At 39.6% G+C, this 72,089-nt stretch overlaps 1 protein-coding gene and 1 pseudogene across 2 annotated transcripts; both read left to right on the top strand.

Annotated features, from left to right (window-relative positions):
- Positions 1 to 42,158: 42,158 nt before the first annotated feature.
- LOC114265265 (putative UDP-N-acetylglucosamine--peptide N-acetylglucosaminyltransferase SPINDLY) lies at positions 42,159 to 48,809 on the top strand (annotated as a pseudogene). Its single transcript, XR_014341214.1, has 8 exons — positions 42,159 to 44,157; positions 44,268 to 44,441; positions 44,575 to 44,650; positions 46,156 to 46,284; positions 46,543 to 46,662; positions 46,747 to 46,810; positions 46,903 to 46,989; positions 47,725 to 48,809. The product of XR_014341214.1 is annotated as a putative UDP-N-acetylglucosamine--peptide N-acetylglucosaminyltransferase SPINDLY (transcript).
- Positions 48,810 to 69,215: 20,406 nt separating this feature from the next.
- LOC145799782 (uncharacterized) lies at positions 69,216 to 70,247 on the top strand. The gene has a single exon (XM_082889418.1). It carries the CDS (start codon positions 69,216 to 69,218, stop codon positions 70,245 to 70,247), a length of 1,032 nt encoding a protein of 343 aa, XP_082745544.1.
- The last annotated feature ends 1,842 nt before the right edge of the window (positions 70,248 to 72,089 follow it).

The following is a 72,089-nucleotide window of genomic DNA, read 5'->3' as shown; positions in this document are numbered from 1 at the left end:
AAACGGCCGTTCTTCTGATTGCCCTTTTATCCTTGGCATTTACCCCTGGTGGATATGCTTCCTTCTCTAAGAAATTCCAAATATCGTAAAACCAGGGGTTCTCATCTTGGACATCATCTATAGTAACAATCGACTGGTAAGCTGGCGCAAATTTCTGGTCGATAATGACTGGACGTATCCAGACTCCATACGGGATGTCTATCACGAAAGATAGAGTTGCTAGTGAGTCTGCAAACTTGTTTTTTTCTCATAGTAGATGAGTGAAGTTTAGCTTGTCAAACCGAGGAATCAGCAAGTCCAAGGTTTGGTGGTACATTATCATCTCGTCCTCTTTGACCTTCCAATCTCCCTTAGCTTGGGATACAACAAGGTTCGAGTCCCCAATGACATCCAACCGTCTTGCCCCTAGTTCCAGGGCTGCTTCTAAACCAGCAATGCATGCTTCGTACTCTGCTTCGTTTGTTCGAGACTTTGAATCGAAGTTTAAATGCTAAAGGGATACGAGAATTGTCGGGTGCTATCAGCAACAACCCTATTCCATACCCATACTGGTTCGACGCTCCGTCAAAGTACATCGTCCAAAACTCATCTTCAATATGCAAAATGGCCTCATCTGGGAATAAGTATTCAACTGCGTCACCTCCTTCCATGGGGTGATCGGCTAAGAATTCTGCTACTGCTCTTCCCTTGACTGACTTGCGCGTCACATATCTCAGATCGAATTCGGAAAGCAACAGCAACCAACGAGCTAGTCTACCCATAAGTGCCGGTTTCTCAAAGAGATATTTGATGGGATCTAGTCGTGAAACCAACATTACGGAGTGAGCTAACAGGTAGTGCCACAACTTCCTGGTAGCCCATACCAAAGCTAAGCAAGCCTTTTCCAATGATGTGTAGCGAGTCTCATACTCCAGCATCTTCTTGGTCAGGGAGTAGATGGCTCTCTCCACTTTGTCCTCTGATTCTTGCGCGAGCATACAACCCATTGTAGTCTCAGATACTGAAAGATACAAAATTAACGACTTCCTCGGCTCAGGCGGTGACAGCACAGGTGGGTTCTGTAAGTATTCCTTGATATGTTCAAAAGCAGCTTGGCATTGGCCGTCCCATTGGAACTTCTTTCCTTTCTTCAGGAGACCAAAAAGTGGTTCACAAGTCAAGGTTAATTTTGAGATAAACGGCCTTATGAATTGCACTTTACCCAGAAAGCCTCGCACCTCCTTTTCAGTCCTTGGTGGTGGCATTTCTAAGATGGCCTTGATTTTGGAAGGGTCGACTTTGATACCTCTCTGTGTAATCAGAAACCCCAGTATTTTCCCTACTGTAACACCAAACATACACTTCTGAGGATTCAGCCGCAACCGAAACTCTCTGATCCTTTGGAAAAACTTTTGCAAGGTGGTGTAGTGGCCCTCTCTTTCTTTGGACTTGACAATCATGTCGTCCACATACACCTCAACCTCTTTGTGGATCATGTCATGCAATATTGTGGTTGCAGCCCGTTGATATGTAGCTCCAGCGTTCTTCAGCCCAAATGGCATCACCCTCTAGCAATAAGTCCCCCACGGGGTGGTGAATGCAGTCTTTTCTCGGTCTTCAAGTGCCATCACTATCTGATTATAGCCTAAGAAGCCATCCATGAACGAAAACAAAGCGTGCCCGGCTGTGAAGTCCACTAACTCATCGATATGCAGCAGGGAGAAGTCGTCCTTCGGACTAGCTCTATTCAAGTCCCTGAAATCCACGCATACCCGGATCCTACCATCCTTCTTTGGCATCGGAACGATGTTGGCCAACCAAGTTGGGTATTCGGATACCAGCAGGAAACCTGCGTCAATTTGCTTGGTGACCTCTTCCTTAATCTTGAGAGCCCAGTCCGGGCGGATCCTTCTGAGTTTTTGTTTAACAGGTCGGGCCTCGGGGTCAAGAGGGATCCGGTGCTGTACAATCTCAGGATCGATTCCAGGCATGTCTTCGTAGGACCACGCGAAAACATCTTTGAAATCTTTTAATAAAGCGACTAAGCGCTCGCGTTCCTCTGAAGACAACGTGGAACCGATCTGGACCAGTCGCGGGTCCTCGTCAGTACCAATATTCACAGTAGTGATTTCATCAATTAAGGGTTTAACAAATCTTTCCTGCTCTTGTTCAATTAAGTGTTCCAAAACCGGAGGAATTTCTTCCTCGTCGTTTTCATCAAAATTTTGAAAGTCTGAGTTAATGCAATAAATCAAGGGCACAGAAAAGTACTCAGAAACCACAGCCACATCATTCTCATTAAGCACATCCAAATCGTCTGATTCTTCGGTTACAATAGATTCAAAAGAGAAAGAAAAAGACGACCTGGACAGGACTGTGGTATCCAGGTTATCACCCCCTGGAATACCGGACTCAGACTCAGTGGAGCTGGAACCTAATTCCGACTCAACAGATTCGGTGGAATCAGATTCTGGCTCACTACCTAACCCGGTGCTGCTTGACAAGAATCCCTCTTCATACTGCCAAATGAGAGAGGGTGCGATAGATGCATTCAAAATGTTTGCTAGTAGGCCCGTAGCCGTTTCATTCCCGATCATGCATACCGAGAAGTTATCCCCCAAGCACTTCTATTTGATCAGAGGATATGAAAGGAGACAGGCCAACGCTACCCCCATTTCACTTTCGGCGTCCTCAGACTCCACTTCCTTGCTCTGCTCGGCCTCAGCTAATGGGTTTGTCTGCCCTTTGGCAACGTCATCCTCGGATAACGGCAGGTCAAAGAAGATCTCAAACCCGGGTACGCGCTTCATCTCCGCGTTCAACCATGGTTTCGGGAAGCCGCAAATGGAAAGTCCTCTCCCTCCCAGACGAAGCGTCCGTTTAGGGTACCCTGGATAGGTCGGTGCATTAACTTATAAGGCTTCCCGGCCTTCTTTGCTTTGGCTCTCCCAGCCATCTCCTTATCATTCCTTATCCAATCCTCCTTGGTGGGCAGATAACCCAAACCAAAAGTGTGCGGGTTGTGTAGCACTTCGGCCAACGCTGCAACGCCCTTCCGGCCGCTCTTTCCCAATCCCATCCCGGGGATGTGTTGAAGCTTGTTCATGAGGTATACTAATTGAGCACAGACATACACCCCCTCATTAACAGCCAAATGTTCTGTATGACCCAGGCCTCAGCCAGAGTGAAACTAGATAAGAACACATCCTTCATACTGTGCTCGATTTCCAGGACTGGTGTAGACACCTCTGGTGGTGGATGGATCGATGAATTCCCAAAAACAATGGCTACTCCCTTTCCATGGGGGTATTTCACCATCTGATGCAAGGTGGATGAAACTGCCATCACCTGGTGCAACCACGGCTGGCCCAAAAGTAGATTGAAGGTCGTTGGAACTTCTAAGACGTGAAAGTCTACCTCATGCTGTCCCGGCCCAACCTTGGCCTGAATTTTCACTGTCCCCATTACTTCTCTGCTTGTGTTATCATATGCCCGAATCACCTGGGTTGTCGGCACAAAGTCCGCGGTCTTTAAACTGATTGCATAAGCAGTTCTTGCCGGGCACACATTGATGGCGGACCCTGTGTCGACAAGTACCACGGGTATCCATTTGTTTCTACACTCCACGGAAATATAGAGTGGCTTGTTGTGACTCGCACCCTCAGGTGGCAGCTCCTTGTCGGAGAAAGTCAACATCGCGGTAGTTCCTCCCGGAAAAACTAATCCCACCAGCTGTTCTGGCATGGTGTCTATTGAGAGTTTGGCCTTGTCCATGGCCGATAAGACAGCTTGTCGATGCACTCGTGATGCCATAAGCAGTCCCCAAATGGAGATGTCTGCCTATATCTTTTTTAACTGCTTCAGTACAACCTCTTCTTCGATTTGCTTCTCTTTTTGCTTCTCTGCCTCCTTATCTTTCCCAGACGCCTCTAGCTGATCTAGATGTGGAGGCTGGAAATACCGTCCACTCCTAGTCATATGGTCAACTTCACCAATGTACCAGGTATCGTCTGGTTGATTGCTCCCCCAGTCCTCATCCGTGTGGGAAAGACATAGATCATCGTCTTCCCACCACATTCCGTCGGAAGCCAACAGACACCTGTCCGGCTCCGGTACAATTATACTAGAAGTACTTTCCGCTCAGATGCTCGCAGCATTCTCCATCCTTGTGCATACAGTACTTTCAATCCCCACGGGGGCCTTGGCTTTTCTGATTCTCTCAAACTCCTCGATTCCTTTTCTGGAGGCACAATCACATGCTTGACAACGAGATCCTGAATCTCGTGACGCAATCTAAAACATTGGTCAGTGTCGTGACCGTGTTGTTGGTGATATGCACTGTATTTGGTTGCGTTATGAGAGGGAGGAAGTGGATTTGGCAATGGCCTCGGTTCCAGGGGCTTCAAGTGCCCTTTTTTTATTAAAACACCTAGAGCCTTGGACAGGGGTATATATAATGGGGTGAAGGTTCTCTGGCCTCGAGGTTGGTATTTGGTGGTTTGTGTGTTGCTTCCGAATGTGTCGGAGAAAGGTGTAGCTGCCATGGGTCTGGGAGGGGGAATGGTGGTGACCATGCTTACTTCTGAAGCTCTAGCATTTACGGCATTGTTGGTGCCTGTATTGTTGTTACGGTTGAAGGTTCTTCTGGGTTGCTCTCTGTCTTGGTCAATCAGACCTTGTTTCATAGCATCCTCAATTTGTACCCCCATCTCGTGCAAATCTGAAAAGGTAGGGAAGGGGAGCACGATCATTTTCTACATCAGTTTGGGTTGGAGATTGTGCACAATCATCCGAATTTGATCTTTATCAGTAGGCCTTAAGGTCATCATTGAGGCCTTGGCCCTCCACCGGGCTATAAAATCTGAAAAGCTCTCTTTAGGCTCCTGCCTTGTTGTCTCAAGATCACAGGTCGTAATCTCGATTTGAGTATTATAGGATTATTGTGCAATGAAAGCCTCGGTCATCTCATCCCAGTTCCGCTTAACATTGTCTTCTAATTTTGTGTACCAGATAGCGACCACACCCAACAAGGTCCGATCGAATAATGAAAGCTTCTACGGTTTGATGAGGCCCATCGGCCGTAGTATATCTGAGAACAACCGGAGATGTACCATGGGATCCCTGGATTCGTCAAAGCGGTCGATTTGTGGCATTTTGAATTTATCTGGCAGTGTCACAGCCACGTCGGTATACCCATCCTCGATGTCTGGGATGGATTTTACCCCCTGGGATTTCTTGAACAACTTTTCAAGCTTGCTCAACTTCAATGCTGTAGGGTCCACTTCGAACTCGAAGGGAGAGTCTAATTGATTGATAGTGTAGGTGCCTTGGACAATTGAGGTAGAATCGGGGGCGGAGCCAGGCCTGTCAGAATGTCCGTCTCTCCCTGGACATTTGGTACCTCCCCGAGTGGCGAAACTCCTAGTGGGGAAGGAGCTTGGTGTGAAGCAGATGCTCCGATTTGCTGCTGTAGCCGGGTAATTAGCTCTACCTATTGGGCCATGACAACGGCCTGCTGTTTGGCAAATTCTGCTTGACGGACAGCGTCCTCCTGCATAGCTTTTATGCTCTCTTGGAGTTGACTCATCATTGCCTCCATCCCTGACGTGTTCTGCTGATCCATTTGACTGACTGGTATATCTGTCTCTATGGCGACAATTGAGACCTCAGCCCGACTGTCCACTAATGGGTTAGACCACTGCTCTGGTAACCTCTGCTCGGATACACTGCGTTTTCTCGGCCTCCGTCTGATAACCGGGGTAGAGAGTGGAACACTGGTTGTCCGTCAACCAGATCCTCAGATCGATTGAGTCGGCGACCTCTACTCCAGAGTGCTTGGGGAATATCTGCTTGGTTTGAAGCAATTGTGCTAAACTACCCCCTAGAAAAAAGACAAATAAGGCAATAATAAGGAAATAAACAACCAGACAAACGGACAGCATAACGGCTTAAAATAAATACACAACACACAGTTGGGCATCACAACACAAAGTTGATATGCTAAAAATGTTGTTCTCCAACACTGACCATTATCCCCAAATCACTGTCCCCAAACTGAATCTGATACCCGCAGATAACTGATTCTCAAAATACTGAACTGGTGCCCGCAGGCCTGATGCCCAAACTAGCAAACTGATACATGCATTCCCTGTAGAGACGCACTCTAAAGCACAGAACAAGCAAGTGAGAGCCAAAACACCCCTATGTTGGGGTAGGGTTTCCTGTCCTATTTTGTCAGGAGCTAGGGTTTCACTACGCACGCAGCGGTTTCAAACAACCTGTAATCGAGTAAGTAACATGTCCTAGCTTGGAATGGTCACTATGGATTCCGAATATGCACTAGGTCAAATGGTCAAAAAGGGTGCCCTGGTAAAACTGGGGTTTGTGTTCCCGTCGTGGCAGAGCCCGCAGCCGGTCAGCCTTATGGCACGCTTCTTGAAGTGAGCCTTCGGCAAACCATTTAGGAATAGCATACGGCAAACACGGTGTCCTAGGCGCACCAATGCAAATGCAATCCAAAGAAACACACAAGTGTACTGAAAACCAGATATCACGAGTTCGAGTCAAGTTCTCTAAATCCCCAGCAGAGTCGCTAGAAACTATAGACGTCTCCGAACGTCCCGGGAGGGAATCCCGTTTTGTTTGTTCATATGTGCTCACTACATTTCAGGACTCAAGTCTCACGGTCCTGTATCTAATCTCACAGAGTGCAATGCAAGACCGATGAATCATCAAAGAGTCCAAATCTGACAAATCGTTTTTGAAAACAGATTTTTTTTTTGAAAGAAGTGCCAAACATGGACTGCTTTGCCAGATACAGAGTTGCCACCTAAATATTTTATTTTGGGGAATTTAGGAAACCCTGATTTGTTTGCCTAAGGCCACGTGTCCGTCATCACCAAAGTTGTCTCGGCTTGGGAACTTTGGCACGATTGGGGAAGGTCACTTCGTGAGCACCCCTGCTCGCCTGATCAAAGATCGGCCTCTACTAACCATGATATCTAGTTTTGAAAATATTATGTGTTCTTATTCCGGTTATTAGCCTAGATTTACTACGTGATGCGCACAGCATACAAGTATAGACTGGATCGCTTGAATTGGAACAACACATCTGACGTTTGTTTATTTTGAAAATGGTTTGATGGTGCTACCTGCAAGTAGGCTATGACGAGGTTTTGCCACCCTCGGGTGGGCTTAGAAAATGTGATGGTTTGCCACTCTCAAGTGGGCTTAAAACTCACAGTCAATGAGTTGTTCCAATCCAAACAACCCAACCTTCACCCACAGGCATTTAGGCAGTTATATCACATAAGTAGTTAGCCTCATGGTAAGCATGCTATCTTGGCGGTTACTCACACGCATGCAAGGATGCTAAAGCATAAAACTTACCGAGTACTCCAAGCCAAAACAGAAGCTGATTAGAAATCGTGCATGAATCCTAACTATGCTGAAATGCCTAATGCAACACATGCATGAATGCAACTACAATAGGCTCGGCTATTCTAAAGATGGCATGTGAAATGCTACAACTAACAATTATTCAACCCAGAATTGAAATACGATGCCGTTAGTATGATGCACCGAGCCCGGTGCATGCAAGACAGATGAATGGATGCAAACATGCGACCATAAGTATGCTAATTGAGACATGCCCTAATCTAACCATCATAAGCTGGTAAATAAAAGGGTGAAAGAAGTGGGGGTGGGAAGACATACATCACACACATGCACACTTATTACAACACCGCCCTCGCTCGGAGGGTCCGAATAAGTAATACATTCAGAATAAATAGTTACAGTCTGAATGAATAATTAAATATTACAAAACCCTAATTAATTACAAATTAACTAGGAAAGCAATAAACTAGTATGCAAATTCATGGACCGCCTTAGCTCTGTTCCGAATGATGAAAGATGCATGCTCGAGTTGCCTTGCGCAGAAATCCATTGCGATGCCCCGATTCGTCTCTGTTTGCAATTGATCGGAAGGCTGTGCAAGGCTTTAGGAAGTTGTTGATTTCTGATTTGCTGCAATAGAGAGCACGAAAGGGGCATGGCAAAGTATTTTCACATATGTATGCACACCTCGATCCTCACGCCACCAATCATGCATCACGATGCACGATGGCCGAGGAGTCGAATTGCACGACTCAATGTGAAATGAATGCACATATAAACACAACAAGGCCTAGACTCCATCATGGTTAATCCGGAGCGTCGGCGACCTGGAATTGAGACACGTTTCGTCACTTGGAGTACGAAACGTCTCTCGTTTCCCGTGCTTGGGCTAGCTCCTATCCCAAACACAATGTAAATGAGATGGCATACACAATGCGACTAACATGTAACCTAGCATACGCAATGCTATGGACAAAGATGGCATACACAATGCACGGGATGTAACATGGCATACACAATGCTCTAACATACAACCTAACATACGCAATGCTATGGACTGGAATGACATAGACAATGCACGATGGACTTACACCAACATGAGTGGACCTCAACCACACTCACATCAGTAGCCATATGATGGAAATGAGACAACCGAAACACATGCAAACATGCACGATGCAAGGGACCGATCCTAAGGCATCAAATGCCACTCTACCAAAGCATGGCAAGGGATGAAAGATGGCATACAAACATACAATTTTCAGTTCTGAAATAAGATGCTCAATGGTCCCAAATCATGGAAACATGTCACCCAATGCACGAAATAAGCCCCGAAACTCAAAACTAGGGAAATGCATTGAACCACAAGTATGCAAAACAAGCATTATTTGACAATGAGGCATGAAAATAGAGCCAAGGCAGTCCAAAACATGCACCAAATCAGTTCTAAGCATGGCCAAAAGGTGCTAACATGAAGGGCTAAAACAACATGCAACATAGACTAGTAAGCATGGTTTACATTACATGTATATGAAGCACAAGAGAGGTCACCAAACCAGCCAAAAATAGCAACATGGTATGCTAAGATATGCCCAAATAACCGCTGAAACTCAGTCAATGCATGCAAAAATGATGGGCTCCTTTGGAGGGCCATGCAAGGGGTTGTTCCACACCTATATGACGGACACACCAAATGGCCAAACTAACTCTGAAAATAGGTTATGAGGGTCCTAAAACCCACCAAAAAGGCCCTGGAATGGGTTAATGAAGCATGTAAATGAAAGCCCCTTTGAAAGGCCTTGAGGAGGATTGCTCCACACATGCATGATAGACACAAAATATGGCCAAATGGGCTCCAGACAGAGTTAAGGTAGACCTAAAAACTCACAAATAATTTCCTGAAACAAGACTTCAAAGCATGCAAAATTGGGGTCCTTTGGAAGGCCAAAAGGGCCAACAAACAAGACAAGGAGAGAGGTGGTCACCTTCCTCTGATTTTGGCACTCAAAATAGTGTGATAGCCACTGAAAATCCACTAGATTTCAGTGGCTAGAAGGCTAAACAAAGCATGAAACAAAGGCCTAGATGCAAGGCTCAAAACAAGATGCAAAGAAACATACAAGGGGGTAGATGACCCCAAACAGAAAAATTCCCTTAATCAAACTTCAAGAGGGGCTCAAAATAAGATTCTTTTCAGTTTATGACAAATCTCGAAAATGCCTGCAAGTAAGGCTAAGATAGAAAGCAAAATAAGCCTACAAAGAGGGATGGAGCATACAAGGAGGTAGATGACCTCCAAAAGAAAAGCATCCTGAAACAAAATTCAAGAGGAGCTCAAAATAAGACACTTTTCAGTTCAAGATGAAACCCATAAATGCTTGCAAATAGGGCTAAGTTATGAAACAAAATAATGCAAAAATGGGGAAAATGATGACTTACCCTTGTAGCACAGCAATGCAGCAAGTTCTGGACCAAGAAGGTGAGCCTTCAACACCTGAAAAATAACTCCAAGGTGCTTGGATGGATGGTTGAGGTGTTGTGGTAGGAGGTATGGTGTAATGGCCAGGAATAATGGTGTATTTGAGCTTGGATGAGAGAGATATGGAGGGGAGTATGTATATGCCTTAGCTAAATTTTCTAACCCTTGCAAATGGTGAGGAAAGCTTCTCTTATAAAAGACAAAGGGGCAAGGCTTCTCTAAGAAGCTTCAACAAAGGGTCAAAGCTTCTAAAAGAAGCTTAACCAAAAGGGTCAAGCTTCTTGAGGAAGCTAGACCAAACCAAAGGGGTCAAGCTTCCTCAAGAAGCTTGAAAAAAGGGTCAAGCTTCTCCTAGAAGCTAAGAAAATGGACCAAAGCTTCCTTAAGAAGACAAACAAGAGGGTGAAATCTCAGAGAGTGGGTCAAATGCTATACAGCTGGCACAGCTGTATGCAACTCAGGAAGGCCAAAAAGTAGAAAGTAGGCCGACCAGTTCAAGTGGTCGGCCGACCATTTGCCCTGGTCTGCCGACCAAGGTTCAAAAAGGTCAATGTGAAATGCTGGCCAGCCATACCAGAAAGGTGGCCTCCCAGATGAGTACAACACAGCTATATGGTGGGAGACTAGAAATTGTGGCCCAGGAGACAGGAAAACTAGCTTTCTAGCAAGGTTCAAAAGGGTCAGGAAGAAAAGCTGGTTGGCCTACCCATATTGGTGGCCTCCCAGATGCGCACAACACAATGGTGGTATGGGAGACCAGAAATTATGGCTCAAAAGTGAGGAAAACCAAATTTCTGCCAAGAAAACCAGCTGGAGGAGAGAGAAAATGATTTCCAAAAGAATTGCTGGTCTCCCACTATAGTACCACCTTCCAAACAATGAAAATAGGGTCCATACCAAAAATGAACCCTAACCGATGCAAACGAGGGTTCGGGGGCCAAAACGCGCGGCCCGGGGCCCCGAAAACAGGCTGTTAGGCACCGAAAATGGCATGCGACCACGAAGGTGGTCTCTCGGGCCACAGTGTCCCTCTAAAGAGAGGAAACAAGGTGTGTGCTAAAAATCGGAGCAAACGGATGTAGTTAAGCAGTCCCGAACCGAGGCACACAGCCGACGGCACCGAAAATCGAAAACTGGTCTCCAAACGGGAACAGTGGCCTACGACCATGAAACGTAGCCTACGGCCACTGAGCGATGGTCTACAAGACCTCTCCCTTCCTTCGGGAAGTGAAAATAGAGAAAACGGGACTTGGTTCACAAACCGAGGCAAAACACAAAAGAGTCCCGAAGTCCGGAGGCAAGGCTCTCAGCCGAGACTCCGAATCCTCAGAACGAGCGCAACACACAACATCACCGAGCGCTCAGTTGGTGACATCTGAGTCTTAAGGTCGGGCAAAAATGGGTGTCTATAGGGATCTAGAGCTCAAAGACAACCGAGCTTCCATCCACGACCCTAGGGGCAAGTTCAGACCTAATTGGACTGGCCCTTACATCATTAAGTCTATCTGGTCGGGCGGAGCTATAGTTCTAATGGACCTAGATGGCCTAGAGTTCTCCCAGCCGATCAACATGGACAAATTGAAGAAATACCATCCTTGAGTGGCTCGCAAGGCCGAAAACCCGAATGAGCGACCTAGGCAAAAGTTAGAGCACAGAAAATTTGAAATAATAAAAACTGAGCTCGCAAGGTTGAAAACCCAGAAAGGGCGGCCTTGGCAAAAGTTAGAGCGCAAAAGGAAAGTGTTAATACACGAGGGAACCTGAACCGAACTACGTAAGGCTTGACTCCCATCTTTGGGATATGTAGGCAACTTCATCCTAAAGTCTAGCCATAAACACTTCCAAATCAACTTTGTCCATCTGATCATGTTGGTCATCTTTGTCTATTCTGCATTCAAGAGCTCGGTTGTGATCTCCAGTGCAATGCAGTGCTATTCAGACTAGGGGCAACTTTTCAGTTGCCGGGATCCGGGGTTGTACATCTCAACGATAGATCTCAGGTGTGTCCAGTTGTGATCCATAGTGAAAATGGTTTTGAAAAGTTTTAATAAAAGTTTATTTTGCTCAAATTAATCTTTTTATGACTTAGACCATTTTTGGACCAAACAAAAAATTTTCAGTACCCACAATCTTCAATTACATTGATTTCAGTACAGAGTTCTCCTACTCTTGAATACAAATTGAAGTTGCTTTTTATTACAATCATAAAGAAAAACTTGAAAGTACTGATTAAAGCAAATAAACTCGAGGCATAGTCAGGTGTTCCTGCGCCCCCTCCCAAAGCTTGCGGAAGCCTCTGATGCCAAAGAAGGCCCAATCTACGCCTCTTCATCAATCCATGCTATGCACTCATTAGAGAGGGTGCAACTGAAAGTGGGAGCAGGGTCCAGAAGCTCTCTCATCCTCCATGCTGTGGCATACCGAGCTAGCTATGTGCCTCGGACTAGAAATGCAAGAGGGTACTCTATCCCCTCTTCCGAGCAAGTCTGATCATGTCCGAACTGGCGTCGGAATCGGAATGGGAAGTAAAAGAAACAGTGAGTCTGGCCGATCAACTAAATCCCAGGCTGACGGGACATGCCGTAACTCGTCGCCGACAGATTGAGCCAAGGGCAGCGCCAAGCAATACTGGTTGCGGATAGGATGCATATCCATTCGCACCACCATCCCTCATTAGGGGCATCGACTAGACATCGCCGGAAGAAATAGGCGCGAGATGAATATGCTGGGCAAGAGTCCATAACCTTCAATTTATCCAACAACCATATCTGGGGAGGGATGAAAAATGAAAGATTAAAGAATAGAGAGGTGTACGTTGAGAGAAAAGTAAGAAAAGGGTTTTGAGGGAAAAATCGAGCCTGAGTGTGATAACCCTATTCCGTATTATGCTAATTGGTCCTTAGTATGAATGTGATTATGTGTTTGATATCATTTTGTGTGCCATTTATGTGAAAATATGTGGTTTTGAATTTCTATCTGTTCACCGTAGGGATATCTGTTTGATTACCTACTTTGGAATTTAAATTGAAGGCCTTATCAGCCGCAGAAACTGAAATTGATTACGCCATTGTAATTAACATAATTTTTAGAGCCTACGGTGAAATTTAATTGAAAATTGATTTGGATTGAATTAAATAGATTAAATTGATGAAACAGTGCTCAGTTAATTAGTATTAAAATAATGTGTTTGCGTAGGAGCTTATAAATGGGCCACTTTCACTAAATTCCTCTCTTTTATTCAATTTGGCTGATATTAACTCTAAGAAAAGAGAGAGAGGGTCGGCTAGAGAGAGAGAGAGGGAAACAATTGAAGGTTTGGTCTTGAAGCTTGAATAATTTGAAGACCAACTCAAGAATTAAGCATAAGCTTGGAAGATTAAAGCTTTTAGGTGAGTAATTGGTTATGAATTCACGAGTTTAATATTGTAATTTTGTGAATTCAAAGTTGTATTGTGATCAAGAACAAGAATTACGTTGTATTTGATGAGTTCGAAGTCATGGAATGCATGCAAGTGTATAATTGCCATGAATTTGAATAGTTGAGCATGAAAAGTTTGATCCATCTAGAATTTTGGTTAGAGTTCATGCTTGTGATCACCATTTGCACCATTTAAGTTGAAAATGGAAGTTATATCTCACATGCATGTACAATTCATAAGAGTATGAGTTTTGAATGCATGAAATTGTTATGTTGAAAACAAGTTTGGTGTGATTTGGGATATGCATGTGATTAATTCATGAAATTGAGCTTCATAATGTAATGAATTTGGTGTTGGGACATGTTAATAAATGTATATGTGAAGTTTGAGTCATAATATGCAAGATATGTTGATTTGAATGCAAGTTTGAAGCTCAAAAACAATTATGGATTTTTCAGAATTTGGCATGTCCGCTCGAGCGGGGAAGGCGCCGCTCGAGCAGGAAACACGAGCTCCCAGGACTTTTTGCGGACACGATGTCCGCTCGAGCGGGGAAGTTTACGCTCGAGCAGGGAGCCATGTAGTGAGACTTTCCGATCGAGCGTCCGAATTCACGCTCGAACGTAGAAACGAGGAAACCAATACTTTTGCAGACCTAATGGGTCCGCTCGAGCTGAAAAGTCCACGCTCGAGCAGGGAACCCTGTTTCTAAAATTTTGTAAATGTGTTATGTGTTCTATTTTCCGTTCTCTTTCACTTCTAAGTACTCTTAGGCATGCAATAAGCATTGTAAATGAGTTAAAAGGATAAGAATGAAGCCTAAAGAGGAATATGTGAATTAAGAACGGATTGAATCGTTTGTGACCCATATGTGTTATGTAATGTGTAGGGTCAAGCTCCAGGGCAAATCAACCAGCCGATCACGGTGAGTAATATCTTAATAAAGATATTTTGAAATATGTTATTTGTCCAATTACTTATTTCTCTATAAGTCTTATGAGTTTGTTGAGTTGAATTGTGGACAAATGTTTTCTATGCCAAATGGTTGGGCCTAAGGCCGTTTGCTATAAATGAATGGGCCGGAGGCCGTCTGACATGAATGAATGGGCCAAAGGCCGTATGACGCGAATGAATGGGCCAAAGGCCAGTCTGACATGAATGAAATAATGAATGGACCAAAGGCCAGTTTGATATGAATGAAAGAATGGTTGGGCCAAAGGCCAGTCTGGCATGAATGGAAGAATGGTTGGGCCAAAGGCCAGTTTGACATGAATAGAAGAATGAATGGGCCAAAGGTCGTTTGACATGAATGATACGAATGAATGGGCCAAAGGCCATCCGACATGAATGATACAAATGAATGGGCCAGAGGCCGTATGACATGAATGATATGAATGAATGGGCTAGAGGCCGTATGACATGAATGAATTGGGCCCGAGGCCGTATGATGTGTTTGGAACTGCAGTCACTTGACCTATATTTATATATATGCTAGACAGAAATACGAATTGGGCCCAAGGCCGTTTGAAGCACGTTGTTCTAAATACCGTTTGTGTAACTTCTTTATTTGATATTATTCACTGGCCTTTCACTTACGCTCATTCATGTGTCTGTAGGTGAGCTAAGGGAGGTCCAAACCCAGCCTCAGTGAAGTTTGTGTGGAACAACCAAGGTTTTGAAGAGTCAGCCCTTATGTCTCACACACGAGACTCGTCTTGGCCCTTTTGCTATCTTGTTTTATTTTGTCATGTTGGCGAGGACTTTGGATACGTTTGTATATAGTTTTGATTGGCTGACCTAGACTTGAATGATCCTGTATGTATAGAACTTTGTGTTAGTAGATATTTTGATGTGAGTTATTAACATGATATGCATGGACTGTTATGATGTGCCATGTAAGCACAGCTCTATGGATAATTTGTAAGTTTGCTTCCGTATGGCCCCTTTACTCTAATGAGTTATGTCTTATTTGGTTTGAGGCCATAGGTAATTCCTTGAGTACTGGCCAGTTATGTTCTTAACCCAGAGGGGCGGGTTCGGGTCATGACACTGAGAGCCGAGTGATGTAAGAAATATATGTGAGATAGGGTGGGAAACATTACCTGCAGCAGTAGTGGACTCCCCGCGAATCTAGTCATCTCTCGGCGATGAAAAACATCTAAACCCATCAATGTCTCAGCTATTGTCATGGCGATACAGCTCTTGCCCTCTCTTAAGCCTTGGGCAACCTCAATCAAACGGACGCTAGGTCCTCCGGAGCCTGAGGCAAGCAAGAAATGGGACAGCATGCACAAGCAAAGCGCATGTCGCCGAAAACCCTGCCCATGATGATCATCGCGGTCACCGGCATCAGAAAATTGATAATCCAAGCTCGGGATGTCCAATTCCCCATCGGTCCTAAGGCTTGGATGTGGCCAAAGCGGAATTATGGTAAAATCTCTTCCTCGCATTCGGACTCCATCAAAGCTTGGAAGTATTCAAAAGTGGGACATATCTCTTGTCCGCTAAAGCTAAAAACATGGGTGATCGGATTCCAAAACCTTGCCGCGAAACGAAGGAACGGAAAACGCAGCGGGGTGCGGCCCAGCGTGAATAGTGCATCTATACCGAAGCCCCGAAACTTCAACTTTTCCGAGCCATCCAAGGTAGCAATCCAATTTGTGAGATTTTCGACACGAAATGCCTCCATTTTGGTGCAAAATTGACTTAGAATGAGGGAACCACAAAGCTGGAACCTTTATGGAGGATAAGGCACTGTTTGGAGGACAAGTGTCAGAAAACTGGAGGTCCCCAGGACAAGTGGTCGGCCGACCACTTTTTTTGGTCGGCCAGCTAGTTTTTTTGGTCAGCCAGCTACTTTTTTGGTCTGTAAAAAAAAAAAAAAACTGGTCGGCAAGCTCTAAAAGTGGTCGGCCATGTGCAAAAAATGTGGTCTCCAGCTGTTTCTTGCCTCTAGAAGAGAGTCTCTAGTTTTCCTGTGTGCTGAGAATGCTCAAGGTCCGAGTTTACGTCTGTTTCGGATGCGTTCTGTCGCTTTGCTTGTCAAAAATGCATTTTCTTGTCGAGTTGTTAAGTTTTTCTTATCGAGTTGTTGCTCTTTGATTATCGAGTTGTTGCTCTTTGCTTATCGAGTTGTAAACTTGTTAAAGTTTTGTTGTTGCTTATTGAGTTAAGTTGTTTAGTTTGTTTTGTTGGTTCACTACCTGACTTGGCAATACATGAATGTTCAATTTCCATTCAATCTCATTTTTGTTCAAAATGGTGCGATGCGATGCTAAGAATACAAATACAACACTTTTTGAACAAAAAGTCATTTTCATTCCATCATAGCTTCTTTTTAAAACACTTTACAAAAGGGTACAAGCTTTAAAGAAAATAAAACTGCCTAAGCTGTACAATGTGCTACAACTATATGTAAAAAGAAAACTAAAGCAGGAACATCTGCATCAGTGCTATCAAGCTCAAGACCGAGAGGCCCTCTTCACCATCTTCGTCTAAACAGCCTCTGCACCACCGTCGTCAGCACCACCATCTGAATCGGAATCACCGTCCTCGGAATCTTTCTTGGCATCACCTCCGTCCTCAGAACCGGAACCAGAGTCATCATCTCTGCCTGCGGATGTCTCCGACTGAGGATGCACTGACTCCTCCTCCTCATTGGACTCGTCATCTTGTCTGGCAGGTGCTTTACATCTCCCCAGCTGCATGTTGATGCCCCTCTCCTAGCTGCTCAAGAAGGCCTGGATGGTCCAGTCTGCAGAGGTGTGACCTCAAAAGGCAGTTTTGAATACATCAGCCAGAGTATGTATGCCAGATATCTGATGCAAGAATGGTACATAGAGTGTGTGCATGCAGATATGGTATGTGAATGTGATGTGTCAGATGTTCTCTACACATGCAGTGAATCAATATAGTGAAATGTCCAGTTTCTATATGTCATTAGAAGTGTGATAAATACAAGGAAATTGAAAAGTACCGGCATGCCAGAGCCGTACAGCAGCGTCTCCCTCCGCAGGACCATGCTCTCGAGTGAGGCCACCACTCTGAGCAACCCCTCAGTATACTGGCAAGTTCAAGTCATCAGTGAATGAATGAATGTCTAAATATCTGAGTGATAAATGAAAACTGTGAAGCATACCGGTGGTGAGTCAGGGTCACTAATGTATCGATGATCGGGCAATGGAGGCTCCAGTGGAATCGGATAAGATATCCCATACTGCCAGCCCGTCAGCTCGGTCGGAAGATCTGGCCACCCAGCATACTGGCAAGTTGAGGGCATCCCTCTAGCCCTACCCCTCGATATGTTTGCCCTGCTAGTGGAAAGGATGTCTGCAGCTCGAGCGTGACTCGACGACGGCATATCAACAGCCCTCCTCGTAGGAGTACGAACACCTATCAGTAGAGGCATCAAGTATGTATGGCGGTATGTCGCGTACTCCCCCTCCTCTAGCATAAGGTCGTTAACCTCCTGGGGAGTGAGGCTCTCTGTGGACTGCATGTCCAGTGGAGGTGCTGAGTGGATCTCCTCAACGGGATTGCCCATCGTCTAGCGCATGAAGCAATCCCTGAGAAACCAGGCTCAACTGACTGGTCCCTCAAACAAAACCCTGTGTCGGGAGGCGCCCCATGCCCCAGCGAACTGGAACCGAGAATACCCGGGCATTGTCAGCCAAGGCTGCCAAGTGATCTGCGGATAACAAGTGCATAAACTGATTAGATGTCATAAATATGCAAGATGAATCAAAGCTGAGAGCATGAAGAACTGGAAGTTCTGGATTACCTCGTCCGCCCGCACCATGTCAAAATACTGCCGGAGATATGGCAATGTCCCCCGAGGCCTGGACCAGCACCGACCCTCGAATCTGCGCGAGTACGGTATCTCAAGCGGTGCCTCGACCTCCAACTCGAGAGCGAGCATCGAGAAGTAGGCGTAAACCCACAGCTATGAAAGGCAAGACAGTGGTAATGCAAATACCAAATGTATAGAAAATACAGAATGCTGAGTGTAGAATGCGAATACAGAATGTATAGAAAATGTTGAATGCTGAGTGCAGAATACAAATACCGAATGTATAGAAAATGTAGAGTGCTGAGTGCAGAATGTGAATACAAAATGTATAGAAAATGCAGAACGCTGAGTGCAGAATGCGGAGCACAAAATGTAAAGTGTGCCATGTGTGTAGTGTGTAGTGTACAGATAATGAAAAGCAAAAATGTAATGAAGAGGGCAGAATGTACCTCCCAGGCTCGTCAGTAGCCACCTACTATGGTCCCCCGCTCTCGGGAGGTCGCGCTCATCTAGCAGTAAAGGGTAACGAGGCCAGCGCCGCCCCAATCAAAGTGTCGGACCTGTGATAGGTCTACCAGAGCACTAAGAAGATAAAGCCCGACCGTGTTCCCCCAGTCGGAGAACAGAGTGGTCCCGAGGAGGAACATCAAAAATCCCCAGGCATACTGCTATATGGCCTTAATAGTCTCAAGCGTAGTCCCTCTGTACTGCTCCGCAAACCAGGTGTACCTAACCATGCCCGGTGATCTGCAGGGCGGCTGTAACAAGCCTGCGGGGGACCTCGCTACAGCTCGGACTCGATTTGTTGTCACGGTTCTAAATCTGAACCAAAGAGTCCAAATCCGGCAAATCGTTTTAAGAAAACAGATTTTGAAAGAAGTGCCAAACATAGACTGCTTTGCCAGATACAGAGTCGCCACCTAAATATTTTATTTTGGGAAATTTAGGAAACCCTGACTCGGTGCCAAAAGGCCACGTGTCCGTCATCACCAAAGTTGCCTCGGCTCGGGAACTTGGGTACGATTGGGGAAGGTCACTTCGTGAGCACCCCCGCTCGCCCGATCAAAGATTGGCCTCTACTAACCATGATATCTATCTTTAAAAACACTGTGTGTCCTTATTCTGGTTATTTAGCCTAGGTTACTATGTGATGCACACATCATATAAGTATAGACTGGGTCGCCTGAATTGGAACAAAACATTTCATGTTCGCTTTTTGAAAATGGTTTGCTACCCGCAGGTAGGCTTTAAAACATTTGATGATTTATTCCAATTTAAGTAACCCAACCTTCACCCACAGGCATTCAGGCAGTTATATCATATAAGCATATAGCCTCATGGTAAGCATGCTATTCATGGCAGTCACTCACACGCATGCAAGGATGCTGAAGCATAAAGCTTACCGAGTACTCCAGGCCAAAACAAAAAAAACTCATTAGAAATCATGCATAAATCCTAAGTATACAGAAATGCCTAATGCAACACATGCAAGAATGCAAACTATAGCAGGCTCGGCTATTCTAAACATGGCATATGGAATGCTACAGCTAACATGTATTCAATTTGTAATTGAAATACAAATGCAGTTAGTATGATGCGCCGAGCCCGGTGCATGCAATACAGATGAATGAATGCAAACATGCTGTCATACTGTATACTAATTGAAACATGCCCTAATCTAACCATCATAAGCGAATAAATAAAAGGGAAGAAAGACGTGGGGTTGGAAGACATACATCACACTCACGCACACTTATTACAGTTTTGCCCTCGCTTGGAGGGTCCGAATAAATATACAGTCCCGAATAAAAGAATATTACAGTCCAAATATTACAGTCCAAATAATATACAAATTCCTAATTAATTAATCAAATTAACTAAGAAAGCTATAAAACTGGCGTGCAAGCCAGGGACTGCCTTACTTCTGATGAATGATGTATGTTTGGGCTGCCTTGCGCGGAAATCCACTGGGATGCCCCAATTAGCCTCTGTTTACACCTTTTCTTGAAATGCGCGCCAAACTCCAAAAAGTTACTGATTCTTCATTTTGCTGCAACAGAGAGCAGGAAAGGGGCAGAGCAATGTATTTTCACAGATATATGCATGCCTCGATCCTCGTGCCACCAATCACGCACATCGATGCATGATGGCAGAGGAGTCGAAATGTGCAACTCAATATAGAATGAATGCACGTATAAACACAACAAGAACCTAACTCCATCATGGATGATCCGGAGTGTCGGTGACTAGGGAATTGAGACACGTTCCGTCACTCGGAGTACGAAACGCACCTCGTTTCCCGTGCCCGGGCTAACTCCTATCCCGAACACGATGCAATATGCATGGTATGCATGAAATGCAACTAAAATACAGCCTAGCATGTCCAATGCTATGAAAATGAGATGTCTCGAAATGCGTGCACACAGGCACGCAAACCGAGAAAATGACAGAATGCGATCTAAGATACAACCTAGTATGCACAATGTTGTAAAAAAGAGATGCCTCGAAATGCGTGCACACAGGCACGCAAATTGAGGCGATGGCATACGCAATGCAACATGGACTTATACTAACATGAGAGAGCCTCAGCCACACTCACATAAGAGGCCGATGGATGAAAATGAAGTGCCTCGAAATGTGTGCACACGGGCACGCAAATCGAGGCAATGGCGTATGTAATGCAATAGCATGGAAAATGATATGCAAACATGCTACATGGACTTATACAAACATGAGAGAGCCTCAGCCACACTCACACAAGAAGCCGATGGATGAAAATGAAGTGCCTCGAAATGCGTGCACACGGGCACGCAAACCGAGGCAATGGCGTATGTAATGCAATAGCATGGAAAATAATATGCAAACATGCAACATGGAATTTCAGTACTGAAATGTGGGGAAAACAGCCCCGAAACGAGGCGAAAGTACACCCGATGTATGGAATAGTCCCGAAACATGGATTTTGGCACCCAAAATGGCCTATAGCTATACCAAACATGCACAATATGGACATGCAATGAAAATACAGAAGTGAGGCAATCCCAAGATAAGAATTTTTCCAGTTCAAAACATGGCCAAATAGCAAGCAAAGATAGTGCAAAACTAGCATGCAAGAAATGGCCCTAAACATGGGATTAAGAAGCGACTCACAGCTGCTGTCCTCAAACAGGTTAGGGCCCTTCAACAAAGTTGAAGAGGGGCCCAAAATATGATGTTTTCCAGAACTGTAAAAACCCCAAAAACAAACACAGGTATGGCTGCACTCCCATGCAAGAAAAAGGGCCAAAAGGTGGCCAAAGAGGCAAGTGGTATATGCAAAGCCCAAACTGAAAAATTGCCTTCTACAACATTGAATAGGGACCAAAAATATGACTATTTACAGAACTGTAAAAACTCCAAAACAGTATACAAACATGCTAGAAATGCAATGCAAAATGAGGCTCAAAAGTGGCTATAACACAAAGTATGCAAAATAATCATCAAACAGCCAGAGACCCTTGATTAAACATGAATAATGGGCCAAAATAAGACTATTTTTAGTACTGTAAAAATTCCAAAAACCAAAGCAAGATAGGCTAACAAATCATGCAAAAATGGGGATTAAAAGAGAGATATAACATGAAGTGTATAAAATATGCCTCAAACCATGAAAGGCCCTTAATTAAACATGAAGAATGGGCCAAAATAAGAACTTTTATAGCTCTGTAAAATGACCAAAAATGGAACCAAGATAGGCTGCCAAGTCATACAAGAATAGGGGACCAAAGATGGATATAAAGACAAGTGGTTCATGGAGGTCCCAAACAAAGATGAGCCCTTCTTCAATGTTGAAGAGGGGCTCAAAATAAGCCTACTTAAAGTTCATGAGAAACTCCAAAATAGATCACACGTTGGTTAGAAAAAGCATGCAAAATATTGACATACAAAGAGGGTATTGAAGCAAGTGCAAGATAGAGGGCTCAAACAGGGTTGAGCCCTTAATGAGACATGAAAATGAGCTCAAAAAAATGACCTTTTCAGTTTTGGTCGGGGCTCAAAACAGTAAGCATGATGGCTAGAGGAATGGTGCAAAAATGAACTAGAAAAGAGGGAAAATGGACTCACCCTTGAAGATCAATACTTTTGTTGCTTCTTGGACCAAATTTTTTGCCTCTTAGCTCCTGGAATTCCTCCCCTTGCTGCTGGAATGGAGTGGTGGAGGTAGAGCTTGGTGGTGATGAAGAAAATGAGGTGAAACTTGGGTGTTTTTGAGAAAATGAGAGAGATAGAGGGAGATTAGTGTATCAAGGCTTGAAGACAATTTTTCTAACCCCTTCTTCAAGTGTTGGAGGCTGGTTATATGGAGCAAAAAGAGGGAGTAAAGGTGGGGGAAAAAGGAGACAAGCTTTCCCCCACAAAATATCCCCCGGATTGAGATATTTTCTGGGGGATAAAGCTATGCAGCTGTAAAGTAAACAGTGTGAGGATCATGGCCGGCCAGGTATTTTTGTTTCAGGTGGCCGGCCGGCCACATCCCCTAGCCGGCCGGCTAGGGGTCAAAAGGGTCAAGTTGGTTTAGTGGTCGGCCACCACACAATGGTGTCCTCCCATGTGTCCTCAACACAACCATGTGGTTCAAAGTTCAAGAAAGTGGCCCCAAGGTGTTCAACATTAGCTCGGAAGGAGGGGTTCAAAAGGGTCAAGTAACATTAGTGGCCGGCCACCAACTTTTAGGGTCCTCCCATGTGTGTACATCACAAGTATGTGGTTCAAAGTTCAAGAAAGTGGCCCCAAGGTGTTCAACATTAGCCCGGAAGGAGGGGTTCAAAAGGGTCAAGTAACATTAGTGGCCGGCCACCAACTTTTAGGGTCCTCCCATGTGTGTACATCACAAGTATGTGGTTCAAAGTTCAAGAAAGTGGCCCCAAGGTGTTCAACATTAGCCCGGAAGTGTGAAAAACGGGCATCGGAGGGCGTCGGAGGATATATAACTGGTTGCTGCAACAATTACTGGCCTCCCACCCTTCTATGGCCTTCCCAGTGATAAAACAAAGGTACCTGCCAAAAATGAACGAAAACCGTTGCAAAACGAATGTTCGGGGGCCAAAACGCGCAGTTCGGGGTCCCGAAAATGGGCTGTTAAGCACCGAAAGTGGCATTCGGCCACGAAGTGGGTTTCTCAGACCCCAGTGTCCCTTGAAAGGGAGAAAATAAGATGCATGCCAAAAATCAGAGCAAATGGAGATGGTTAAGCGGTCCCGAACCGAGGCACACGGCCAACGGTCCCGAAAAACCGGAAACCGGACTCCGAAATGGGCAAAATGGCCTACGGCCACGAAATGTAGCCCACGGCCACTAAGAGATGGTCTACATGACCTCTCCCTCCCCTCAGGAAAAGAAACAGAGAAAACCGAGTCTGGTTCGCAAACCGACGCAAGGCACAAAAGAGTCCGGAAGTCCGGAGGCAGGGCTCACGACCAAGACTCTGAAACTTCTGAACGAGCACATTATGCAATATCACCGAGCGCTCAATCGGTGACGTCTGAGTCTTAAGGTCGGTCAAAAATGGGGTGGCTACAGCGGCAGATGGGCTCCGAGCAGATAAGTCCAAGCTGTCCCCCACGCACCCATATCGATATTGTATAGGATCGGCCGGCCTGCCACGTCGAGGCCCGTCAGCATGGAGAAGTTACACGGGGTCATCGTCATGTCCTCGGAGGCAGAAAAATGGAAGGAGTTGGTGGTGTCACACCATCTCTCGACAAGTGCGCCCAGAAAGGTCCTGCTCGCCGGATGATGCGACAACCCCATACAAAATAGACCAAACCCGGCCTCATCTACAATATGTCGAACAGCATCTGGGAGCTCCATATACCACTCCCTGGCAATGATCGACCCGTAGCCCTGTGTGAAACGGGAAGATACCTGCGGATAGAATGAACATATGTAATCAGTTTCAAATAAACAGAATGCTGTGTTATGGGCTGTGTGTTCAGATTGAGCAGTGTTATGAGCCGTGTGCAAAATAAACACAATGTTGTGTTATGAACTATGTGTTCAAATTGAGCAGTGTTATAAGCCTTGTGTAAATAAACAGAATGCTGTGTTATGAACTGTGTGTTCAGATTGAGCAGTGTTATGAGCCGTGTGCCAACTAATTAGAATGTTGTGTTATGAACTGCGTGTTCAGATTGAGCATTGTTATGAGCTGTGTGCAAATAAACACAATGCTGTGTTATGAACTGTGTGTTCAGATTGAGCAGTGTTGTGAGCCGTGTGCAAATAAACAGAATGTTGTGTTATGAACTGTGTGTTCAGATTGAGCAGTGTTATGAGCCGTGTGCCAACTAAACATAATGTTGTGTTATGAACTGTGTGTTCAGATTGAGCAGTGTTATGAGTCGTGTGCAAATACACAGAATGTTGTGTTATGAATTGTGTGTTCAAATTGAACAGTGTTATGAGCTGTGTGCCAACTAAACAGAATATTGTGTTATGAACTGTGTGTTCAGATTTAGCAATGTCATGAGCTGCGTGCCAAATAAACAGAATATTGTGTTATGAACTGTGTGTTCAGATTGAACAGTGTGCTATGTATGAGCTGCGTGCCAAATAAATAGAATACTGTGTTATGAACTGTGTGTTCAGATTGAACGGTGTGCTATGTATCAGCCGTGCGCCAAGTAAACAGAATGTTGCGTTATGAACTGCGTGTTCAGATTGAGCAAAATACTGCGTTATAAACTGTGTGTTCAGATTGAGGAAATACTGTGTTATGAACTGTGTGTTCAGATTGACCAAAATACTGCGTTATGAACTGCGTGTTTAGCTGTATGTTCAGATTGAGCAAAATATTGCGTTATGAATTGTGTGTTCAGATTAAGGAAAATACTGCATTATGGGCTATGTGTTCAGATTAAGCAAAATACTGCATTGTGAACTGTGTGTTCAGATTGAGCAGAATACTGTGTTATGAACTGCGTGTTCAGATTGAGCAAAATACTGCGTTATGAATCGTGTGTTCAGATTGAGTAAAATACTGCGTTATGAACTATGTGTTCAGATTGAGCAAAATACTGCGTTATGAACTGTGTGTTCAAATTGAGAAAAATACTGCGTTATGAATTGTGTGTTCAGATTGAGCAAAATACTGCATTATGAACTGCGTGTTCTGATTGCGCAAATACTACGTTATGAACTGTGTGTTCAGATTGAGGAAAATACTGCGTTATGGACTATGTGTTCAGATTGAGCAAAATACTGCGTTATGAACTGTGTGTTCAGATCGAGCAAAATACTTTGTTATGAACTGCGTGTTCAGATTGAATAGTATGCTATGCTATGAGCTGCGTGCCCAAAAAGAGCTGCGTGCCCAAAGTGAGATGCGTGCCCAAAATGAGTTGCATGCCCAAAATGAGCTGTGTGCCCAAAATGAGTTGTGTGCCCAAATGTGCTGTGTGCCCAAATGTGCTGCGTGCCCGAAGTGAGCTGCGTTCCCAAAATGTGCTGCGTGCCCAAATGAGCTGTGTGCCCAAATGAGCCGTGTGCCCAAATGAGCTGTGTGCCCAAAATGAGCTGTGTGCCCGAAATAAGCTGTGTGCCCAAATGAGTCATATGCCAAATGAACAAAATATTGTGTTTTGAGCTGTGTGCCTAATGAACAGTGTCCTATGTTATAAGCTACGTGCCAAGTGGACAAAATGTTATGTGTAAGCTGTGTGCAGAACGAGCAAAAGTACTGTGTATGTGAATGTGTTCGGAACGAGCAGATATAATACATAGCGAAAGCATGAAATGTTCAAGAAATGCAAAATGCATCATAGAAAATGCAAAAATGAAGTGCGCACCTCTCGTGCATGATGAGATAGGTGGGACTCAGGCTCCCGTAGCAGCAAATCTGCAGGCGCCCGTCGCGTGAAATCGGTAAAATGGTGGAAGGTGCTCGGAGGTAGGATGTGCTCCTGAGAGTGGTACCCCTCCGGGTCGAACGGTCGCATCCTCGGAGGCAACAGTATAATGTCAGGCTCATCCTCTACTCTCGGGGAGCCTCCGCCATATGGAATATCATCGGCCATCTGAAGAAATCTGCAAAAAGATGCAAAAATGACCGAAATGAGCCAAAATTGTAAAAAGTCAACAAAAGTCAACGCCCGAGAAAAGGTGCTAAACTTTAAGACAAACATATCTCAAGTGGTGAACATGGAGAAAGAATCTCTGAAAACAAATTCTAAACGGTTCAAAACGAAGAGAATCGAAAGTTTTCGTGAAACAACTTCACATGGGGCATTGGAAAACGCGTATAAAGTGCAGATCTGAGAGAGAAAAGGGTCTAGGAGTAAAGGAGAATGTGTTTCAGCCTTGTGTTTGTGAGCAAAAGTGATTTGGATGTGTATACTTCAAGATCCGGCCTTGAAAAGACCAATATGTCCCTGTTTTGCTAAACTGGTCGGCCAGCCAGTTTTTCTGCTCGGCCGACCACTTAAGTGGTCAACAACTGGTCGGCCACTGATGTAGGTGGTCAGCCACCATCCTGGATGATCTCTAGGGCTCCATTGTTCTCCATGTGTGTTTTTTTGATGATTGGAGTCCTTGGCTCTCGGGAAAGTGCAAGAAAAGTACACTTTTCAGTTCAAAATGTCCCCGCGGGAACTTCGATTCAAGTCTTCGATGCGTGGCTCATCGTCACTCATCAAAGAGCGAGGTGTATCCTTTTTAAGTATGTTGTGACCCCTCCAAGAGGTAACTCGAAGGTTACGGTTGGATTGCTCGCATTAAGGCTTGTATCTCCTTTTTCAGTATATTGCTTCGGACGTACTCTCGAAGTCGCACGTTTACCTTGCATTGTTATGCACCTTCACTTGTATTGTCAGGCACACTTCAAGCGCATTGTTATGCACACTACTCGTCGCATTGTTATGCACACTACTCGTTGCATTGTTATGCACTCTACTTGCATTGTCGCGCATGTTTTACTCGCATTGTTATGCGCACTTCGGTTGCATTGTTATGCACCCACACTTTGTTTGCGTTGTCATGTACTTTTCACTTGCATTGTCACGCACTTTTCACTTGCATTGTTATGCTTGTTCCAGTTGCATTGTTATACACTTTTCACTTGCATTGCTATGCATGTTTCCATCGGCATTGTATATGCACGTGTTTATCTTGTATTGAAATTATACCATGATGTAACGTCAAACATGTGTTTCTAACTATATTGTACCTGTTGAGTTTCTTTCTTATGCAGGCATGATATTGTATGTACGGTTCATTTAAAGCTGGTGCGACCAGACGGTATTGTATGTACGGTTCATTTGAACTTCTCTTCCTTCTCTGAATGAGACACAGTGAGAATTACATAATTCTCTTACATCCTTTTTGTTGGAATGTGTGAGACTGTTGTTTCTTATTCACTTGCTAAACCTGTTGCATTTATTTTGCGTATTTGCTTCATTACAGCTTTCTTTGCATCATCATAAGTTATGTTTGGCATTGTGCATGTCATTTGCATCTTGCCCCAGCCTACGGGCGCATCTCTTTGTAGCCTGTTTGTCTAAGTCTTCGGCCTTGTCAAAAATGGGTCGTCTCTAGGCTTTGACATTCACTCCCGTCATCTTATGACTTCCAAGTTCTGTCAAAGAGGGGCAACTGTAGACACCCCATTTTTCACCGACCTTGAGACTTAGACGTCATCGATTGAGCGCTCGGTGATTGCGCATGTTGTACTCGTTTCGAGTTTCTGGAGTTTTTGGCCAAGTGCCTTGCCTCCGGGCCTCTAAACTCTTTGTGTTTCAGCTCGGTTTGTGGACCAAGCCTTGTTTCCATTCCCTGGAGGGAGGGAGAGGTCTTGTAGACCACCTTTTTGTGGTCGTAGACCACTTTTCCTGCTTGGAGACCAGTTTTCGATTTTTGGAGTCTTCGGTCGCGCGCCTTGTCTCGGGACCGCTTAACGTTCTCCGTTTGGCTTGGTTTTCGAACCATGCCTTGTTGCCTTGGCCTAGAGGGTCATTGTGGTCTGGGAGACCACTTTTGGTGCCCGTAGACTAGTTTTCGAGGCTTCCGGCTGCATGCCTTGCCTTCGGGACTCTCGTCTTGCATCCTTTTTGGTTTGTTTTTGGTACAAACCTTGTTTTCCTTGTTTGGAAGGTGGCACAAGGGTGGGAGACCAATTCTTCCACTTGGAGACCACTTTCTTTCCTGACAGCTAGTTTTCTGGTCGGCCAACTGGTTTTCTTGGTCTTTGGACCACCTTTTCTAGTCGGCCACCACACCACTGCCTTGCTTTCTTGCTGCAGACCATTTCCCACCGTGGCTGACCACTTTTTTCCCTGGCCAACCACTTCCACTGTAGTAGAAGTAGCTAGCCGACTACTTCGGTGATCGGCAACTTTCCATCACCTTTTTGGATATATTTTTAGGGCAGCTGTTACAGCTGGAAGGCACAGAAGTCATCCTCCATACACGTAGATGGAGGGATGGCTTTAGGCCAAAAGCTTGTCCAACAAGCTTGTTGCTTGTTTTCTATAAGAGGGAGGCCCTCCCTCCCTCCTCCTGGTTCAGAAAATCTTGCTTGAGTGATACATATCATCCATATCTATACTTCTCCATTTCTCTCTTGTTTTGTGCTTGAAAGTGCATATTCTTCATACTATTGCACACAAACACAAACTCAAACACCATCCTATTGTTACTGAGGCACTTTGAGGTTGATTTTGGAGTTTTTGGAGAGGTTTGAGCTCAGAAAAGCTGCTGGAGTTGTAGCTTTGAAGTGGTTCGACAAGGGTGAGCTTCTAACCCCTTAAAACCCTTGCTTTGGTTTAAGCTTTTGAACCTATTTTCATGTTGTTTTTGGCTTGACTGTAAACTAAAAAAAGTTCTGATTTTGCATGCTTAACATGTTTGTTTAAGGTCTCTTTTGTGTTGGGGGTAGTCTACCCCCTCTTAGGCCTTGTTTGGCTTTGTTTTGTACCTTCCTTTTAAGCTATTGGGACCACCTTGTTTTGGCCTTCTCACCACTGAAACTCAGAGGAATTTCAGTGGTGGGAATGGTGTTTTGAGGTCCCAAATAGGAGAAGGTCATCCCCTCTCCTTGTATTCTTGAATGCTTGCTTCATTTGCCTTATGTTTGAGCATGTTTGTTAAGCTTGTGTTGGCTACATCTCAGCCTATTTTAGGCCTTATTTCAGCATGGCATACCACTGTTTTGACTTGGTTTTGTCACCTCATGCATGCCTTATACACTTGTAGTGTAAATCTTGCAAACTAGCTTTGTGTGTTTCATGAAGTAGCATGTCTTTCTATCTTGTTTTGAGTCCATCGCAGCATGTTCTTGGTGTTGTTTTGACATGATATACCTCTGTTAAGGTTTGGTTTGATAGCCCCATGCATGCTCCATGCACTTGTAGTGCAATTCCATGAATTAGCCTAATGTGTATCATGCTTTAGACTGTTATTCTAACATGATTTTGGCTTAACTCTAAGAAGCTTTTATCCATGTTTTAGCATGCTCTAGCTCTGATTTGTGTTGTTTTGGTCATGCATGCCATGCTTTATATAGCTATAATGCATTCTAGCTTGTTAGCTTTGTGTATCAAGTCCACTAGCATTTATTACTTGGGCTACTAGAATGATTTGGCATCATTTGTTATGAGATTTCAGTGCATGTTTCATGGTCATACACTCTCATCTTTCACTTATTCCATGCTTTGAAGGGTTGGTCATTTATACCTTAAATATAAGCCATTGCGTATGCCTTCATGCCTAAGCTTGAGAGCTATCATTTTAGTGTGTTTTTTGGGTTATTTTGGCATGATATAACTCTAATTTTTGTTGGTTAAGTTATCTCATGCTTGATCTTGATAGGTGTAGTGTAATCCTCCCTTTTGGCCTTGTATGCATCATGCCTTATACCCTTCATGCTAGCTTGTTTTGGCTTCCTTACATGCATGTTTTAGACTCATTTTGACATGTTCTAGGACTGTTTTGGGTTTCCTCGACCATATGCTTCGTGTTTTGTATAGCTATAGTGCAAGTGCCTATGCTAGCTTTGAGTTTTGAGCACCATAGCATACTTCATTTGCATCATGTATATGATTTGGCATCATTTATCATGATATTTCAGAGCTTATAGCATTGCTATGTTCCCACTTCTTTCTTGCTTTGAATGCCTTTAAGGGCTATACATTGTTGCCTAGTTTGTGACCTAGCATGTATGCCATCTTGCCTAGGTCCTTGAGCTCCCATCTCAGCATGTTTTGGTCTTTGTTTAGACCTACTTGAGCTCTGTTTGTGCTTGGTTCATGCATTTGTGCCATGTATTGCATGCCCCCTTTGTAGTCCTCTTTACTAGCTTCATGCTTTAAGGATCCTAGCATGCCATGCTTATGTTGTTTAAATGATTTGGCATCATTTCTTGTCTAATTTCAGTGCATTTAGTGTTGTTACACTTCCACATTTGTCCCTCTTTGAGAACTCTTGAGAGTTGTGCTCTTATGCCTAGTTGATGGGCCATTGCATTGAGCATGTTTGTCTTGATCTTCATGCCTTAGTTTCATCATTATGGACACTGATTTGGGCATGACTGAGGTCTGTCCATTTTGGTTTAAGTCCATCGAGCATGTTATGTGAATGTTGTTACATTGCATCATGTTGTTGCATGCTTATGTTGCCTTGCATTGTGTATGCATGCATTAGCATTGTTTGTATGTCATTAGCTTTGTTAAGTTGATCATGTCACATTGCATTGAGTATGCCATGTTGTTGTTTGCATTGTGTATGCCATGTTATTCTTCGCATTGTGTATGCCATTTTATTCTTTGCATTGTGTATGCCATGTAGTTGCATTGTTTTTTACATGCCCTGCATTGCATGTTTGCATGCTTAAGTTGCGTTGCATGTTTGCATGTTTGAGTTGCATTGCATGTGTTTGGATTAGGTGTTAGTCCAAACATGAGAAACGAGGGACGTTTCATACTTGGAGTGATGAAACGTGCCTCAATTCTCAGTCGCCGACCCTCTTGATCAAGCATGATAGAGGTCAAGGCTTTATGTGTTTATTTGTGCATTCATTTCATATTGAATTGTGCAATTTGGCTTCTTGGCCATAATGCATTGAAATGTGCGATTGGTGGCCTGGGGGTCGAGAACCGCACTCCCTTGAGCTTATGAAATGATAGGGAGAGTGGTTGTGCACACATACCTTGCAAATACATTGCCATGCCCTTTCTTGCTCTCTGTTGCAGCAAACTAGAGAAGTGAAGCAACAAGTGGTCGGCAGACCAGAAAAACTAGCTGGCCGACCACTTTTTCTGGTCTGCAACAAAGAAAAGTGGTCGGCAGGTGGTTGGCAACTCCAGAAAGTGGTCAGCCATGTTCTTACAGGTTCCCATGGTGGAGTTGAAGCTTTGTGGAGCTTGGTGCAAGGTTCTGTGAATAGTTGCAAACAGAGGCAAATCGGGGCATCGCGTTGGATTTCCGAATGAGGCAACCGAGCATACATGCACTTCTCATCCCGAGGACCTCTCTTTACTGCTTTCCTTAGCTAGTTTATGCTTTGGTTCTGTATTTAAGTAGTTAATGCGTTTAGCTGCTTATTTGTGTTGGAATAACTAGTTAGTTAACTTGTTATTTAATTAGCTTCGTTTTGTACTTAATTAGTTAGTTTGTTAGTTAATTAGTTGTGTGATGTAATATTTAGTTTACTTAGCTCAGATTAGCTAGTTAGCTTCTTATTTGGACCCTCCATCGAGAGGGCCAACTGTTGTAATAAGCGTGCGTGTGTGTGATGCATGTCTTCCAACCCCCATTTCTTTCTCCCTTTCACTTAATTGCTTACGATGGTTAGTTTTAGGGCATATTTTGTTTAGCATACCTTATGCTTCACATGCTTGCATTCATTCATTTGTTTTGCATGCACCGGGCTCGGCGCATCATACAAACCGCATTGTATTTCAATACATTTACTTGAATACATGTTCAACAGCATGTTATCAAGTTGCATTTCATATGCCATTCTAGATAGCCGAGCCTATCTTAGTTGCATTTTTGCATTTGTTGCATTAGCAATCTTAACATGAACTACAATCATGCGTGATTTCTAACTAGTTCTCTATTTTGGCTCGGAGTACACTGTGAGTGTTTACGCTTTAACATCCTTGCATGTATGTAAGTGACTGCCATGTTTAGCATGCTTGCCATGAGGCTAACTGCTTAAGTGTTTAACTGCCTGAATGCCTGTGGTTAGAGGTTGGATTGCTTGGATTGGAACAATTCATCAAAATCATGTTGCTTTTCTAAGCCCACTTGAGGGTGGCAAAATCCACGACTTAGCCTACTTGCGAGTAGCAAACTTTCAAAAATGTTTTGTTCCAAGTTAGACAATCTAGTCTATACTTGTACGTTGCGCGCATCACATAGTAATTCTAGGTTAATAGCCGGAATAAAAGCACATGTGTTTTCAAAAATAAAATATCATGTTAGTAAAGGCCGATCTTTGATCGGGCGAGCGGGGGTGCTTATTGCATGACCTTCCCTTCTCGTACCGAAGTTCCCAAGCCGAGGCAACTTTGGTGATGACGGACACGTCGCCTTAGGCACGAGTCAGGGTTTCCTAAATTTTTCCCAAAATAAAATATTTAGATGGCGACTCTATATCTGGCAAAGCAGTCCATGTTTGTCACTTCTTTATAAAAATCAGTTTTCCAAAACGATTCGTCGGATTTGGACTCTTTGGTGATTTATCAGTCTTGCATTGCACTTTGCGAGATTAGATTCAGAACCGTGACATTGAGTCCGAACTGTAGTAGCCTAGAACAAAACGATTCGCGCCCTCGCAGGGCGCAAAGCGAGAGTTCTTGGGGCAGTCTACATATCGAATATCAACATTAGTCAGACAATTCACGACATGCGTCAAACATGTCTAAATGTATATTAATTTTTGGGTCAAAATCTTTTTACAAACTCATGATTTGGGGGCTGCAACAGTTTATCCTTTATGGTTTAAATATAGCCAGAAAACTCCCATATGGTTTTGAACTAAAGTGCACTTTTTCATCTAAACTAACGGAAGGTGTATCATACACACCACTTTTGAGAATGTGTTTGATTTTCTAAAAAAAAAATAAAGTAAAATAAATACAACAAAAAGATAATTGTACCCCCCATTTTTTCCAAATTTAAAATTAGATTAATATGTTAATTAAAACATAATTAAGAATTGATAAAAAAATATATAATATAATTAAAAATTGATTTAAAATTTAATTAAATAAAAATAAAATATAAAATAATAATTAAGAATTGATCTAAAATATAATTAAATTAAATTACATTAACATGTTACAAATTGCAATAAATAATTATAAATTTAGGATTAATTTTGAACTAAAATATAATTAAACAGAAATTAGATTAAAAAGTTTTGAATTATAATGAATAATTAAATATTTAGAATTAATTGTGACCTAAAATATAATTTAAATAAAAATTATAGTAAAAAGATAAAAATTACAATAAATAATTTTTAATTCTTAATTATGAGGATATTGTGATTTAATGAAATTGATGTTAGAGATTATAAATTATGTGTATGAGAGGGAAGGGAGAAAAAATAATTAAAAAAAAATTGTACAATTTGAGGGTATTAAAGTCATTTCACATATATAGATAACACTTGCACTTTAGTCTAAAACCACATTAGGGTTTTCTGCTATATTTGAATTATAAGAGGGCAAATTACTTTGGGCTCCAATCACAAGAGGATAAAATAACTTTTAGCCTTAATTTTTTTTAAAAAAAAATTAGAGTTGTATATGCATCAAACATTTGAGAGATACCAGTATCTAATAATGTCAAATACACATGAAACACGAAGTTTGAAGAAATTAACTTGGGATCCAATGATAGAACAGAAAAGGGCAAATCATACTCGCAGTTCATGTAAGTAAATTTAGTCTCTATAATTTTAATTGTATTAATTTACTGTTTGATTTTTCATAGTGGGTAAATTTAATCTAGTTGATAACATGCATCAAGAATTTGAACAAAAATTAGGGGCGAAATGATTCATTCATAAAGGAATAGACCATTTCAAGTGGGGTGATTTTATTTACACACCACTAATACACATGAAATTCTATTTTTACACACCTAATTATCTCAATTCACATCATTTTTTAATGCACACACTTTTTAATTTAATTATTAATTAATTTTCTCAATCCACACATTAAATGTATCAATTATACCCTTCACTTAACTATTGTACACACACCCTCTCAACCCTCTTTCCACACATTTGTCCCTCATTTCACACACTGGTTCGGTTTGGAAATTTGTAGAGCCACAATGCTACAACAGTCAAAATGAAAACCTAATTGAAGAACACAGTCAAAATGAAGACCACATTGAAGAACCAAGGTCCTCTTTTTTTGAATCGGCACTGCTGATTATGAGCTTTCGGCCATAGTTTTCCGAAATTATGTGTTTATTTCATAAATTTGCTTCCGAATAAAAATGATTAGTTCGATAAATTTGTTTCGAAAAAAATAAAATAAAAAATTTGAAAATTGATGTCCAAATATAATGAAATAATTCGACAGTTGATGTCTGAATATAACGAAATATTTCGACACTAGTTGTTCAACTGAAAATTGCGAAAGGAAAAAAAAGAAAAAAAAGAGAGTTTTGCACGAAAAAGCTAACATTTTCATCACTAATAAAGTATAAACCTAGATATTAAAACAATATAAGAGTTATTATGAGAGTATTACTTTGCAAACAATAGAGGAGTATAGAGTGTGTAGCAAGCAGAGTGACAACAACAGAATAACTAGGATTTAGTTTTTTTTACTCAAAAGGTGTACATTAAGATTTTTTTATTTTTAAAAGATGTGTACAGAGTATTTTCATATAATATAATGGGTGTTAGTAGATGTCCATTATGGCCATTTTAGTTTAGAGTATAATTGTCATTAAAATAATATTTCATTAAATGTTGGCACTGAGGTAATTAGGTGTGTGGAAATAGAATTTCTCCTAATACTCTCATTATATACCATTAATAGATTAGATTTATATTCCAATAATATCCTCCAATGAAATGACCATCAAGGACAATATGAGATGTATTCTACTCATTTAAAAATTTCAAATTAAAAAATATAAAATACACTTCACACACCATCATTCATGTGGAGTTTAGAGTTTTAACATATAAACATTGTATTTCTTCATCATCTTCACCACTAACATATACTTACGATATCATTCGTTATCAATTATCTCAGCTTATTCTTTTCTCCATTATACTTCATTTTCAAACTCAAAACATTATGTCTTTGAAGATTTAGGGTTTAAGAACATTGAAATCAATTAGTTTTGAACATTTGGATATCATGGATAACAATGAGATGGTTAGTTCTGATATAAACATTGAAAAAGTTGATTTGAACTTGAAAATGTTAGTTTATGACTTGGTTTTTTAGTTTTTTTATTTATCTCATTGGTATATTGGGAAGATGAGTTTGTTCATCGTGTTCAGATAACTAGAGTTGAATTTTATATAATGTTCGATTACTTATATTTGCACAAAATAATTTTGTTCAAATTATTAAGATTGACCAAATATTAAATGTCCATACATAAAAAATTAAACATTTTGAGTTAGTTTGGTTAAAATAAATTAAAATTTTATTCATTATTCAAATATAAATTTTTGAACACATTAAATTTGTTCAACTCTATATTTACGAACATGGCTAATTTAATGAATTTGAATTGACGACGAGAGATGAGAGTTCAAGACTAACAATGAAGATCAACACCGGCGAAGATGGAGGCCGAATGAAACACTCCGCCGATTATCTAAAATAGAGAGATGACGAGATGAGACACGATGAGAGTTCAACACCAACTGTCGAGATCAATACTGGCGAAGATGAAGGTCGAATGAAACCTCCGCCGGTGATGAAGATCAAGACCGATGAAGATAGTCTATGTTGGTCTCTATTTTGAAGATTGTGGGATTTTTGTTGTGGGTAGTGGTGAAAATGAAGAGTTTTTGGTTTGTGTAATGGTATGTGTTCAAACAATTAGTGGTTTGTTAATACGTGGTTAGTAATGGAAAGTTAAGGTGTGAACTAAGATATTTTTAAACCCTAAAAATTATTTTGTGTGTATACTAAGTAATTGTGTGTACTAGAAGTATTAGCAGTATGTAAATAGAATCACCCTTTCAAATAGAAGCTTCATTTAACAATAGTTTCATTTCCTCATTACACCCTCTTTCAAAATTCAAAATTTTCATTTTATCTCCTTACACCTTACATAATCCAATGGGGGTGTTTGGCAAGTTGGATTTTAGCCCCTTTTTTTTTTTTTACTAAAATCCACATAATGACAAAATAATCTAAAACAGTTAATAAGACAAAATGTCACATCAAATCCATAATCACTTCACATTTTTTTCTCACAAACATTGCATCCAACTAAAAAAATAATCTAACTATCTTTCCGAACACAAAAATTTTAGCCTACTAAAATAGCAAAAAACTAACATAGCCTACAAAAATAGCAATTTCCCAAACACCCACAATATATGTTCTCATCCTTGATATATTTTCTTCTATTTACACCCCAAATCTCAACATCACAAACACACCACCACCACTACCTCTAATAGGCATCACCACCACCTATTCTAGCTTGACTATCTAGTCCTCCCTACACCACTAACCTCCTCCTGGCCTCCTAACAAGGCGACCCAACCACCTTCTACCACTACTCGAGCCTTACTTACCACCACAACCCTCATATTATCCATTCTTCACTGCCGTCACAATCCTTCCCTAGTCCTCTCCCATCTTAGATCCACAATTTTTGTAAAGGGTAAGAAAAATATGACCTAGGGTCTTCAAATAAGAAAAAGAAGAAAGAAAAAAAAAGAACAAAAGAACAAAAAAGGAAAAAAAGAGAGAAAAAGATGGGGGGTCATGGCAGGTAGGTTTGCAAGGGATAGAAGAGGGATTGGGTGGTGTGCATGGTTGGAAAGAAGGGGCTAGAGTGGTCCGGCGCGGGGGGGGGGGGGGGGGCGTAAAGTTGGAAAGATGGGTAGTGGTGCAGGCGGTGGAGGTAAGGGCAATGGGTGACAAGTGGTGAGAAGGAGAAGAGTGGGTATAAAAATTATGATTTTAAAATTTTAATGCTTGAGGATTGTAGAGTAATTTTATCAAAGATAAAATCATAATAAAAAAAAATTTAAATTGCCTACCTATTTTAACTTAGATATCAACTCCTCAATCATTTTTGAGTTATTTTTGTCAATCAATAGGAGAATAATTAGAAATATGAGAAATATTATAGTCAAACAATAGCTAGAAACCCAACAATGTTTGATAATCTGATTTAACACTTAAAAAGTGAATATATTAAGTGATTGTCAATTAAGTCTATTTGATAACGACAATTAATATCACTTAACAATTTAAGTGCTTATTAAAAAATAGGCTAAACCTTGATAAAATTTTAAATCATATGAAGATTATTTAATTCTGCTAAATTTATAAAAACTAAATATAAATATTGATATACACTATTATAAACTCACTAACACCATTGCCACCATTGACACCACCGCCACCACAACTGCTACTGCTACCACCACCATCAAGCCACTTCCACCACTACCACCACCACCACTGCCGCCACCATGCCACCACCACCACAATCCCCACCTTCATCATCATTGTCATTGTTGCCATAAATACCACCATTATTTTACTATTACTACCATCGCTACCACTACTACCACCACCACCATTAACACTATCATGTCGCCACCACCATCAACATCATACCATCACCACCATTACAATATAAAAATTAAAATATATAATTTGAAAATAATAAATTTTAAATTTGATCTTATGCATATCAAACAACTTGTTTTTAGTTTAGTACTAAAATTTTTATCAAATAGTTTTTCAATTCAGCATTCAGTATTCAGCATTCAATTTTCAATATTTAATTTTTAATTTTCAATTTTCAGTTTTATCAAATACTACCTTAAGTCTAACAAGCAATCATTATGCCCAAGTCCAATAACCTGTAGCTGCATACACCTCTTATAATTGGAGAGAAATAATCACTATAAAGAATTTGAACTACTCTCTATACAATTTGAACCTACAACTTCACACCACAAAGTGCAAACCACTAGTCCAAAAGCCCTAGTTCACTTTAAGGAGTTTGAATGAGCACTATCAATTAGACTTAATTGATACAATAATAAAAATTTAACGATGAAAATAAAGCAATTTAAACTATAAAGATTAAATTGACACTATAGACAAATTATAGAGATTACATAAAGATAGCTCAAGCATATTTGTAGGCCGAGATGAAAAATATAATTGAGGCCATTATGATGTTTTACAGTGTAAGTCATAATTTTCATAATCAAAATAATTTTATTTATTCAAATTTTAATATTATTTTATAAGAGAAATCCCATTTTGAGAATGTAACATATAGAGATAAAGAGAAAAAGAGTTATAATACATTTATTTATTTTATATGACTCAAGAGTGATGGATAATAATCATAAGGGTTTGTTATTTTCTATTTTATTACAATGCTGGGAGGAAACTTGCCATGAGAAAGGCATAAACAAGCCTTTTGTATTGACTAAGAGAACAGAAGGGGTACAAAAGTAATACTGAGGTCACTTTTTTTTTTTTTTTTATCAGCAAAGAAAGAGGGAAACTTTATTGATGAGATGAGCAAGTACAAGCATCAAGATACATCAATAAATGAGGGAAGTGCAAAAAACATCATAGCTAACACTCCAAAATCCCAACTAGGTTGGCATCAAGGAGGAAGCACAATCATCTATTAGCACTAAGCCCATAGATTGGCGAGAAACCAATCCAAAATAGAGAGCAAAACAAAAGAGAGAAATAAAAACTACCCTGCCACAGTAAACTCTCCAGCAACTTATAAACAATACACTAGCAAACTCCTATCCACAACAACATACACTAAGAAATTAACCCCGAAGAAAGCAACAAACAGCACCAAGAATTGCAACAAGATATGGAGTTATGCATCAGAACACTGCAAAAACACAGAGAACAAACCAAAGAATGTGCCTCATGCTGCCCTATGCACCCTATCAGATTCCAGCCAAATGCCCAAATTTACTTTTAGTGACAGATCCCATTAATCACAACAGCAACACAGCAGCATCACAGCAGCCAATGCAGCATACATCAGCAGGCAGCAGACATCAGCAGAAACAGCAGCACAATAGCAGAACAGCAGCACAATAGCAGAACAGCAGAACACTCAGTAGAACATTCAGCAGCAAAACACAGAAGCAAAACAACATTGAATTCATCAAATGCATCTCCTGGTCTAGTTAAAATTGAATACAGAATCATGAATGGAATATGAGTATGAGTTCCCAATAGAGTGACTCTTCAACCAAATGGAAACTCTAGTCTTGATAAGCTCACAGAGCTGCAAGGAGTTAGGTTGAGCACTATTAAACACACAATCATTCCTGAGCTTCCAAATTAACCATAGAACAGCAAGTGGTAAGGCTTTCCATATTTGGAATTCCTTCTTCCTGATTTTAGTGCCAATTCAGCAATCAAATAAGGCCACCACAGAGCCTGGACATACCCAGTATAAACCCCACTAATCTATAATCACTACAAGAAATTGCACTTTTGGCGACTACTTTTGGCGACAACGTCAATTGTTCGTAGCCAAAAGTATATTTTTGGTGACACAGTGATCAATTTCGTTGGGAAAAGTAGACCTTTACCAACGCAATTTACTATCGTCGCTAAAAAAACATAACATTGACTAGGTGCCAAAAATATTGGTTGGCACCAAAATTTCATAAATTTTAGCTACGGGACTTATTTTTTAGCAACACAATAAGCGTCGCTATTAGTGTGCTTACTTTTGGCGACGACTAGTTTGCGTGGGCAAAGAGTTAAACATTTAGCGACGATAACACTATTCGTCGGTAAAAACTTTGCTAGTGAAATCAAATGATTTAGTGATTTGTGTTTTTATTATAACTTTTCAAAGAATTTTAAATATTCTAGTTATTGAATTGTAAAATTAAAGTGATCATCGAATTAAATCACAAAATGAACCCATCAAGCCCAAACACATTCTTAAGTTGAGATAGCTAATTTGAGATAATCTAAACTTTTTCAAAGAATATTAGATTATCAATTTCAATATATTTGGTTTTATTTTCAGAAACTTGTTTAAGATTTTTTTTTTCCTGAAAAACCTAAAAACAATTTGGTGGAAAAATAAAAAAATACTTATTATTTTTGTATAATTTTATCTTTTAGGAGGTCATAAATAATTTAAAAATATATTTTCGATTTATATAGTTCTCAAATTAGTTTTAATTTTTTTTAAAAAAAATTAAAATTATTCTACTTTTATTTTTATTTTTATTTTTATTTTTTTGGTGATTTGCCTCTAAAAATTGAGGCAGTGGAAAGTTACCAATCAAAATTTCCTCTTTTTTTCTAGGAGGTAAACCCCTCGTCACTCTCAAAATTTCCTCTTTTAATTTCCACAATGCACAATTTATGTGGTTAATGACATTAAAAAAAATAAATAAATTTAAAAAAAAGCGCCAATGACCAAAAATGTATTATATTTTTTTTGGTATCAAAATATATACAAACTGTGGCTTCTAATTGGGTTTTAGAAAGCTGTAAATTAGATAACCTAGAAGAGAGGGAGAAGAGAGAAGGTTCGAAGGGGAGAGTGGTTAAGCGGCGCCAGATTTCGAAGGGGAACGATCGACGGCGGCAGCGATCGACGGTTCGGCAAGACCGGTTTGGTGGCAGCAACGCTTGGCAATTCGAGACTGGTTCGTCGGCTCGACAGTTCGGTGGCGAGACTAGTTCTTCTCTTCGATCTGTAAAAAATCTCAGGTATGTTCAGATTCCCCCTCTATCTCTCTCTCTCTCACACACACACACACATTCATGTAAAGCACTATGTAAACATTTGAGGTTGTAGTCTCTTACGGTGGAGGATCAACAATTGATGATTGCGATATTTCATACGATCTCATGTTGTATAGGACAATTTCTGAGATTTTTGAATTACATAAGAATATGACTAGGTACACTTGGGAATTCAATAGATTTCATATACCTTGTGTAAGTGAATCCTAATCATGTTATGCACACAACACAATATGATCTCATCTTGTATAGGAACATCTGTGGGATTTTAGAGTCAAATAAGCATATGATTAGATCACGTGGGAAATGAAGCATTGGGTTTTCTATACCTTGATTAAGTGGATACTAGTCATGGATGTCTGAAAAGCATTAACTGTAACCATTTATACTAAATTGTAATGTCTGCTATTGATTCATGAATAACTTTCTGAGATGTGTTGCTTTGCAACCGAAGATCGTGAATGTGCTTGTGCAGGACAAGGATGGTATAATTTCAGGGTATATTTACTAGAAATCTTGAATTAGAACAGATTAGATATGACTATTCAGTTAGAAAGGTTTACATGGTGTTGGAATATAGTATGAAGTAAAGCAGAAAATAGATAAGTTTTAGCAAAATGCAGTTGATGCCCAGTTTCTGGTCTATAAAATTCAGAATAAGAGAGAAATGTGTGTAATATTCTGATTGCTTTTGGATTGGCTTATCAATCCAGGAAAATCATCCTTAACCATGTTCCATGACATAAAGTTGAAAAGAATATCAGTGTTTCCGGTTCAAGTCTACTGCAATACATATTGCTATGGCTCCACAGTGATATTGACTTATATAGATTGTCTTGTATCGTTATATCATTAGTGACAGAGATATTTTTGAAAGTGTTGAGTAATAAACTACAATTTGGATAACTTTTACTACATAATGTTGTGATAAATAACAATGGGCCTGGAACCAAACATTGCCTGAAGTTTTTGAAGTCTATTGCTAATTGTTTCCATATCCTAAGATTGATTGACAACCACAAAAAGAATCAAAATCTGACATATTAAAGCTGCACTTGAATCAGCAAAGAACAGACAAAGAAAAAGAGAAGAAAGAAATAAAATTAAAAAGCTACTGTCATCCTTGTATGCAATAATTGCTCTTACATTAGTCTGCCATAAATTCTTGAGAAAAAACATCAATATAGTTCAAAATGATGATATAATGTAACTTGTAAGGTGGATGTTTCTGGTCCTTGCACATAGGGTGGTTGCATCCAAGCATAAAAGTGAAGCCATGTGAGAAAACAAATATACCTTAATGATTATTGTGGTTGCAATATTTCCAGGTATAGTAATCTGTAAGTAATTGAATTGCTGTTTTTATTTTGTGTATTTGTCTCAAGGAAAGTGGTTGACCTGAATTAGTTCTTGGTTTAGTTAGTTCCAAGCCTTTTTTTTATTATTTTTATTTTTAAATCACTGTTATTATTTTGGAATAGGATGTGGCTTTTGTCATTGATGACTGGGCTGTTGAAATTGCACTTAAGCATTACAAGAAAGCATTCACTGAACTATCAATTTTGTCAAGGACAGCTATATGTTGCCATGTTACACCATCTCAAAAAGCACAGGTGCTCTTTATTAGTTCTTGAATGGTCTATTAGTTACAATCATTTGTAGATTATTTTAGATTTACTTTTTTTCTTTTTCTGTTTTGGTAATTATTATTTATTATTATTTTTTAAAGACTTTCCCTCTACCTGTATACCTTGTAGTAGTAATATGAACATAACTTGTACAAGGTACACTTTACTAAAAATGAAAAGGGGCAAGGGAAAATTATAGAACCGTGGTGACTAGGGGAAAAAAAATACCTATCAGTAGAGAATCTATCTCCCACTTTCTTCCCCCTCCTTGTTTATCCTCTCACATATCACACACTCTCTCTTCCCTCTCTTTCTTTTCTCACATCATGCATACTCCCTCTCTTCTCTCCCTATTTCCTTCTCTCTTTCCTCCCTCCTCTCACATCATCACACACTCTCTTCCATGGTTGAAGAAAAGGCTGGTTAGAACCGGGTTTTTGCTCCACCGTTTCAGTTATTTACCATTGAGAACCAAAATTGCAAGTGAATTGGCCTCGTGTTACATTTCATCAAAATCCTACCATTGTTATTTCATAATTCATAAGTTATTCCAAACCTAAATTTACTCGGTATCCCATTGTTGTCATTGGTGCCTTTTTGTTAGTTGCATTATATATAAACCAGTTTACTTAGTCATTGACAAGCCATCCTTTTTTTTCCTTAATTGTGCTACTTTCTTTTCTGCTTGAGAATTCACGACACTGTTAACATTTTACTTGAAACATGAAGTAATCAGCTACTTGATTGAAGGATCACCTTCTGTGCTACATTTACATGCATAACCCAATTCGGTTATAGCTTTATACGTTGTTTCTCATATGATGCACTTAAAAGTCATCAACTATTGTTTCATTTGCTTAGTTTTACGGTGCTGATAGATATCAGTTATGTGAAGGGCAGAAGTTTGATCCATGCTTTGATTCTTGTAAAGCATGCAGAAGATTATTGTGCCTCTTGCTTGTCTCCATTCATTTTCCTTTGCCCCAACCTGTACAGAAATAGATTTATAATTTTGCATAACATGTTAGTAGCAATAAGAGTTTTGTTGTAATGAGGAGATTTAGTTGATCTAGATTGACATAAACTCTGATCATTTTTCTTGAGCCTTGTCCAGACTGAGCAATGTTTTGTTTGGGCTAGGCTTCGTATGCAAGAAACATTCACAATTTTCTTTTATGTTTTTAGTGCATTTTTATTATGCTATGTATGCAGTTACACATGGTATGTTGGATTTTGACATTTGATCTACAGAATAATTAGTTCTTGCAAAAGTTTTGCGTGTTTACTTCTCACATTCAATCAATTTCACTTGATGCAGTCATATCAGAAGGCTCTGAGAGCGGACCCTTCATACAAACCTGTAGCAGAATACCTGGCAATTGTTTTGACAGATCTCGGAACTAGCTTAAAGCTTGCTGGCAACGCTCAGGAGGGAATACAGAAATATTGCAAAGCTATTAAAATAGATCCACATTATGCTGTACATTTATAGTCCTCCAACTTTTAGTCTCATTTTTCATGGACGGAGCGTTTTCCTTGCTTCATAAATATACATGTACCCGCAATAATGCACTGACCTTGCTTGTGCAGCCTGCATATTATAACCTTGGTGTTGTTTATTCTGAAATGATGCAATATGACATGGCCCTTGGTTGCTATGAGAAGGCTGCATTAGAGAGGCCAGTATGCTGAAGCCTACTGCAACATGGGTGTCATCTATAAGAATCGTGGAGACGTGGAATCAGCTCTTGCCTGTTATGAGAGGTTATCTACCTTCTAAGAATCATGTTTGTTTTGTGTTGGTGCGTAAAAATATTTGGTATTTGCTGATACGATGTACGCTTTATTTTTTGTTTTTGATAAGTGCCATGTATGCTTCTTGCTTGTGCTTTCTCAGGTGTCTTGTTGTGTGTCCAAACTTCGAGATTGCAAAGAACAACATGGCAATTGCATTGACAGATTTAGGAACAAAAGTAGTTTTTAAGACCATTGTTGGTGCCAAAAATAATCATCATCTAGTCACATGCTAAATTGCATTCCATAGTTACCTGCAGAACTTTTGCTATCCCCTGACAATTTTATTATTAGCTTTGGTCTATGAAGGACCGACACACTATCATCTCATGTATTATTGTCCCAGATGTCTGAGACACATACTTCCGAACATGTCACCGACTTGTGTTTGAGAAGCGAAAAATAGTATCCAATTTTTCTTTTTTAATTTTTTAAATTATGGACATGTGATGGACAAGACCAGACACATTGCCAGACACTTGCTTTTATTTATTTATTTTTTCCCTCTAAAAGAAAGAAATTTATTGAAAGAAATTGACCATGGATAAAACAAACTCTCGTTGCAATTGATGCTAGTGTTATTGGAACTCTAGATCGAAGGCTTTAACACCCACAATTAAAACCCTTGTTGAAGCCCTAGATAGAAGCACCCATCATGATTGAAGCCCTTGCCGAAGCCCCCATTGCGATCGATGCCCTAGAATGACCACACCTAATTGTGATTGAAGCCCTTGCAAAAGCCCCCATCATAATTGATTTCCTAGACTGATGACACCTCATCAAGACCCAAGCCCTCAGTGGAGGGAAGGCTATAGTTGCTCGAGTTGAGCTTGCAGAGACACATCTAGAGACAAAATGTACAAATCGTAGTAGATGAGTTGTGAAAGGGAGAAGTCAAAGCGATCGTTTTGAATATTTTTTTTTATGTTGTAAACTCATGTGCCTTGTTGGCTTTGTTAATGTAGTAGATCCTCGACCTGGCCAATTTTTGGCCACATGTTAGAGAATAAAAATTCAATTGTATAATGGTTATTTTAGACAAAATTATTTATTGAAAAAAGTGATTTTATTTAATTTATATAAAATTATATATGCATATATAAAATAAAATTTTAATATATTATTTGACGTGTATGTGTCCTACTTTTGGAAAAGTGCTCCACATGTTCTAGTCCTACTTCTGGAAAAATGCCGTATCTGCTTGTCTGTGTCGTGTCCGTGTCCCGTACCCATATTTTTTCTTAGGCTTTGATTTGTGACTCCTGGCAGTACTATGGTCAATAATTTGGATGGTCTTAATGTTAGATTAGTTCTAGTTGATGCAATTTTTTGGTGATTTTGTGCTATAACACATTTCATGTTTCTTCAATATAATTGTTAGTCTTCCATTCATCAATGACGCATATTAGATCTATTTAGATGACACAAGTTGATGTCAAAAATAAATTTTACTTTTTAGTGTTCACCTATAGGGGTCTTGAGAAACAACATAGTGCAATAGTGCCAAAATTCCCCCATAATAAACATGGATTATATTAAGGAAGAAGGAGAGAAACTCCAAGGATCATTTGTAATAGTTTATCTTCCTACATTAAACACTTGCTTGTAGAAATCATTTTGTTCTGGTTTTTTATCATTCACAATTTTATTTTATTTTAAAATTGTGAATTCATGATATATTTAGGTTAAATTGGAGGGAGACATTGACCAAGGTGTGGAATACTACAAGAACGCTCTGTATTATAATTGGCACTATGCTGATGCCATGTATAATCTAGGCGTTGCATATGGGGAAATGCTGAAGTTTGACATGGTAAATTTGTAGGAAATAAAACTTTTGTGTCTCTCTATCTCTCTGCTTTTCATGTCTTTCATTCTGAAGCAAACTTCACATGAATGAAACTGATCTCCTCAAACATTATTCTCTACTAGAAAGTACATTATCTTTATTTTATTTTTTTTCCTTTTTCCAATCATCGTTCATTTTCTTCCTTTCTATTAGTTGCTTTAATGAGAAATTTGATGCATTTCAAATCTAGAACTTGAGAATATTTATTTAATATATGTGCAGGCAATTGTGTTTTATGAACTTGTTTTCCATTTCAATCCTCATTGTGTAGAGGCATGCAACAATTTAGGAGTGATATACAAAGACCGTGACAACCTTGATAAAGCTGTGGAGTGTTATCAGGCAAAATTATGATGCTTATGTGCAAATTTTAAGTCTCAAATCATCGTGCACTTGATATTATAAAAATTATTTATTCTTCTGCAGCTGGCTTTATCCATCAAACCAAATTTCTCACAGTCCTTGAACAATCTTGGTGTCGTCTACACTGTCCAGGTTTAGTACCTATACCCGTTCAAAAAAATCTTGTTTTTGGAAAGGACAATATGCAGTTGCTGATCGATTTTACGTTTTATTTCTTTTTACAAGGTAAAATGGATGCTGCTGCAAGTGTGATTGAGAAAGCTATTGTTGCAAACCCTACATATGCGGAAGCATATAATAACTTACGTCTCTTTGTTTCTGTCTCTCACCCTGTGGTCATCACGTTTTTGGTATGCTGTTACTTCCTCTTTTTGTTAACATGGTAGTTATTGCTGCTCTTTTGATTGTCATTGGTATTATTGGTGTTACTTGTCAAGGGGGATAAAAAAAGATTGTATTTGTGAATGTTGCTTCTCAGCCAAAATTCAAGGTTACATAAATGCAGTTTTCATTTGATACTGAAGTTAATGTTTTTATTTTTTATTGGGATTGCATTTCACAAACTTGAATTGGCTCTTTTACGTTGTTTTCATTTATGGGTGAAAGGGAATTTTTGTGACACTTCTTTTGCGTTGGTTGATTTTATGGGAGAGTTATCTTTGGTGGATGGATTATAGTTGGCTTTTTGTAGACCCTAGACCTAGTGTATGGATGGAGGATGTGCCCCTTTGTTGTCACTTTATTAATTTACCTCAAAAAGAAAGAAAAACAAAAAAACAAAAAAGAGATAAGAAGAAGAAGAAGAGAAAAAGAATGCTTGCTGACACTGCATTTGAAAAATCAATACTACATATTGTGTCTGTTGATTCTGTTAAGTGGTGATGTCTAGTATCCTAGGTTTTCCAGTCTTACACATTTTTATTATTTGGACACAAAAATAATGTTCTGTTTTGAAATTCTCTCTCTCTCTCTCTCTCTCTCTCTCTCTCTCTCTCTCTCAGTTTTATTATCGATTAGTTTCTTAAAATTCTTTTTGTATAGGGGTTCTTTATAGAGATGCCGACAATATAACTCTGGCCATTGAATCTTATGAGCAATGCCTTAAACGAACATTTTTTCATTTGTTCTCAGAGGTTTACCCCTCTAACATTTTTCCAGTTTTGATTAAATCATTTTTATGGGTTTCTAGTTCTGAATTTCTTATGCATTTTATATTTTTAATTTTTTCAGTCATCATAAATCTACAAAACCTACATTGCAGACCTAAAGGATGCGAGGATCCCATACAAAGATAGCCCGAAACTGTTGGGGCTTTTACTGGAATTTTCAAGTTCAATTCCTTCTTTATTTGATCAATGGAAGGTAAGAAGCTCTTTTCTTTTAGCTGTTGTATCAGCAACAATATTCTTGTGGGCTATTGATGACCCTATCTAGTGCTGAAAAATGATAAATTTTGGAGCTTCCTCAGTTGAGTGCAATTTGGTAATGCAAAATTAGTAACTAATTAAAGAATAAAATCCATTAAAGAGGGGGTCTAATTTTTAAGATAGAGAAACTTGACTTTGCACAAAATGATGAACATGCTAAATGGAATATGATTTAAATTTTGATTTCAAGTGCCAAATTAACCATTACATTTTGAAATTCTACAAATTTGGATGCTGACAGTGTTTAGTAATACTAAAATGGCACTAAAATTATCAATGTTGTCAAACATGATGTTAATGTTATGTCAGGTCCTACGATTTCGGATTTTATGTTGCACTTATATTTAACGTCCCTCTAGCTAGTGTTTTGATTGATTGCTTTTTGTTGCATAGCCAACATTTCTTGATATGTATGTTAAATCAATTCTGAATGCAAAAGAAAAGCCAGCAATGGGTCTCAGTGAAGCTTTCCTTCCACTATTTACTTATTTGTCGCATGAAGATTTTAGAAGTATTGTGGTCCCATCATCTGTTAAAAGTAAATTTGCATCACGAGCATCTATCCTTGTAAGTGTAGATTTACAAATTTGAACATACTAAATTCTAAATATAGAATTATTGTTTAACTACAATAATAGTGATTGCGTTGAAATTCAATTTTTGTTACCAAAAGAAAGAAAATATGGCTCCATCTTTACTATTTCCAATCGGTAACACACTACAATAGTGATTGCCTTGTTGCTTAGATGTTCTTCATCTTTAATTCTGTTGGTTGCTGCTGCTGCTACAGAATTTTGCTGGGCTGCTGCTGTTGTTGCAATGTTGCTGTGAAGCGCGCTGCTACTAGATGCTGGTTTGCCGAAAATTTGGGTTGTTAGTTTCATGATTTCATTTTGTTATCTACTGTTTTTACTATGGGTTCACAATTTGGTTGTGTGGACGCGCCCCGGGGGCCTTGCTACCACAATCCGGACTCAAATTGTCACGGTTCTTAATCTGATCTCACAATGTGCAATATGAGATTGATAAATCACCAAAGAGTCCAAATCCGGCAAATCGCTTTGGAAAACTGATTTTAAGAAAGAAATGTCAAACATGGACTGCTTTGCTAGATACAGAGTCGCCACCTAAATATTTTATTTTGGGAGAATTTAGGAAACCCTGACTCATGCCTAAGGCCACGTGTCCGTCATCACCAAAGTTGCCTCGGCTCAGGAACTTAGGTACGATTAGGGAAGGTCATCTCATGAGCACCCCCGCTCGCCCGATCAAAAATTGGCCACTACTACACATGATATCTTGTTTTTTAAAACACATGTGCTCTTATTCCGGTTAATTAACTAGAATTACTATGTGATGCACACAACACACAAGTATAGACTGGATCGCCTAATTTGGAACAAAGCATCGCATGTCCGTTTGTTTGGAAAATGGTTTGAGGTTTTCTACTCGCAAGTAGGCTAAAACACGAATTTCTATGAATTGATCCAATTCAAGTAATCCAACCTTCACCCACAGGCATCCAGGCAATTATTTCACATAAGCAATTAGCCTCATGGTATGCATGCTCTCATGTTAACACTTACACACATGCAAGATGCTAAAGCATAAACACTTACAGTGTACTCCGAGCCAAAACAAGAAACTAGTTAGTAATCATGCATGATCCTAGTTCATGTTAAGATGGCTAATGCAACGCATGCAAAATGCAACTAGAATAGGCTCGGCTAATCTAAAGTGGCATATGAGATGCGACAATTCGATACATGTATTCAAGTTGGAATTGAAATACAATGTAGTTAGTATGATGCGCCGAGCCCGGTGCATGCAAGATAGATAAATGGATGCAAACATGCGAGCATAAGTATACTAATTGAAACGCATCCTAAACTAACCGTCATAAGCTGGTAAATAAAAGGGAGAAAGACATGGGGTTGGAAGGCGTGCATCACACACACGCACACTTATTACAAAGTTCGCCCTCTCGCGGAGGGTCCGAATAAATAATACAAATTAACTAATTAACTAACTAACAAGCTAATTAATTATTACAAAACACTTAACTAATTAAACAAATTAACTAAGCTATGAAAAGCAGTAAAACAGCCTCGAGAAGAGGGACGAATGCATGCTCGGTCGGCTTCGCTCGGAAACCCATCGCCATGGCTCATGTTGCCTCTGTTTGCACTGTTTTGGACCTTTGAAAATTGTGAAAATCCTTGGGATACTTCCGAACCACCTTGGGGACATGCTGAGAGGCCATCGGCCAAGAGATGGGACCACTGGCCAAGTGAAGCAGGTCATCGACCAAATATGGGGCTCTCGACCAAACATTTATAGCCGACCGGTACTGAAGATGGCCGACCGGCCATACCTTCCTGCAGAATCCTGTTTTGCTGCAGCAGAGGAAAAAAAGAGCATGGCAATGCATTTTCAAAGCAATGTTTGCACGACCACCCTCCTTATCATGTTATGAACTCAAGGGAGTCTAGCCCTCGACCCTTGGGCCACCAATCACACATTTCGATGCATGATGGCCAAAGGTGTCGAATGTGCATTTAATATCAAATGAAATGCACACAACACAAAAGGGGCCCCCAACTTCTATCATGGTTGATCAAGAGGCAAGGGATGCAAACATGCAAGCAAAACTAATGCAACGTGAGCATGTTAATGGCAATGCCATGCAAGGCTAATAGTAACAAGCATGCCAAATGCAATGCAACCTAAACAAGCATGCAAACATGCAAGGCATCTAACAACATTCATGCATGTAACAACATGTGAGGCAAACATGTAACAACATGTTAGGCAACTTAACAAGAGGTGCATGCCAAATGCAATACCACTTAAACATGCAACAACATGTTAACAAGCCATGTATGTAACAACATGCAAAGCAAGGATGCAACAACATGCAAACGATGGACTTAAACCAATATGGGCAGCTCTCAAATAGGCCCAAATCAGTGGCCAAAATGCTAAGGGATAAGGGACAAAACCACATACAAACATGCATGCTAATGGACCATCACTTTAAGCATAAAAGGGAAACCTTTAAGCACACGTAAAAGGAATGGAAAGCATGCAAATGTGACAGCATTACATGCTCTGAAATGAAGCTAGGAGTGATGCCAAATCACATAAACAAGTCAAGCATGGCATGCTCAAGACTGAAACCTAAGACTAGTCGAGGGACTTGAACCAAAACTACACAAAACAAAGAGCATATGGCAAGTATGACCCAAAATAGTCCTAAATCATGCTAAAGTGAGCCTAAAATATGCAATGACCAAAGCCAAAATAAGCTAAAACAAAGGGGCAAAATCATGAGGCATGCAAGGCCATCAAAGAGATGTTACACTACACCTAATGCAACCAAACATGGCATGATTTAAGCAACCCAAAACAGAGTTATGACATGTCAAAATGAGCCCAAAAACCCACTTAGATGGCATCCCAATGACCTAATCATGGAGACATACACAATGGTCTAAACATGGAGCACAAAACAATAACTCTTCAAAGCATTGAAGGGGTGGAAAATGCAAGCATACAAGCATGGAACATGGACTGAAATTACATTCTAAGTGATGCTAAACCACTGAAATGATCCACATAGAGCATGCTAGCAACTTGGACACTCAAAGCTAACAAACTAGATTGCATGGTGGCCATACAAAATAAAGCAAGCATGACCAAAACAATGAAAAACAGAGCTTAAGCATGCTACAACAAGGCTAAAAGCTTCATGGAGTTGAGCCAAAATCATGTTAGAAACACGTGTTACAACATGCATATTAAGGCCAAATCAGGGGATTACAAGACAAGTGTATGAAGCATACATGGCATGTCTAAACCAACTCAAAATAGAGGTGTATCATGGCAAAACAAAGCCTAATACATGCTGCAATGAAGCTAAAACAAACTAAACACACATGCTACCACATAAGCCATTTATGCAAGCATTAAAGACAACAAGGAGAGGGGATGACCCTCTCCTTTTTAGGACCTCAAAACCACCTCTCCACCACTAAAAATCCTCTGGATTTTAGTGGTAGAGAGGTTATGCAAAGACCAAAACAATGGCCAAAAGGTATGGCCCAAAAGAAGGCCTAACAAGGCCTTGGAGGGGGGAGACAATCCCAAACCTCAAAGTGACCTTAAACAAAGTTCTAAAACACAAAAAATTAGAACTTTTATCAGTTACAGTCGAAGCTTAAAACAATAAGCAAGATAGGCTAAAAGCTCGTGCAAAAATGGGGAATAAAGGAGGTAGGTTCTCACCTTTGAAGAACCTCTTCAAGACCACTCCAGCACCTTCCTTGGATCAAAACCAGCCCAATAACCCTAACAACAACTCCTTAGAGCCTTAACAACCCAAGGATGGTGTAACACTTGGTGTCTTAGTGCAAAACTAAGAACAAACACCCCTTTAGGGCACAAAATAAGACCAAACTAAGAAAAATAGATACAACACTATATCTATCCTCCTTAACCCTAATTTTCTGAACCCTGGAGAAGGGAGGAGGGGCTCCCTCTTTATAGAGGCTCAAATCCTCAAGCTTCCAAGAGAAGCTAAACAAGAGGCAAATCCCTCCATACACGTGTATGGAGGGGAATAATTGTGCATGCCAACTGTGCCAATTGGCACTAAATATCTACATAAAGCAGATGAACAAGGGTCGGCCAGCAGAAATGGCCGATTGACCACCAAAAATGGCCGGCCGACGGACCAAAATATTTGTCCGGTAGCAAGAAAACAAGGCCGGGGGCCTCAAGCCAAGGCCGGTGAGGTGTGGGGATGGCCAACAGGCCATTCCCTACCCTCAGAAGCAAAAACACAAGTGTTTGGTGCACAACCATGCACAAAACAAACAAGTCAAGAGGTCTTGAGGCAAGGCACGACCGAAACTTTCGAGAACTCAAGACGAACACGAACATGGAGGATCATCGAGTGTTCAAACGATGACGTCCAAGTCTTGAGGACGGTCAAAAATGGGGTGTCTACAGGATGTATTTGAGTATTTTAGTGAGTTTACCCTTTTAGGTTTTATACAACGCTTCCAAAAGCATATTTTTTAGCAGTGTTTTTTTGCCTACACATTAACTTTAGGTGATTTAATATCAATGTTATTAGTTTGTAATAGTAGTGTCTGAGGGATGCCTCTTGTAAATATGTAAATCTTATAAAAAAATATATTTGATTTCTAATTTTTTTTGACGCTACAAATTTGTCATTGCCAAAAAGTAAAGCTTTCTCGACAAACAACTTGTCGGTAAATGTGTAGCCAAATGTTTATTTTTGCCCACTCATATTGTGTTGCTAAAAGTGTATTTTTTGCCAATGCTGATTTGTCGTTGCCAAAACTAAAGCTTTATCGACAACCAAATCGTTGGCAAATGGCAACATTCACCGATGTAAATGTGTCGCTAAAAGTTACTTTTACCCACTCATATTGTGTTGGTAGAACTGTATAAATTGCCAATGCCAATTTGTCATTGCCAAAAGTAAAGCTTTAGCGACAAACAAATCGTCGGCAAATGGCAACATTTACTGATGTAAATGTGTCGCCAAAAGTTTACTTTTGCCGACGCATATGTTGTTGGTAAAAATATATTTTTTGCCCATGCAAATTTGTGTCGCGAAAAGTGACACACAATCATCATATTTGAATGACTTTTACCAACGCAAGGTAAGTTGCCGGCGATGGATGAAGGCTTTTATCGACGACTATGTTCATCGCTAAAGGCATTACTTTTACCAATGCAATGATAATTTCATCGGCAAAAACTTTTGCCTACGGGTTGCCAACGTAGCTTTGTGTGTTGGCAAAACTCTTGGCCAACGAATTTTCCCTTTTAGAAACATATTTTGTTGCGTTGCGAAAAATACAATTTGTTGTAGTGAATGTCAAACCAAATTTTCTAGGTAAAGGGACATAGGAGCAATACATGATTAAGGGACTTAGGTTGTTCTCTACAAAAGAGACACTGAGTAATAGCCTCGTTTATTGACTATTGAATACAAAAATAGAGGAAAAAAAAACAAAGCATGTTTGCTTCGTTTATGAGAGAGAAAATGCGGAACAATAGTGGGTCAAGAAATCAGGGAAGATGGAGTTCAAGTGGCATGGAAGATGTGATGTGCATCTTTTGTAAAAGACGAAGGGTGATACAAACATCATGGACTATTGCAAATCTTGTAGGAGGTTCCTTAGCTATCCTCATAGTGGTTACAATCACTTTACCTGGGTAGATCCAACTACGTGCTCAAGGGCAATACAGATCATCTCTAGGTTGTCGAAGAATGTCAATAGGTTAGAAACACAACTGTAGACAAGGAATGAAAGAGAGAGAAAACTATGGATATACTTGATTATCTCATGGTGCATCATTGTATCAATGTGGTTTGTAATGTAAGATTATAAAGTATGCAATGTATGAATGAATGTAATATGGGGAAAATTACGAATGATATGTACCCAAGGACAACAACTCTTGCACTCTGCCCTAACCTTCTGTTTGTTACTCTTGGTAAATGTTATTTGTTTCTCTTACTTGATAGCATACTCCTTTATAGCATGCCTAAATAGATCATGGGTTTTGAACTCCATACCAAGTTAGAATGCAAAATTGTACATATCAACCTCAATATTAATGGATATCCAATCCTATGAGAATTATCATCTTCATCAAAAGTTATTAATACTTCTTAACTCATCAGAGGTGCTCGCAAGGCTTCGTAGCTCATCATTGTCAATTGCATCACCCATTGAATTCATACTACTTCCTACATCTACAAATTCTACATCTTTGTCAACATTTTCATCATACAAAGCATCCTCATCAAAAAAATCCATAATCACTGCCCTCAAATTTCTCAGACTTATCAAAGTAGGAAGTGTCTGAGGGATTATGATCATAGTCATCACTATCTTCCTCTTCTGCTACATGTACATCAACAAATACTCCCTTTCTCTTACTTCTTTCTACACTTGACCCTACTTGACTCACTTGGGTACACACAATATCATCCAACATGTGACCTATATAAACCTCTACTACTTTCTTTCCATCCACAAATGTGTTCAATCTCATTACATCTTGATCAGTTTAATAAACTCCAACCCAGCAAAAGCATTAACCTTATAGTAATAGTTATTAGATGCAGTGTATCCTAATTCCTTGGCCATAGCACACAACTCCATAATGGAAATTCCATCATAATGATAAAAGTCAAAAAAACTTATCAATCAACTAGTATAAACCCTCTTAGGATTATAACTAACCACACCATTGTAAAATACTAAGATCCTGTCTCTGTATTTCTAAATGAAAAATAATTCTTTATGGAGTGATTACACTAATAAAATAATAAAATTACTATTAAACTAATATAATATTAAAGTAATTTCATTACTCACTTGGGTACATGCAAAGATTTATTTAAAAAAGGGCATATATTAAATTAGTATTCAATCAAAAATTGATTGTCAATAAGCATAAAATTAAAAAATAAACAAGTATTTACATTAATATCCGAACCCAACTGTAACACGTCCGCGAGGGACCCCGCTATAGTTCGGACTCGATTCGTGTCACGGTTCTTAATCTGAACCAAAGAGTCCAAATCTGGCAAATCGTTTTGAGAAAATAGATTTTTTGAAAGAAGTGCCAAACATGAACTACTTTGCTAGACACAGAGTCGCCACCTAAATATTTTATTTTGGGGAATTTAGGAAACCCTGACTCGGTGCCAAAGGCCACGTGTCCGTCATCACCAAAGTTGCCTCGGCTCAGGAGCTAGGGTACGATTGGGGAAGGTCAGCTATGAGCACCCCCTCTCGCCCGATCAAAGATCGGCCTCTACTAACCGTGATTCCGTTTTTGAAAACGTTATGTGTTCTTATCCCGATTATTAGCCTAGAATTACTATGTTATGCGCACAGCACAAAAGTATAGACTAGATTGCCTAATTTGGGAATAAGCATTGCATATCCGTTTGTTTTGGAAAAATGTTTTGGAATTTGCTACTCGCGAGTAGGCTAAAACACGGATTTCAATGAGCTATTCCGACTCAGACAATCCAACCTTCACCCACAGGCATTCAAGCAGTTATATCACATAAGCAGATAGCCTCATGGTAATCATGCTATCATGGCAACACTCACACGCATGCAAGGATGCTAAAGCATAAATACTTACATCGTACTCCGTGCCAAAACAAAGAACTCGTTAGCAATCAATGCATGATCCAAGTCCATGTTTAAATGTCTAATGCAACGCATACGGAATGTCACTAGAGTAGGCTCGGCTAGTCTATGAATGACATGTGAAAATGCACAAGTAGCATGTATTCAAGTTAGATTTGAAATACTAATGCAGTTAGCATGATGCACCGAGCCCGGTGCATGCGATACTGATGAATGATGCACGCATGCATAGTATAAGGTATGCTAAATTAAACATGACCTATTACTAACCATCAAAGCAGGTAAGTAAAAGGGAGAAAGAAGTGGGGGTTGGAAGACATGCACACACTCACCCACACTTATTACAAATTCGCCGTCGCTCGGAGGGACCAAAAGAATAATACAATTCGAATAATGAATTAACTATCCTAGCTAATTAATTTTTACAGACCAACTAAACTAATTAAACAAATTAATTAATTTAAGAAAGCAAGAAAAAGGGCCTCGGGAAGAGGGCTCAATGCACGCGTGCTCGGGTCTTGCTCGGAAGTCCACTGCCATGCACAAGCTGCCTCTGTTTTCCCTACTCTGCTTCTCTGAAGACTACCAAAGTCTCAGGATGTGCTCACTGGATGTTGGGGAATGCCACCGGCTGGAGGGAATCATCATCGGCTGTGATTTGGTGTCTATCGGCCAAAAATGAATCCATCGGCCACAGATGTATTGCCGGTCGGCACTCTGTGCAGTCGATCGGCAAAAAGTTCCTGCAGAATTTGTTTGACAGCAGCAGAGGACAGAGCTTTGCATGGCAATGCAATTCAAGCAATGTATGCACCAACCATATCCCTTATCATGTTTATGACTCAAAGGGACATGGTCCTTGGTTCTCGGACCATCAATCGCGCATTTCAATGCGTGATGGCCCAAGAGACCAATTTATGCATGTTGATTTCAAATGCAATGCAAACCAACAAACAAAGGCCCAACTCCCATCACTAAATCAAGGAGCAAGGCATGCATGCTAGATGGAGTGCAACCTAGGCATGTGAGCTAGCATGCAACATGGGCATATAATGCATTTATGCAAGTATGCAAGCAAACATGCAAGGTAAGCATGCAAACAAGCAAATGATGGACTTATGCACGGTTTAGGCAGCCCTTACTAGGCCTAAAACAGTGGCCAAGGTGCTCAAAAATGAAGGACTAATAGGCACACAAACATGCATGCAAATGATCTCCAACACTTCAAGCATTAAAGAGCAATTCTCAAGCACACTCAAGAGGATGCAAACATGGACATATAGCATGCATTAAGCTCTAAAATCATGTTCCAAGATGATGCCAAATCAATTTAAACAAGACAAACAAAACATGCCACAATGGCCCAAGTGCTTAAGACAAGCCAATGAGGCTTAAACCAAGGTCAAGTCCACCAAACCTTACAAGACTAAGGGGACTTAAAACAAGTCAAATGCAGACTTAAACAAAGCCAAGGGTGCACTTAGATGGCATCTAAGTGGTCAAAAAGTGCAAGCATACTCCGAGGCCTAAACAAGGGGCAATAGGGTAACAACCTTCAAACACATTGAAGGAAGATTAAATACAAGCATATAAGCGTGTCACAAGGACTGAGATAACATGTTAAGAGGTTCCAAACCATTGAAATGATACAAGAAGGCATGCTATACACTTATATACTTAAGGCCAACAAGCCCAAAATGCAAAGGGGGCATGCAATGCAAGCTATGGTCGACTAAAACAGCCAAGGACAGACCTTAAACATGGCAAAATAAATATGAAAGCTTCACAAAGCTAGGCCTAAAGCATGCTAGAACAATGGTTTACAACCTAAGGCATGTTAAGGCAACAAAATGGCATTACAAGGCATGTATGCTAAGCAAGCATGGTGTACCAAAACCAACTTAAAACAATGCTATTTCATGGCAAAATAAGCATAAATAACTGCTAAAGGATGGTCAATAAGAGCCTAAGCTAGGTGCTCCCTCAAGAGGCAAAAATGGTCCTTTTCAAGGACAACAAGGAGAGGGGGTGGCCCTCTCCTTCTTGGGACCTCAAGGCACCATCCTTACCACTGAAATCCCTCAAGATTTCAGTGGTGAGGAGGCCCAAACACGAAAGTCCCGGAGCTCACACAAAATAGCACAAAACAAGGGCCAAACAAGGCTTAAGAGGGGTCAAACAACCCCAAAGCTTAAAACACTCTTAACAAACTATTTAGAGGCCTTAAAAATAGAACTTTTATGTATTATATGAAAAGCCAAAAAATAGTTGCAAGATAGGCAAAAGTAGTGTGCAAAAATGGGGTGAAAAGGGACTAGTTTCTTACCCTTGAAGTCCTCCTTCACAAATGATGATCTTGTTGCCTCCTTGAGCTTAAATCCAGTGAAGAACACCATGAACAACCCTCTGGTCCCTCAACAGCCAAGAGAAGGTGTAACACTATGTGTTTGTGTGCAATAGTATGGACAAACACACACTAGAGACACGCACAAGAGAGAGATATAGAGATAGGAAATATGTATCAACCCTAACCCTAATCCAAAACCCCCTCTGAAATTTTTGTAACCCTAATGCCAAGAGAGGAGCCGTCTTCTTATAGGCAACTCCCTCTTGTAAGGCTTCCAAAACAAGCCATCCAAGAGGGATTGTATGGAGGGGAGCAGAGTGGGTGCCAGCTATCACAGCTGGTACAAAATATCTACTAAAAGTAGATGAACAGTGGTTGGCCATTCAAAATTGCCATTTTGGCAAAATAAATGGCCGACCGGCAACAAAGAGTGCCGACCGGCAATATACATTGCTGATGGAATAAAATCACTGGCCGGTGGCCTCAAGCCATGGCCGGTGATGTGTGGGGATGCCTCACAAGGCATTCCCTGCCCCTCCAAGGCAAAACACAATTGTTTGGTACAAAACCAGACACAACACGGTCGAGTCGAGAGATCTTGAGGCAAGGCGCGCAACTGAGACCTCCGGGAACTCAAGACGAACACAAACAAGGGTAATCACCAAGTGTTCCAATGGTGACGTCCAAGTCTTGAGGACGGTCAAAAATGGGGTGCCTACACCAACCCATCCTTCAATATCAATTTCCAATGTAATTTTGTGACCTTCATTGAATGCTAAATCTTAATTTTGATACAGTGAGAGAAATTTTAAAACCCTAATTTCAAGTTGGAAGAGAGAGAACCCTAGTTTCAGCCGTTCAACATACAACTTGATTTGGAAGCCAAAGTCGTTTATATTCCCTCCAAATTATAGTTTAGAGAACAACTCAACACATTCCGTTTGATCATATATGGGAATAGATGACGGGGGGTAAACTGATCAAGTTTTAAGAAATTTAGGTGTCAAATTGAAATAATACGAAGTTTAGGTGCCAAATTGACTTTCGTGTAATAATTTCGGTGGACAAAATGATATTTCCTCAAAATAATTGTATTTTATGGAGGTGTAAGTCCGAACAAGTGAGACTCATTTCCCATATTGTAACTTGCATACTTGCACAGCACATAGACTCACATGCATGAGGTGCAAGTATGCACTTGTTGTGCATACTTGCACAACAAGTGAGACTCATTTCCCATATTGTAACTTGCATACTTGCACATAGACTCACACCTTCAAGAAAATACAATTATTTTAGGGTAAATTACATTGACCTCTCCTGAAGTTTTGAAAAAAATACAACAAACCCAACAATTTTGATATACTTACTTTGAGTTCTCTTAAGATTTTACATCACATAACACTTAATCCGCTTTTCTTTTCAACAATTTGTTAGTCATATGAATAAAAAATAAATAAAAATAAAATTTGATATTGTTATTTGTTTTATGCTGAAATGCATATTTTTTTCTTATTTATTCTTATATCTTCACACTACTTTATTAAAAGGAAAATGGTTATAATTATTGCCAAAATTATAGAAATTGCTAATTTATCCATTATTTTAAGTTGTTCCCATTTAAATGTAGGGAGATTCTATTTGCACACCACTAATCCTCTCAGTACACATCATTAACAGATTAAATTTATATTCCAATAATATCCTCAAATAAAAAGAAAATTAAGGACAACATGAGAGTGTGTTCTACCCATTCAAAAATTTCATATATAAAAATACAAAATACTCTTCACACACCATCGTCATCTATAGGGTTTAGGGTCTAAACATATAAACACTGCATTTCTTCATCATCTTTACCAATAACACTACACTCATGATATCATTCATTATCAATTAGCTCATTTCATTCTTTTCTCCATTATACTAATTTTACAAACTCAAAGCATTATTGCCTTTGAAGATTTAAGGTTTAAGAATATTAAAATCTATTTATTTTAAAGATTTGCACACCATGGATGACAGTGCTATGGTTGGTTCCGATATAAACATTGCAAAGGTTGATTTGAACGTTGAAAATGTTAGTTTATGACTTAACTTTTTGGTTTTTTTGTTTATCTTGTTGGTATATTGCGAAGATGAATTGTTCATCATGTGTTCGGATAATTAGAGGTGAACTTTTACGCGATGTTCAATTATTTATATTTGAACAAAATAATTTTGTTCAAATTTTTAAGATTGACCGAATCATAAATTAAACTTTTATTCATTGTTCAAAATGAATTTTTGAAAACATTAAGTTTGTTTAACTCTATATTCATGAACATGATTAATTTTTTTATTTTTTTGTTAAATTTTTTACAGAATTCTATACTCACCCAATGTAGCAATGTTGAAACTGATTGTGTTGTTGACTACATAAGTGAATCAAGGGTGAGAATGACTATCTGAAACAATGACAAGAGTTCAACATTGACAATGTAAATCAACACCGATGAAGATGGAGACCGAATGAAACCTTCCGCCGGTGATCTGAAACGATAAGATGAGACACGATGAGAGTTCAACACCGACGATGGAGATCAACATCAGTGAAGATAAAGGCTGAATGAAACCTTTGCTGGCTATGGAGTTCAATAGTGATGATGGAGGTCAACATTGGCGAATAATTTTTTTTTTTTTTTTATATTTTAAGGTAAACAGTTTTTGGTGTGTATAGTGGTGAAGATGGGGAATTTTTGGTGTGTATTGAAACAAACAATTGGTGTGTTATCATATGGTAGTAATGGAAAGTTAAGGTGTCAACTAAAATATTTTTAAACCCAAAAAATTATTTTGTTTGTGTACTAAGTAATGGTATATACTGAAATGATTAGTAGTGTATAAATAAAATTATCCTTGAATGCATTTTTCCCCTTTTATGTTTGTTAAATAAAAGTTTTATATGTATTATATATAACTAATACATAAAATTATATAGTGTAATCTTTGGTGCCTCGAATTCACCTTAGCTCGAATGGCTCGAATTTCTGTTCACCGGTCGTTTGGCAAAAAAAGTGACCGCCGCGGTTGTCACCTTGTCAACCGCAGCTGTCAATCTTTTTGTCAGACGACCGGCCGAATGATTGGCCGGACAACCGGTGAACAGAAATTCGAGCCATTCAAACAACAGAAAATTCGAGATACCTAATATTGTTCAATTATATATTTAATGTGTATTTCCTTCCTATATCATATCAACGTATCTATATCAGATTGGGTTTTTCCTTAGTATTTCATAGATTAGACGAGAATAGTTTCAACATGTTTCACGTGAAGAACCAACCTCGATCTCAACTATGATAAAGTTGAATTACTTTTTGTTTAGTTGCACTTTTCGAAGTGGTAAGTAGATTACAGATAGCACTTTGTCAATGATATAATGATTTAATCAATCGTCATATGTTAATTCGAATATGTAAGGATCTAATAAAAACACTGTTGATGGGGACAGCCTTGTTTTGTCTATAATATGTCATTATTTGTGTTTTGTTTTTTTCTTATTTATTTATTATTATTATTATTTGGTAGCCACCAGCCAGCCACGGGGTACGGATTTGTATTCTTGAAAAAAAAAAAAAAAAAAACAACCAATTATGCAATTTATTTAAGATTAATTATACTAAGATTTCTTTAACTCTTCATTTATAAATTCATACATATTATTCTTTTCAGTTATAAAAATTGCACAATTATAATCCTTTTGGAACTGATTTGCAAGAAGTGAAAGTCATATATTTTTATAATTGATGGGGTCAAAATAAACTGGTTAACAATTGATGGAGTCTTGGTGTAAAAAACTCATTTATTTATATATTACAATATGATCTTGTTTGATTAGAATAATTAATTGTTTGAAGATTGACATTTTATAAGATTAATGTAAAATTGATTATTCAACTGTATTATTAAGATAATAATTCTCTCTTGTTTACGTTTATTTCGGAATGAATATAGCCAATTAAATTATTTTGCATTAGTTGAGGATTAAAAAAAATCGTTAATTTTATTAGGTAGAATGTTCATCAAAATCTAATCCAAATAATAATAATCACAATCAAATAATTGAATTTGAATTTCATGAATTAATAATTCTAATGTTATATTATAATGCATCCAATCAAGCAGAGGGTGTGATCATTTTTTCCTTGAACACAGCATATTACTGATCCAAAAAATCATAAAGTAATGTTCCACAGTTAGTCATAATGATTGGCTCTAATTAATAAGAACCAGTTTGACAAGACATATTTTTCAACTTAAAAGTAATGCAGTGGGATCCATTAATGACCAATTTCATTAACTATTGTCAAAATTAAGCTCTACTAACCAGTGGTTGTTCGTCATTACATCAGTATTTTTCTAACAAGTGTTACTTTGGTGTTGGCAATGTTTTTCCTTCGTGGCTCCACTTGCCTGTGCTTTTTCGTTTGTTTTGATGCAAATATTTTCAGTTATTTAATTGTGAAATTGAAACTAATCTGTTTGTATCTATATGATGGGTGGGGTGGCGGCACTAGCTGTAGTGGTAAAGGTGGCGTGGTGGTCAAGTGGTGGCAATGGAGTAGGGGAGGAGATGGCGGTGGCAGCAACGACAGTGACAATGGCAGTGCGGAGGTTGTCGAATGATAGCGGCAACAGTGACAACAGTGGTAGCAATGGTAGGGTGGCGGCAGTTTAGTGACATTGATGAGATTGTAGTCTGAAAATCATATGACATCACACCACCACCTGCGCCTTAAACATACCCCTGCTTTAGGTTATGCTAGGTTACCTTTTCTAATACTTTGTGTATTGTAATAAGCTTGTAAGCTGCATAAAATTTGTCATTTTCATCGTTTTGACGTTCATTTTTGCTTATTAGTCAGTAATATTGTTTGTCATCTGTCACTTTTGGGGTCTCAGATTGCTACTTGTTGGCTAAAATGTTGGCTTATTTTTCCTACGAAGGAAAATATCATAAATGCGAGCGTGCCAGCAAGGATTGAAAAATCCTTACAGATTAAATTCAAGCCAATTATCAAGCGATTGTGTTGACGGTTCTTTTGCCTCAACGAAGAGGACTTCAAGATTGCCAAGTGTAAAGAAAAGAAAAATTAAAAGAAGAATGGGGAACGGAGAAAGATGATTGAGTGAACAATCAAAGTAATAATTACTTACCTCTACTCCTATGCTTCGAAAAGAAAGTGCATAAAATGCTTCGAAATGGAAATGCTGAAAATAAATGCTTCGAAATATAAATCTATGTTAAACTACTCCTAAGATAAGGAAAATAACAAGAAATATTGAAATCAAGTGTCTTTGATTATGAATTCTGGATGCTTTACAATGTAGCCATTAATGGCTATTTATAGAAGAAAAAATACAGCAATAACTACTTAGTAACTACCCATTTCTTCCATCTTCATTCTTGTCTTGCCATGTGTCATTCCACTCATCCACTTTGTCCTCCCACTCATCCACTTTGTCCTTCATATTCTCCATTATCTTTATAACTTCCTTTAACTTCCAAATGAATAAGAGGATGCCACGTGTCCTGCAATTATATAAATAATAAATAATAATAAAAATTGCAGATTTATGGTGTTAACATTACCCCCCGCGGCCCTTAAAAATGATGTTTACTTGAATTTTTGAAGGGCCGAACCAAGCACATGACTAACCTAAGCAGTAAAGTGCTTCGAATGATGTAACAACACCAATAAAGTGCTTCGAATGAGTATGAAATTATGACTAGATGACTCGAATTATGACTAGTAACAAGCTTCGAAAGTGATATAAAGGACCAAAATCATTCTTCGAAGGTCGATGGAACCGACCAAAGACGAATTACATCCTCAAAAATACTCGACAAAGCTTCGAAGGTTCACAACCACCATTATTATTTCTTCGAAGCTGTTGTTGATGCAAGATAGAGAGCTTCGAAGCTTACAAAATTATGGCAAAACAGCTTTCGAAGCAACTTATGGAAAAACGGCTTTCGAAGCTGTTTTTGGCCAACCATTGTGGTTTATTCAAAGCTTATATGTTCTGGTTCACACATAATTAATGGAAATATTAATTTTGTGCTTCGAACCAATTATTATTTCTTCGAAGACACCAAAACTGTTGTTCTTCGAGCCAACTTATGATGCCAAAAACAGGCATTATTCGACAACTAATTAATTGTCATTTTACATATATTTGAAGAGATGTACACATTTCGAAAGTTTTCAAAGTTTTATACAGTTTCGAAGGTGAAGTAATCAACCTTCGAAACAACTCTTGATGTTTCGAATGTATCTTCAAAGCTTTATACAGCTTCGAAAGTAGAGTAATCAACCTTCGAAACAACTCTTGATGCTTCGAATGTATCTTCGATGCTTTGATTGTGTACATACAAACAATTGGCCATCAATTTGAAAAGATAAGCCATTTTCAACCATTTATTTAAATGCACAGGCTTTTTCTAGCCAAATTCATGCATTTTAAATGGTTATCCCTTGTTCTTAGTGCTTCGAACTCATAAGAACAATTTGTTAATTTTATTAACCACATCATCATAATTATATTTTGATGTGAACCACAAATCCAAAAAGGATTTTGAACACCAAAAGTCATGGTATAGTGTGACCATGAAAATTTATACTTTTTGACATTTTGAAAAATGTCAAAAATTTTGAATTCATGAACAGTGGCTTGTTCATTGTTCTTGACCATGTTTGTTTTAAAAACATGACTTTTGCCGAATAGGTTTTCATAATTATTTGGCAAAATGGTTTGTTTTTCCATGTTAGCCATTAATGGCTTATGAAAATCACCCATAGATATATTATTTTCATGACTTGACTCTCTAAAATTTGGTTTTTGGACCCCCCGAGTCATACATGGAACATCATTCTTAGCCAAATTTGGTTCAAGAACATGCTCTTTCGTTGTGTTAATTTCATAATTTGGCTCTTTAAAAACGGATTCTTGAACCCCCCGAGCCATTGATGAAATCAACTCTTTGCTTTTGCTATTTTTAACCATGGAAAAATTCTGAAAAAATTCACCAATTCCGGCCATTAAGGCCTCAGTTAAAGACTTGGTAGTGAGAGTTGATAACTCATCATTCCATTGGCGAATTTCCATATCAAGTTGATGAATTTCTCCAATTAAATGGTGTCTTTGTTCTTCCACCAAATAATATTGTAAGGGATGAAAATTTATTTCATCAAGAAAATGAATCTCTTCTTGAAGATCCAAAATTTCTTGTTTACGCCAATAAATTTCATCTAGACTATTTGAAATGGACAAATCCAATTCATTTTCCATTTATTACACTTGACGTCCCACCGGGCGTGCCAAAAAATGTTGGCTAAAATGTTGGCTTATTTTTCCTACGAAGGAAAATATCATAAATGCGAGCGTGCCAGCAAGGATTGAAAAATCCTTACAGATTAAATTCAAGCCAATTATCAAGCGATTGTGTTGACGGTTCTTTTGCCTCAACGAAGAGGACTTCAAGATTGCCAAGTGTAAAGAAAAGAAAAATTAAAAGAAGAATGGGGAACGGAGAAAGATGATTGAGTGAACAATCAAAGTAATAATTACTTACCTCTACTCCTATGCTTCGAAAAGAAAGTGCATAAAATGCTTCGAAATGGAAATGCTGAAAATAAATGCTTCGAAATATAAATCTATGTTAAACTACTCCTAAGATAAGGAAAATAACAAGAAATATTGAAATCAAGTGTCTTTGATTATGAATTCTGGATGCTTTACAATGTAGCCATTAATGGCTATTTATAGAAGAAAAAATACAGCAATAACTACTTAGTAACTACCCATTTCTTCCATCTTCATTCTTGTCTTGCCATGTGTCATTCCACTCATCCACTTTGTCCTCCCACTCATCCACTTTGTCCTTCATATTCTCCATTATCTTTATAACTTCCTTTAACTTCCAAATGAATAAGAGGATGCCACGTGTCCTGCAATTATATAAATAATAAATAATAATAAAAATTGCAGATTTATGGTGTTACTAGAAAAGGTTTTCTATCTTTTGAAAGTGAAAAATATTTTTGTGCCCAAATAATCTTGTTTTCTATTGGTTACGGAAATTTTTTTTGCTGACTTCGTTTCCTTGTCAAACCAAACATCAAAAAAGGTATGGAATCAAATAAAGATATTAAAAAAGGCTTTTATATTCTGACTTGAAAGCTTAAATCTTTTCTCCTGCAGAGAAACGGAATAAAAATTTATTCCTATGAAACATTTCGGAACAAAAAGATTTATAATCAGAAATATCAACAAATTATTGTGAAGTCCAAAGAAATCGGAATATGCAAGTGAAAATTCCAAACCAGGAGAATAGTTACAGTTACTGAATTTGTATAATGGTTTGAGAGGTTGATTTATGGCTATAGTGTGCACACGTTGGTGTTCCTCAACATCAATCTTGCTATGGCTATGCTAGGCTTGTTTTCTAACTTGGTAAGTTAATGAACAATGGGGCGTCCATGGAGATCGAGTAATGAGTACGAAGGGCAATCTAGCAAGCTTGGAGTTTGAGGATGGCAACCGGTGGTGCGCAGACATGGCGGTCGAGGAGGTGGGGCCCAAAGGGAGAAAAACATCTACTCTGTGTTTGTAGACAACATACCAGCATCTATGGGGGCAAATGGGTTGTATAAGATCTTCTCCAACTATGGAGTCGTGCTAGATACGTACATTCCAAATAAGAGAAGAAGATCTACAGGTTCTAGATTTGGATTTATAAGGTATGGTTGTCTGGTAGCAATGGATATGGCTCTGTAAAAAGCGCATGGACTTTGGTACGATGACAAATCACTAAAGGTCAAAAGGGCAGAGTTTAGGAAGGAATATGATCACAGGCAAAAGAAGATTCGTCCAGTACAGCAGTGGAAGGAGAAGGAAGGTCACCAATTTGAGTACGTTAGGCATCACGGGAGTAAATTGTATGCTGATGTGGTCCGAGGTAGGGTAGTTCAATCCAGTTCAGCTTGTACTATTGAGGTTCAGATGGGAGGGAATAGTTGGTTGTATGCGAGTGCTGTAGCAAGATTGAAACCCAATCTAGCGGCTGAAGATCTAAAGGATAAAGTACACAGACGTGGATAAGGAGATGTCACAATTAGAAGAGGAGGTGGAAGGCAATTAGTTATTTCCTTTCAGTCAGTGGAAGCTAAGCGGGAGAAGCTATTGCTAATGAAGGAATGGCTTACAGATTGGTGCGAATCAGTTGAGGATTGGGAAGAAGGAATGGTGATTGATCAGGTGAGGCAGGTGTGGCTATGTTGTTATGGTGTGCCACTGGTCTTGTGGAACAATGGTACTTTCTACAGTATAGGTAGAGAGTGGAGTGTAGTTCTTGAAATGGATAAGGACACGACTAATTTATCATACTTCCACTGTGGGAAAGTTAAGATAGAGACAAGATGCATGCACAACATTAATCATACAATTAATCTGGAGTGCAAAGGGGTAATGTACCCTGTTAGGATTTGTGAGGAACAAATTATAATTTCAAAAGTAGTGCAAGAAAGGTGCATCTGCCAATCTTTTATGAGGATTAATGAGGAAAGCTACAGCTGTGATGAAGAAGAATAAACTATTGCAGATAGAGGCAGTATGCGAGAGAAAGAAGATGATGACGTGGAAGTACATGTGAGAGCTGAGGTGGGTAAAGGGTGTGAAGTGGCTGCAGAGGAAAGGGTGGTTGAACAGGTCGCAAATGACATGGAGGAGGAAGATCGACTAAATGAAATATCGGTGGTGGATGAGTCAGAAATGATGATGGGAGGATCAGCGATAGGCGTTGCACGAGAGGAAGACTCTATAATTAAGCTCTGTCAAGGGGAGTCAGAGGTGGGTGGCGCACGCAAGGAGGGTAGCTAGAGAGGCGATGATGAGGTCTACACCCCTGGTTTTATAAAAAGTCTGAGTGGGTCTGTTGGGCCTCAACAAGGAATCAACATAGAGGTGGATTTAAATAGGGCCCAATTGGGAACAAGTAAGGAGGGATCGGCCCAAAGGGTTGCAGAACCAGGCAATTGGGTTGTTAATGGCATTCCTTCTAATTCTGATAAAAGGTTAAAGCAGCCTAGTGTAATGTATAACATGGTGAACTCAGCCCATATACTTAAAAATAAACTAAAGGAGAAAGGAATGATAAGTAGAAGCCAGAAAATTCTGAAGCAGTGGAAGCACAAAGAGGGAAAGACAGCAATGCAATCATCACTGAATCTAAGAAAAGTGGCAGTTTTCCGATCTGCTGTAGCTGCTATCTCACTTTCCATGGCCAGCAAGTCTAGTAGAGGTCGTTTACGATTATCAGAGGCAGAAGCATCTCTTCAAATTGGCAAAGTGTTGGGGGTCGATTGTGATGGCAAGGAGGAGGAGGTGATTAGCAAGCTAGAGGAATTAGAGGCCACAAACAAAGGAAAAGGGGTGAGAATGAGAGGTGAAGAGAATTAAGTCGTAAGGCTTAGGGGGTTTAAGTGTAAAAATTGTGTAATGAAGATACAATCTTGGAATGTTAGAGACCTTGGAAGACCTGAGAAAAGGAGAAGGATCAAAAGAAGTTTGGCGGAAAGGAAAATTAGTTTAGTGATGATTCAAGAAACAAAGAGATCTACAATCACCACTGAAGTAATAAAATCTATTTGGTATAAAGATCAATTTCAGTATATAGCAGTGGATGCGGAAGACATAGCTAGTGGACTACTATGTGTATGGAATCCAAAGGTGTTTCAACTAAATGCTTGCTGTGGCAACCGAAACTTCATTCTCATGTCAGGTACTATCTTTTCTTCTTTTAGTTGTTTGGTGGTAAATGTGTATGGTCCTACGGATGTGGTCAAAAGGCAAGAAGTTTGGGTAAATTTTGCTCTGTTGAAGCATCATTTCTTAGGGCCATGGTGCATGGGGGGCGATTTCAACGAAATAAGGAACACTGATGAACGGATTGGGTGTTCTAGAAGAGACCGAGGAATGAGGGATTTTAATTCTATGGTAGAACAACTAGAGATGATTGACTTACCAATGCTGGGAAGGAAATTTACCTGGTGCAACTCACAAACAAGGGAGAAATGGAGTAGGATAGACAGATTTCTACTTAATCATGAGTGGCTCCAGAACTTCAATCTCAGGGTATGTGGTCTACCTAGGCTGTTATCTGATCATTGTTCTATAATATTGATGGAGGATGATCGTGATTGGGGCCTTAGACCATTTAGGTTTCTGAATGCTTGGGTTCTCTACCCTAGCTTCGTATATTTAGTGGAGCAAACCTGGTCAGAAGCTCAGGTGGAAGGATGGGCTGGCTTTAGATGTCTCATGAAACTTAAAGCTTTGAAACAAAAATTAAAAGTATGGAACACTGCTGTGTTTGGAAAAGTTGAAACTAAGCTTAAGGATGCTGAAAAGGAAGCTCATGCAATTGAATTAATTGCAGAAGATAGACCACTGCTGGGAAATGAACAAGCTAGAAGGAAGGAACTAATGGGTGAAATCTGGAGGTTGAACAAAATGCTAGAACATATCTAGTTACAAAAGTCAAGAGTTAGTTGGGCCACACAAGAGGATAGGAATACTAGGTATTTTCACATTATGGCGTGCAACAAAAACAGTAGGAATTCTTTGTGTTCTGTTATGGTGAATGGCTCATTGGTTGAGGAACCTTTGGAGGTTAGACTTGAGGTAAAGAAGCATTTCATGAACCACTTCTCTGAAACTTAGGCTGTTAGGCCTAAACTGGTTGGTCAGTTCAAACATATTGGAGATAGTTCCGTAGTGGATTTGTTGGAAGCGGAGTTTACAAAGGAGGAAGTTAGTCATGTGATTAAGAGCTGTGAAGGTAACAAAGCACCTGGGCCTGATGGGTTTAATTTGGCCTTTTTTAAGAAATGCTGGGGAATAGTTAAGTTTGAGATAATGCAATTCTTTAGTGAGTTCCATCAGAATGCCACTCTGGTTAGTGGTTTAAATAGTTCATTCATGCTCTAATTCCCAAAGCGGATAGCCTATCAAGCTTGAATGAATATCGGCCCATTAGTCTTATCAGTTCTCTATACAAAATTCTTGCTAAGGTCTTGGCAAATAGAATGAAGCATGTGATGCCAAGAATCATTAGTGGGTCTCAATAAGCATTTTTGGGGGGTAGGAATATACTTGACGGGATCCTTATTGCAAATAAGGTAGTTGATGGGTAGAGAAAATCGAATAAGAAAGGTCTAGTTTTGAAACTAGACTTTGAAAAGGCTTATGATTCGATCAATTGGAAATTCTTGTTTAATATGTGTGCCAATTTCGGATTTGGTGAAAAATGGGTGAGATGGATGAAAACTTGTGTAGCCTCCACAAAAGTGTCAGTTTTAGTGAACGGTTCACCTACCGAGGAGTTTTACCCACAGAGAGACCTATAGCAAGGGGACCCGTTATCCCCCTTTCTCTTCAATATAGTGGCTGAAGGGCTTAATATCTTGTTTGACAGAGCAAAAGAAATGGGTTTAATTGAAGGAGTTATCATAGGCAATCATGGGGTAAAAGTAACGCACCTACAATTTGCTGATGATACAATTCTGTTTTGTGAAGCTCAGTGGGTGGAAGTGGTAACCGTCAAAAGAATACTTAGGTGTTTTGAACTTATATCAGGGCTGGAAATTAACTATCACAAGAGTGTGTTTGCTGGGGTTGGTGTGGATGGAGAGATGATACAAGGATTTGCTTCTCGATTAAATTGTACATATCAAAACTTGGCTCTAAAGTACCTTGGGTTACCTTTAGTAGCCAATCCTGGGAGGAAAAGTACTTGGAAACCAGTCTTGGATAGATTTAAACAGAAATTATCCTCATGGAAGAGAAGGTTGCTCTCGTTTGCTGGGGGGCAAACTTTGATTAAATTTGTTTTGAGTAACTTGCCTATTTACTACATGTCCTTGTTCAAACTACCAGTGGGGATGGCTAAAGAAATTGATAAAATTCAAGCAAATTTCCTATGGGGGGTTCAGATCTGAGAAGAAAAGTTCACATGGTTAAATGGGAAGCCATTACCAAGAGTAAAAATTTAGGAGGCTTGGGAGTTAGAAGATCTGCAGATATGAATAAGTGTCTATTGATGAAATGGTGGTGGAGGTTTGGGGCAGAAAACCACACTTTGTCGAAGGATGTTATATATTCAAAGTATAATATGGGGGGGTGGAAGGTGGCTGCCACATATGGGAGGAAATATCAGAGTTTCAAAAATTTGGTCTGATAAAATTAATGCAGTTAGATCTCAGCCTGAATTTTTAAATTTTTATCTTCATAATGCAGTCATTCAGCTGGGAAATGGTAGGAGAGCTCAATTTTGGTTAGATAAATGGTCCGGGGAATTGTGTCTTAAGACTG

The sequence above is a fragment of the Camellia sinensis genome, chromosome 9, assembly GCF_055761805.1.
Source record: "Camellia sinensis isolate YWXY chromosome 9, ASM5576180v1, whole genome shotgun sequence".
Classification (NCBI taxonomy): Eukaryota; Viridiplantae; Streptophyta; class Magnoliopsida; order Ericales; family Theaceae; genus Camellia; species Camellia sinensis.
The sequence above is the reverse complement of the archived record's forward strand: the minus strand, read 5'-3'. Positions and strand labels throughout refer to the sequence as shown.

What these genes read in the sequence shown, in the direction of transcription:
- LOC145799782 (XM_082889418.1), top strand. Translation starts at nt 69,216, where the DNA reads ATGAAGATACAATCTTGGAATGTTAGAGACCTTGGAAGACCTGAGAAA.